The sequence below is a fragment of the Emys orbicularis genome, chromosome 4 (genome assembly GCF_028017835.1).
Source record: "Emys orbicularis isolate rEmyOrb1 chromosome 4, rEmyOrb1.hap1, whole genome shotgun sequence".
In the NCBI taxonomy this organism is placed as follows: Eukaryota; Metazoa; Chordata; order Testudines; family Emydidae; genus Emys; species Emys orbicularis.
Genome location: NC_088686.1, coordinates 140,343,540 through 140,413,613, shown reverse-complemented (window position 1 = coordinate 140,413,613; position 70,074 = coordinate 140,343,540). Strand labels below are relative to the sequence as shown.

The following is a 70,074-nucleotide window of genomic DNA, read 5'->3' as shown; positions in this document are numbered from 1 at the left end:
TTAAAAAAAAACACTTACAAAAATTAAACATCAAGAACAACCTTCTTGAGGTCCAGCTTCAAGGTTACAAGCCAAACAAAAAAGCATTTGGGGTTAGCACAGAGGAGTCCACAAGCCAATAAGAAATAAACCTAATTGCGTCTTTCTAGACATTTTCTGATTCATGAGGAGGTTTTAGGTATGATCTGATGATTTCCATACCTGACAAAAAGCTTTTTACAGCATAGTCCCAGCCCCGTCTCTGCTCTTTCCCCTCTCTCCAGAGAACAACAGGCCAGACAAAGGGAAGTCTTTTCCCATTTTAAAAAAGTTCTAGCCTTCCCATTGGCTCTTTTGGTCAGGTGCCCACTCCTTTCCTTTTACCTGTGGACTTTTTAACCCTTTACAGGTAAAGCAAGTAGAGAACAGCTACTAAGAGGGATTTCATAGCTAACTGGGTGTCCATAAAAGGGAGCTATCTCCCCCTTCATTTATCACAACCTCCCTTCACGCAAGGGACAAGAAGAGCGATCCGACTGTAGCGACTTTTCATCGCAGCTGACCTGGACTGGTGCCCGTCTCTGTCACCCCCTATTCTTTTTTTAAAGGGAAACTGCCCCTTGCTACCCTGACAGGAAGCTGGGGCAAGTAGCATAAAGCTCAGAAAAATGCTTTCAAATATTCTGCAGCCATCCCTCTAATGCTCCCACTTTCACCAAGCGATGAGGGGGAGAGTTTATCCCTGGCTTCTCCACTCACTATTGGATTTGATTTTGGGACGATTTAATTTGTCAGTAGCCCTGTTCACTCATGTACCTGCAAACGTCCAGCCCTGTCTTCCCCCAGAGCAGGTTAACCTCCTTCCCTCACCCTGTCTGAAATCAACGCAGGAGCAGCTGGCCGCTCATCAGGAGGACGCAGGCTATCCTTACCAGGCCTGCTCTGCTCTGGCTACCCCAGCGGAGACCATGCAGTACCTTCGTTCTGCTGCCATATTGGCCAGAAAGGAAGAAATTGAGCTGGTAAGTTCTAAGTGTCCCCTCTTGCACTAAGAGGGGACACTTAGTTCTAAGTGTCCCCCCAGGAGCAGGGTCGGACCTAGATGCATTGAGGCTCTTGATGTGTGCAGGATCTGGGTTTCCCTTCCCTTCCCAAACCACCTCCGTCATCTGCATGGCTCGCCCCAAATCAACAGCTGCAGTGAGGGCTTCAAAGCAGGTGCAATAGGTTCAGGGAGGGTGTTTCATATGTCTGCTATCCATGAATGACCAGTGTGATCCTGGGTTGGGAAGAGTGAGGTTAGAGGCAAAACCCCACCACCAGCCAGGAGCAGTTCAGGACTAGGGAGTTTGGTGCCAGGAAGTCAAAGCAACCTCACTCCTAGCCCAGTCCTCCTCTTTGATTCGTTTTTGATGCCTGTGGCCGTCACGGCATGCGAAAAATATTCTTCCTCCTGGATTCACACTCCGCTGGGGAGTGGATTAAACGGCCAGGGACTGGGAGCAGTCTGAGGGCTGGCCCTGTTGACTCAACACTCCCAGGTGATTGGCTGGCTGGCCCATCTGTCCACCCCTGCGGCTGAGGCTCCAGAGCCTGACCCCTTGCAAGGTTCTCGGGGTAGCAAAGTGTTCTGGGCGGAGGGAGGGAATGGCCACACAGGAGCGGGGAGAGGTCCTCGGGCTGCCCAGCAGAGGTGCGTCATGACAGCAGCAGGGATCAATGAAAGCACATTATTGCCCCAGCCCTAGGGGGTGCCACTGGCCTGAGTCGTAGAGTAGCTCGGATCATTTTCATGGGGCTGCCCGTCAGGCCTCAGTACATCTGGGGGGAATCTCAGGCAACCAGGCTGAGTTTAGGGACTTGCCTGCCCGCCGCCTCGTCTGACAAGCTCCCCTTCTCCCCTCCCTGCAGTCCTACCAGCAGTCCAGCCTGGCCTTTGCTGTGGTGGCCACCACGCTGTTGCACAAGGAGCCCTCCATGGAGGCGGCGATGGAGTCTGCGCTGCGGGCCAACCTGCGGCAGGTCGGGGGCCACTGCCTGCAGGAGCTGGAGCGCTTCATTAGCAGCTACGACTCGGGCTCCGCCCGCTCATGAGAGGCAGCACAGCGGGAGACGTCTGCTCTGGCTCTGAGCCCGATGGGGGGGAGGGGGGAGCGCTGCTGGGGACTGGGGCTGGAGCCCCAGCAGCGGTTCTGGCTGGGATGAGAAACCAGCAGCTATGGACTTGTGCGGCTGCAGCTGGAGACGATGGGGTGGGAGCAGAGCCCCAGCGTGGAGGGCTGCAATCATGGTGCTGATGCTGGACAACGGCATGGAACGGGAAAGGGGCTGTTGGCTTGAAGTGGCCGGGAGGGTTAGTAATTTGGGAGGGGAGGAGACGGCCTGGGGGAGGGCCGAGCGGTGCTAGGGCCGAAGGGGTCAGTAACCATGGGGATGGAGAAGTAGTGCCAGAGGGGCTGGGGATGGGTACAGGGGTTGTCGGGCGGGGCTGACTGAAACCGACGCTGGGAGTGATGGGCAACAGCCTCCTCGGGAGAACACTTGCAGCAGTTTCACCTGGCCAGGATCGGGGCCCCTGAGCCCCATGGTTTCATTGAAGGAGAGGAGTCCCTGCAAGTCCCTGCTTGGCTTCCCTGAACTTTGAAATGTTTGTTTTCTGGAGAAAATTGTTTTATCTCTGAAAAATAAAATGGCAGGCGGCGGGCAGCGCGCCCCCTGCAGCTGCCCCTGCGCCATCAGCGTTCCTGTGTCAGTCTGCTCGAGTGTGAATACAGCCGCTCGCTGGCTGAGCCACTGAGGGGAGTTAATGGGGAAGCTGGTAAATAAGGCAGCAGCTGTTCGGTTGAGGCCGTTATACACTTGTTTCAAAACATTCAATTGGGGGTATTTCTCCCGTAGGAGGGGCTGGTGGCTCTGCTTGGCGCAAGGTGTGATGCAGGTAGCTACAGGAGGTGGGATTTTTAAAGGAGCTAAGGGCTGGATTATTTTCAAGCCCTCAGCACCCAGTGTGCTGGGCTCCTAGGGAAATCTCTCCACTTAATTTTCTGCCTAAATCAGAGCTGGACTCTTCTAAAAAATATGGCCCTAGGCCAGCTTAATCCTCAGTCCCACAGCAGCTCCGCTCCTCTGTGTTTGCAATCCTGGACTCCCTACCCAGCTCTGCTGATGCACCTCGCTCCTGACTTGCAGCTCCCCTTCTTGTCCATACCTGGGCTCCTTACATCGGCCCCGCAGCACTTCCATCCCCTCCTGTTTCAAAACTGTGCTCTGTCCCGCCAGCACATTCCATGCCAATGGCTTAGATCTGGTCCACGTCTAAAATTTAGGCCGATTCAACCCCCTGGGTAGACGCAGGCAGGCCAACGGAAGGATTCTTCCATCGAGGTAGCTATCGCCTCTCGGGGAAGTGCATTAACTGCACCAACGGAAAAAATTCCTTCCGCGATTGTGGGAAGCGTCCACACTCCGGTGCTACAGCTGCAGCCCACTACCGCAGCTGTAATGTAGACAGACCCTGAGTGGAAGGGAAGCCCCTTGCTTTGCTTTGGGCAGCGACTGGATGCAGGGGCGGCTCTATGTATTTTGCTGCCACAAGCACGGCAGTCAGGCGGCTTTCGGCGGCACGCCTGCGGGAGGTTCGGCTGGTAACGCAGATTCGGCGGCATGCCTGCGGGAGGTCCGCCGGTCCCGCGCCTTCGGCGTACCCGCTGCCGAATTGCCGCCGCAGCCGCGGGACCGGCGGACCTCCCGAAGGCAGCCTGACTGCCGCCCCCACAGCGACCGGCAGGCCGCCCCCCGGCGGCTTGCCGCCCCAGGCACACGCTTGCTGCACTGGTGCCTGGACCCGCCCCTGCTGGATGGCCTGTAATGCAGTGAGGCCCTTTCCTCCTTCCTCCTGCAGGAAGCAGTCAGGCAGGTGGCAGAGCATGTCCCACCCGGGACCTGCTTCTCTTATCCACACACCAACCCCTTTCAGGTCTGTGTTGAGCTTTATTGGTGAAGCTTAGGAACTGATCTCTGGAATCCCCCGGCACATTCACAGTCTGCCCCTCACCACCCCCGGCCTGGGGGCGCTTCGCTGCTTACAGTTTGGTTCTGGGATTTCAAAACCCTCCTTCCCTCTCCAAAGTCCAGTCATCCTCCTTCAGAGCTTTCATTGTGGGTGAGAAAGCTGCACTCGGCCCTGAGCTGAACAATCCGGTGTCCATCTTCGATCGGTCCCGGTGGGCTGGCGAAAGGGGCCAGGTCACCCCCTGTCTGAACGGGATTCTCAGCCCGGAGGTCTTGAGAGCAAGAGTTCCCCTTTGGCGGAGCAGCCAGACTCTGCCGCCTGTGTCCTGCCCCTCTGAGCTCTCCAGTGCTTGCGAAAACCTAGGATGGGGCAGTGGAGAGATTTGGATTGTAGGCAGCCTTGCTGTGTAAACAACCCCGCCCTGAGTTTCACAGTAAAACGGGCTCTAGAGAACAAACAGGGCTGGCTGGTTTGTCTTTTCCCATGTCTGGGTGTGAGGTCAGAGAGGGGATGTCTGTGCCCCCCGAGGGCTGTCTGCCTTCCCCTCCCCAGCTTGCTGTACCTGTTCTTCATCATGGGGCTACTTCTCGTCCCCTGGCTTGTCTGCTGGGGGGGACCCTCTGGTTAAATACACTTGGCTAACTAACAAGTTCTTCCTCCCGCCGTCTACCCCCTTTCTGTCCTTTCCATGCTGCCTGGGGAGCCCTTGCTCTTTGCCCAGCCTTCCCCCTGCTAGGAAATGCTGCAGTGTTTGCGGCTTCCTCGCAGCCTGGGCAAGTGCTTGCTCCCTCCTGCCGCCCTGCCAAGGCCACTCTGTTCCCTGCCAGGGAGGGCCGGCCCAGCCTTCGGGATCGGTTTCCCGAAGAAGAAGCCCTCCTGCTCCGAGTCTGAGTCCGAGGAGGAAGAGCAGGTCGGGCACCAGGAATCTTCTTCCTCCATGACGTCCGGTGGGCGGGCGTCCATGAGCGATGGGCCCGGGCTCTGTCGTGCAGCCATACTGGGGTCGGTGGATGAACCGATTCTAAAGTGCAGGGCTCCACCGCCTGGCTGAGGCCTGAGCCTCCCTGGGAGCTGGTCGCCCAAGGCTCCAGGTCCATTCAGACCCAGTTCACTGGGCAGGGTGGTGGAGGATCGTTCCTGCCCCGGGGGAGCGGCAACTGCTTGTGCCAGTGCACTGGGGAAGGGAGTTCCCTTACTCCTCTCCTTAAATGCTGTCCCGTGGCCATCCTGGCTTCTGAATGCGGGGCGCGTGGAGGCTTGATCAGGGGAGTCCTCCATCTCTGAAAGAGGGGAGAAGGCGAAAGAAAAGGATCTGAATGTGCCTCTCACCACCATGCCCCCCAGCCCCGCTTGATGACCACTGCCGTACAATGCTGGAGCCCAAGCCGAGTTCTGCCTTGACATGTACATGGAAGCCGATGGAGCTGCATAAATCAGGGCAGAATTTTCCCCACCCTATGTCTTACCCTGTGGTATCAGCTGTTGGCCACCGCTGGAGATGTTCCCGAGGCCCGACAGGCTGGTCTGTCGTGGTAGAGCCTATGGGCCTGATTCTGATCCTGCTGATCATGCAACCTCCCAGTGACTTCACTGATGTGAGCAAGAGGAGAATGATGCTACACTCAAGCCAGCCCTGACACTATGTGCTGGCAGGAGGACATGCCCTGGCCTCTAGCTGCTAAGGGAAAATTCTGTGGATTCCCTGTCCTGGCCGTTCGGGATCAAAGTTCTCCTTGCCCCCAATTTCCCCCCCTCCCCACTTTTGAAAGGGGATCGCACGTGACTGTACCCTCCGCCTTTGCCCTCTGTTGACAGGAATCGCCACCCATTGTTGGAGCCGGAGGGGCATTCCTGCCGCCCTCGCTGCTGGCCCTGGAGACGGGTGTCGAGTCGGGAGACGGAGCCGAGACGAAGGCGGAGTCGGACGAGTCCGAGGCTGTGGAGGACGCCGCTGCCTTCTCCAAGCTGCAGGCCTCGGAGCAGTAGAGGAGGCTGTGATGGGACGTGACCGGCTGCCCTAGCAGCGGTTTCTGGCAGAGGCTGCAGCAGAAGCAAGAGGCCCGGGCATGCCAGTGCCGGCCTTGGTGAGTGGCCTGCTCGCTGTCGACACCTGAGGCACAGCACAGTGAGCGACAGCCCACACAGAGCCGTTAGAAGGATAAGAGGCTTTTGCTCAAGGTGGTGCCCGTCCTCTCCCAGTGAGGCCTCAGCTGGGCCATCCCAGGCCCACTGCCTCCCATTCATTCTAATCCCTCCGCCCTGGCACTCTGGCTGCTCTGAGCTGCCCGCAGAACCCTTCAGCCTACTCTGCACCCCCCCCGATGCCTGGTGTGATCACCGAGCTCAGAGCCGTGCATGGTTTGCCTGCTACCTACCGATGAGCTCGCCGCAGGCCTGGCAGAGCTCCGCGTAGAGGCTCTCGAAGCAGCTGCAGCAGCAGGGTCTGCCGCCCTTCATGACATACCTCTGCCCCCCAAGAGGCAGGTCGCACTCCAGGCAGCAGAAGTGCTCCGTGTGCCAGCGCCTGCCCTCGGCCTCTGTGCACTCGTCTGTGAAGATCAGCTGGCGAGAGAAGGCACAAGGGAGACCTCAGCTGGACATCAAAGGTGGAGATGGAGCCCCGAAGCTGGTAGCATTTGGATCTGGGTTGTAACCCCTCCTCCTGCAAATTTTGGGGGATTTGAGCTTATTTCTGATGCTAAAATGGGGATGATCAAACTTCATGCTTCAGGGCATAAGTGGGTTGTTGCAGGGGTCAGGAAGGAACCCCCGCTGCCTCTGTACACACCATGGACAGCACTGTACAACTGGGCATCTTCAGCTTCCTCTGAGCATCATTGGCTGGAGCCAGGATGCAGGAGTAGATGGACCAATGGGCTGGTGCAGTATGGCGGGGATACCGGACTAAATGGAGCCGAGGCCTAGCGTGGCATAGCAGTTCCGGTGACTTCAAAGTGGGACACAGTCACACGCAGCCCCCGGTGCCTGCGCAGTTGCTTGTGTGCCTACCTGATCACATGCGGCGCAGCGTGGCCGGAAGAACTCCGCGTGGTGTCGGCCGCAGTAGAGCTTCCTATCCTGGTGGAAGTAGATCAGGTCAACCAGAGGCTGGTGGCAGGAGTGGCAGACAAAGCAGGAGGGATGCCAGCAGGACCGGTCCCCCAGCCTGGATGCAAAAACCCCCAGGTCCCCTGTGTTCAACCTCCTGCCGCACTACAAGGCAAATGGATATCATCAGCCCTGAGAATCATCCTGGGACCTGTGAGCTGGCCAGTCAAAGGGGAAAGGGGCATAGCTGCAGGTGCTGATGGGCGCCAGGCTACAGCCTGGCATGTCCTGGAAACAAAGGAGGTTGGAATGGGCATGGCAACGTCTTACCTTTTCACAAAGGTGGGCAGAGGGCACAAGGCATGCAAATCCCTGCCCCAGTGACTCCTGCCTGCGACGGGCACTGAACGCTTGCAGTTGTCTCCTCTCCTCCTCCCCAAGGCCAGGGCAGTACCTGTCCTGGAAAGGAACCAGAAGATGGCATCACAGCAGCAGGAGCATTGGGGGTTTCACCCCTGCAACCCGGTGCTCAAATGTGGAAGAAGTGCTTGGACGCTGTGGCGATGGGCATTGCATCGGAGCGTAGGCACAAATGCCAGGAGTTTGGTTGGAGTCGGGAGCCCATGTGGCCGAGCAAAAAATAATAATTTAAAAAAACCCAAAAGGCCGGCTGGCCAATCAGGAGTGGAGGAACTAAGCCAAGCGGCACAGCAGTTGGGAAGTTGCGGGCCAGGGTGATGCCATGCTCCCCTGGTTGGAGAGGTCACAGCTTTGGCTGCCATGGGCACGTGTCCACATTGCAGAGCCAATGCAGAATTTGGCATCACTGGCTTCTGCTCAAGAGAGCCAGGACTGCGGATAGCAGGGGCAGCAGCAGGCCAGGGATAAGAGGCATTGGCAGAGCAGAATATGGGGGACCACAGAACTGGAATACTGGGGAATATGGGGACCACAGAACTGGAATACTGGGGAATATGGGGGACCACAGAACTGGAATACTGGGGAATATGGGGACCACAGAACTGGAATACTGGGGAATATGGGGGACCACAGAACTGGAAAACTGGGGGGAGGGGCAGTGAGGCTGCAAAGCGGGATTGAGAAGCATCAAAGTTGTCTTTGGAGTTGGAGGACTGAAGTAATGGGTTGCTCCAGGACAGGATGGAGGTGCATAGGATGATAAGGGAGAGGGAGCTAAGGCTGGAGTAGCAGAGGGTGGCAAAGCCTATGGGGTGTGGAAGAACGAGATTGGCTCATGTTGTGGAGTGATGGATGCATGAGCCATAGCCAGAACAAAGAATCCCCATGGGAAAGTCACGGCCCATCTTACATTGCAGTCCTGCGGGGGCAGCTGCTGAAGGAGAGATTTGATGCGGAGCTGGCTCCTGGTGGCAGCAGGCACCCTGTCCGCTGAGGGAGCCTCGAAGCACGAAGATACCTGGGGAATTCACACAGGAGAGACGTGAAAAGATTTCCAGGGTGTTAATACTGACAAATCAAGGATTAATAATTGGTCAATAATCGATCCCCAATAATTGATACAAATGTTAACGGTGATGATCCGTTTAGTGAGAGGGGCTCTCTCGAGTCCAGATTAGCTCAATAACCAGCCTCGGATAGATCAGCTCCGAGTGGAAACACTGATTTAACAGTTAGTAAAGACAGCACAAACCCAGCGAGGCAGACAGACCAACAGCTGCAGACGGTTGCTGACAACCTGCATCCACTCTGCAGATGCTCGTACTTCCCCTATGATTTCTTAGGCTAATTATACCCTTACCTCATATTGTTTATCATTCCAATCCTTCTCTATTTCCCTCTTTTGGTGTATATGTCTACTTAGGTTATTTTCTAAGTTCCCTGTCCCCTTGTCCTTTCCAGTTGCCTCAACAAGATCTGATTAGAGATTGTTTGTTTGTTCCTTTTTGTCACTATCCCCCACCTTTTTTGGTAGGAACGTTGTGTTATACTGTCTGAACACATTTTGTGGTTACTGTTCCTACACTATCTGCTGCACCAGTTTTCTAAAGCATCGGTTCTTAACCCAGGATACGCAGAGGTCTTTCAGGGGATACATCAACTAATCTAGATAGTTGCCTCATTTTACAACAGGCTACATAAAAAGCACTAGCGAAATCAGTACAAACTAAAATTTCATACAATGATTTGTTTATGCTGCTCTATATGCTGTGCCCTGAAATGTTAGTGCAATATTTACATTCCAATTGATTTATTTTATAATTATATGGTAAAAATGAGACTGTCAGCAATTTTTCAGTACTCGTGTGTTTAGCCACCTTTGTCTGGTTTTGTAAGCAAGTAGTTTTTAAGTGAGGTGAAACTTGGGGGTAGGTAAGACCAATCAGACTCCTGAAAAGGGTACAGTCGTCTGGAAAGGTTGAGAGCCACTGGTCTAAAGTTATTGCTTAGTTAAAAAAAAAAAAAAATTAGCTTAACTGCAAAGCAGCATGGGACTCTTGCTCCTAAGCAAACCTGAGGTTCATTCTTTGGCCTGCTTTAAGTGGCAACAAGGCTATTAAAGCTCCATTGCTGGGTTAATCTCTCACAGGTGAAAGGAGAATGCAGATCTGGGCCTGCCGTGGACCTGAGCTGGGTCCCAGATAAAGGGAGTTGGATTGTCTCAGGCTGTGCCTGGAAGTTTTGTTTCTCTCATGTTAGCAGCCTGCTTGCCGGAGAAACCCGGGCCTGAAATAAACGCCTTGGCAGGGCTGTCGGAGAGCAGTTGGCATAGTCCCCATCAGCACTATCCCCCACCTTGTATTTGCAGGTGCCCACTGACACAAGCCCCTAAAGAAGCCCAGCGAGACTGCACCCCACTGACATAGCCCTAGCCATGCTCTGTCCTCTGCGCTGTGGGGATCTGTGGGGTCACTCCAGGGAAGCCAATCGAGCAATGCCGTGATGCAATGGGAGGTTTAAACGGGACCAATCACAGCCCTCTCCCCTCTTGCCTGCCACTGGGCGTGAGCCACTGTAGGGCTTGCACAGGAGTAGAATGAGGGGGGGGGGCACAGTAGTGGCAGAGCTGATTGTGGGGTAAGTGACATGATGGCTCCCAGATACAGTGACAACAGCGTCCCAGCGGGGACAGGAGGTGGGCGCAACAGAGAAGGGACATGCTTCATTGAGGGAGGCGCAGCAAAGGTGGCCTGCTCAGCATGTGCAGTAGCCCATGCTCAGATTCTAGGGGAAAGTCTCAGCCACCTGATACCATCTCTCAGGACACTGGTCAGAGGAAAAGCAGTAGCTACGGCTGGGCTGAAGAAGGAATCCTGCCTACCTCTGCTGGGGCAGCGTCTGCTGCACGTTCCAGGTACTCTTCCAGGGCGCAGCCGGAGTCACTGTCCGAAGAGGAGGTGGGTGCGAGGCCAGTGAGTGTCCCACTGCAGGGAGGTTTGTCTCTCCGGGGCCATGTAGGGCTCGGCAGGGACATCAGCAAGAAGCGAGAACTGAAACAAAGCTAAAGTGAGATGGGACAGGGCTGTAAATGGGGCAGGCTGGTGCCTCTGCATGTGCTGCTTGGAGGGCTTTCAAGTGGGACCTGAAGTCTTGTTATGGTGCCTCTATTCAGACCAGGCCCCACTGGTCAAACAAAACCTATTTGGAACCAGAACTCTTGTGGGGTCTACATGGGACATTTACCTACATGGTACCTGGATTCTTTTTCCATACAGAACCTATATAGCGCCTGGTAGCATTGCAGAATTGGTCTGGTGCCTTCACCCATACAGAACACTTGAGTGGCTATGTAGAACCTGTATAATGTGTGCTTAGTGATGTACGTTTACTGCCTTACAGAACTGATATGGAGCTTACTGTATATACATATGGCATCAAAAGAAAGCAGAGGACCTTCCGTCTTTACTGGGGGGGATGAGCAGTTCCACCCCAGAGGTAGCTGCATTTCAGTAGCAGGCAAAGCAATGCGGGGGCATACTGAACTTCACACGTCTCAAGAGCCTTTAGTGAAAGGCAAAAAAGAAACGGGAGTTTTTCAGCTGAAGGAAGGATTATTCAGAGAGACCTTGGAAAGTTAGCTGGAGATAACAGGAGCTCTCTGGCTCAACTAATGACCCTGGAAGGGCGCACGTTGCTTTGAAAAGCAGGGGGGCCTGGATTCCGTGCAGAGCCATGGCAGGAAGGAATTAAAAGGCAGCTGTGACAGTCAGACAGACCCTGAGAGAGGCCCCTGAGGTGGGAGGGAACCTGAATTGGATTTCTGTACCCAGCTGGAATGGACTCTGGCTCTGTGGTGCGTATAGGCCAGGTAGTGGAGAGTTCCCCAGCTGGTGAGAGCCCTATGCTCCCATAGTTATCCCATGATTTAGCATCCTGTCACTCAGTGCAGCAGCAGGAAGCAGCTTTAATCTGTCTATTCCAGTTCAGTGGAAAACGATTATTTTTCCCTGTGAGCCCCCCACAGATCTGTTATTAATCATCCTTCCCTCTAGCCCAAGCAGTCACCTCACCCAGCGGACACCGGGCACCTCTCCTGGCTAATGGTTACACTGTGGAAACCAGTCCCATCCCCCCCTGCGTCTCTGTTCCACCGCTGGCTTCCTTCCGCGCTTCCGTTTCCAAAACAAAGCCAAGATGTCAATGCGATGGCTCATTCAACTCCTGCAGTTCCTTGGATGCCTTCCCAGAGGCCGACGCTCTGTGGCTGGCTTTCCTGTCCTAGCGCTGAGCAGAGAGAAACCCGGGAGACCGGGGCTGACGCTGAGGAAGAGCAGAGGTGGTGGGTTTGCAGGGCCATGACTGATCAGCAGCACTGCCGGGGGAACGAGCAGAGGAATTTACGAGCCATATGACACAGATTGCAGCACGTGGGGGTTGTAAGGCATTCCTTGATCCACGCTGCATCAAGCCAGTCACTCCACTGGGCGAGAGTCCAGAGCTGGACAGACAAAGGGAGCTGCTGTGAGAAGTCTCACCGGCATCAGTTCACTCATCAGGCCCAAGTCAGAGAAGGCATCTAAGCTGCTGTAACTTATGCTTTGTGTCAGGGGCCATCTTAACTCCCTTTACTTGGCTAATAGACCGGAGTCACACTGTACCTTTCAAAGCCAGCACACTCTGCTCCCAACTCCAGTGAACTGTGCTCGAGTTGCACATATGTACCTCTGCAGCACCCCACGATCCCAACGCGTTCTCCATGTGCACCCCTCTGCATTGGGCAGACCCGTCTATACTCCCGACGTATACCCCTCTCCAGCATGCACACGTCTCTGTGCTCCCAGGACGTTTCCAACAAGCTATCCAATAAACAGTCAACCTGTGGAACTCGTTGCCAGGGGATGTTGTGAAGGCCGGAATGATAACGGCGTTCAAAAAAGATTTAGCTAAGTTCATGGAGGATCGGTCCATCAGTGGCTATTAGTCAAGGTGACCAGGGATGCAATCCCATGCTCTGGGTGTCCTTAGCCTCTGACTGCCAGAGGCTGGGAGTGGACGACAGGGAATGGATCCCTCGATGATGGTCTGTTCTGATCATTCTCTCTGAAGCACCTGGCATTGGCCGCTGTTGGACAACAGGATACTGGGCTAAATGGGCCATTGGTATGACCCAGCATGGCTGTTCTTATCTTGTTCTCTATCCCCTTCTGCAACATCCCTTTGGCATCTGTCTTGTGACCAATGTGTACCCATCTGCAATGCCATTTCAGCCTGCCCCTTTGCTACACTATCCCACCGCCCCAGGTGCAACACACTCCCTTCCACAATACAGATGCTACTCCAACATACATCACACTCCAATGTGTGTGTCTGCAACATGCTCCCCTACCCTGTCTCCCACATCCCAGGATAACCTGCACCTTTCTAAGGCACAGAAATATCATCCGCAAGGTAGGATCAGTCTTACAGAAGGCATGTGAAATAGATCCCCCCACCCCTCTGTTGTGACTCCATTCAGAAGAGCCTGGAATTCTGAGCGCTCCATCTGTGCCTAGGGTCAGGAAAGTAACTTTAGAGCAGAGCGAGCATTGTACGGAGATCTCAAGGGGTGCACTGGGGCTTTTAAATCCAGCCATCGGTGCAGCTTTTTGGAATTCTTGGTTTTAATGAGTTAACGGCTCTTTTTCTGAGTCTCATCTACACGCCTCTCCAGGCCTGAGACCGCTCCTCCGAGGTAATTAGCACAGGGAGCTCAGGTTTCTCTGTTGGGTGCCTGGGTCAATAATTAACTTAGCAGATTGGCCGATGAACAGGAGGAAAAAACAAAAAGGACTGATTGCCTTGTTCCCAGCACCCAGCCCAGGAAGGGAGCAGCAAGTGGCAGGCTCTAGAATTCACTGCAAACTTGGAGAAGGGACGGGAGATCTGTGGTTCCGCCAGAGAGACCACAATTACCGCTGGGGAAAAAAGAGGGAAAAGATACAAACTTGCCTGACCAATCTCTGCATTTTGTCAACCAAATGGCACCCCCGACTGGCTGGGCTGGCGTCTCTATGTGATGGCACTGGTGTTGCAATGCCAGCAAGGGAGAGCTTTGCACTTCAGAGCTCCATCTCCGGTGCATGCGCCTCAGAGGACAGAAGCCTTTCCCTGGGCTGGGATTGAGGAGATCTGGACTCTATTCCTGGCTCTGCCACTGACCTGCTGCGTGACCTTGGGCAAACCACTTTGGCCCAGATTTTCTGCTCAGCATTGCAACACCTAGCCTGGCCCCTAGGTGCCATGCTGTCTAGCGGTCTCAGCCCTCGGTGCCCAAGCTCCCCATACAACATATAGGGAGAATAGGGTAGGGGGACTCCCTTGAAGGCTCTGGGAAGCAGGATGGACCCCAAGCTCACCAGCGGCACTAGGGCCTTTTTTGGTGGTGGTAGGGTGGCCAGTGGCTGCTTTTTGGGGGTTTTGGAGGGTTTTTTTTGTATCTTGGCGGTGGCAGCCCTAGGGCAGAATTAGGCACCTAAGCAAGGGATCCTCAGAAGCCCACAAGCTGAGTGGGGAGCTGCCTATGGTAGCCAGAAGTGAAATGCTGGGGAGAGGAGCGGGATTTGGGAGCCTAAATGGCTAACTTGGTGTCCCGAGCTGTTGGGCCAGAGATTGGTGCCTCCTTCCACTCGGCTCACACTCAGTACCTCTCCTATTTGTCCTTCTTTCCCTCTGCCACCAACTCTCTTTTGCATGTGCTGTCCTACCGGTGGCCTGCATCCGGTCCTTCCACTGTGGGGTCTGACAGGTAGCACGTCGTAGGTGTGTTCAGTGCACACCTAAAGGATCACGCCCCCCAGCAAGATAGGAATTCCCTTGCCTGGTTTGAAGTTGCCGTGTTTGACTAGCACGGCTACCCCTCTGATACTCGCCTGGTTTGAGAATCCTGCTTCAGGACTTCCAGGGGTCCAAATGGCTGGTTTGCTGCAGGGCAGCGTCAGGGCTTTGTGAATGCTATCCAGCAGGGGTTTAGGGGATTTGGGCACCTACGGGGTTAGGCGATAGCTGAGCAGCAGTTTTGAAAATGTTAAGGGCACCTAAATACCTAGAGCAGAGATACTCAGACTGAGGCTCGGGAGCTGCAAGTGGCTCTTTAATGTGGCTCCTGTGGCTCTCTGCAGCATGTGATATTAAAACGTGTGATTTTAATTATTAACTAATCAGGATGCTTTTACTAGGTTATTAACCAATTGTAGAATACTTGATCAGTCATTTTGCTGTGAGACTAATATATATGCATGTGTATAGCTAGTAAATGAAACCATGAATTCACACGACTGTGGCTCTTTTGGGTAATGTTGATCACTAATTTGGCTCCTGAACCACCGAGGTCTTGAGTCTCACTGGCCTAGAGGATCAGGGCCATCCTCTGTGCTTCTGTTTTCCTATCTGTAAAATGGGGATTAATGCTTCCTTTTTCACACGTTTTGTCTGTCTTGTCCATAAGCGTTGCACAGGGTCTGTGCCTTACTATGTTTCTTTACAGTGTTTAGCACAATGGGGCTTGAACTTGATTGGGTCCTCTAAGTGCTACTGAAACACAAATAACAATAATTCCGTAGAGTTTCAGGAACAGCTTTTCCCCTTGATTTCCAACCAGGGCCTTCCAAATAGCAAACTCCCCAGGCTCTGCACCCTGGCCACCATGATCCAGATCAGGGGTGAAGGTAACATAAGAGGAGCTGGCATTGACGCTGCCTGGGCTGTACAGACCTCTGACTTCAGGGCTGGCAGGATGGGACCTTCCATAAGAGCGGTAAATGGTGCTTAGAGAGGAATAACAGGGTGGTATCCCTGGCTGGAGTAAGGCGGTCAGGGAGGGTTAGGCTGGAGATTAATCCAGCCCCTGGAGTCCTACCCTGTGTTTGGGTTTTATGTGACTAATCAATCTGGCCAGCTGCCAGCTGAGTTGCGGACAATTCCCCACAATTAGCAGGGAATGACAATAGCTAGCACCTCCCTAGGCGGAGCCGGGCAGCTCCCACAGGTTCATCTCCTTTGTTTCTCTTCAGCTCCTTCCCCCTCCTTAGTTTGTTGGCTCAGTCCTTCCTTCCCCAGGTCCTTGGCTCTCTCCTGTCCTGTCCCCTACCCCGCTCTGAAGGCAGCCCCATTAATCACTGGCCTTGGTGCTTGCTCATCCATGCGAAAGAGGATTTAATGACCTTGTCCGGCTCGCCCCTCTGGTGCAAGGTCGTTCTCTTTGCTGGCAGGCTTATTCCTTTGCAGACTAGATTAGCCATGAACTTGAGGTGCTGGGTATCTCATGGGATCCCTTGGGAGAGTACCTTGTTGTCTCCACACACACTCCTCACTGGGGCTTTTCAACAGTGAGGTCCCCAATTCAGAGCTGCTGTGAGTAGGTGCAGCTCCACCATTGAGTTTCTCCTGCTTACACCAGGCCTGAATTTGCCCTTAGTGCTTGGAACCCAAAATGGTGAGGCCGGCCTCCTAAGGTCTGTTCCTGGCTCTGACCTGCTGTGTGACCCTGGGAACTTTCCCCCTTTGGAGTCTGTTTTCCTAGCTGTAAAACGGGCACAACAATAGTTACATGAACCTTTGTGAAGTGCTTTGAGATCCTCAGATGAAAGGCAGTAAATGAATGTGAAATTGTATCTTGCTTTCCTACATTAGCTCCCCATGGGCCACGAATGCTACCTTCCATCTCTCTTATGCCAAGACCATAACGTTAACTTTCAAGTCACGCTCAATGTAACCTACTCCTTCCTTGGTTCCAAATGCAGTTTAAGACTAAAGTGATAAGGATTTACCTTCGTCTTTCATCACTCTCTTTCTGTGCACACCATAATCTTAGGGCCCTTCAATTTCAGTTTTTATGTTATTTAATTTTTCCTGGGCATTTATCAGTGTTTGTTATCACAAGAACAAAATCAGGTGAAAACCAGTGCAAAAATATTAATTTTTTTCTGGGTAAATATTTGGGTTTATTTTGGTGTATGGAAAGACGGGGAAAAGTATCCAGTAGATTCATGTTTTGAATTCCATTCATCAATGTGGTTTGCTGCAGAACTAAAACAGAACTCAAAACACAATGCCACCTCTGAGTTTAAGAAAACAATAGCTCTCTAATCCCCAAATAAAACTTTGCATTTGGATAAACAGTTTACTGTTGTAGACTTAGAACTAATAATCTATAAATATTTACATTTAATAATTGGGCCACACCATTTGCAGCACATACTGTACACTCAACTTTATCCTTTTCTCCTGTTTTTTAAAACCTTTCGAATACTTCCTTGTGTTCTGAAATGTATTCTGATATAGATTTTCATTTTCTTCCCATTTTAGTGTGTGTCAGATCTTTAAATCGTTATCTGCTAACAGCTTGAACTGTGTACGTGGTAGGCATGAGATTCGTCAGTATGTTCAGATGCACATGCACTTCAGAGCTTGCGTGCGTGCCTGTTTGTTTATTGTGTGTATCTTCTAGACCATGGGTGGGCAAACTTTTTGGCCTGAGGGCCACATCTGGGTGGGGAAATTGCATGCAGGGCCATGAATGTTGGGCTGGGGCAGGGGGTTGAGGTGTGGGGTGTGGGAGGGGGTGCGGTGTGCAGGAAGGGGCTCAGGGCAGGGGGTCGGGGCACAGGAGGAGTGTGGAGTGTAGAAGGGGGCTCAGGACAGGGGGTTGGGGTGCATCAGGAGATTGGGGTGTGGGGTGCAGGAGGGGTTCGGCTTACCTGGAGTGGCTCCGGAGTGGCAGTGGCGCACAGCAGGGCTAAGGCGGGGTCCCTGCCACGGTTCCCTGTTCCTGGCCAATGGGAGCGGCAGGGGTGGTGCCTGGAGGCATGGGCAGCGCACGGAGCCCTCTGCCCCCCGCTTCCCTCAGGGGCCACAGGGACGTGGTGCCAGCCGCTTCCAGCAGCGGCGTGGGGCCCGCAGTGCCACGAGGATGGCAATCTCGCGGGTCAGATCCAAAGCCCTGACGGGCTGGATTCGGCCCGTGGGCCATAGTTTGCCCACCCCTGTTCTAGACTAATACATAACCTTATTTCAACAGGCAACTTTGCATATACACACAGACTAATACTAATGTACTATCATAACACATATATTTCATGCCCTGTATGGTATTTTCCTAATAAAACAAGTTATTTTTTATATATTTGAATGATACAAAAGTAGAGTGAAAATCCAAAAAAGATGAATAATACTTTTTGTAAAACCCGGGAATTTTTCGGTAAAAATTGGTTTAAACTGAAAACGACGGGGCTTACATATACTGCATTCTCACTACAGCCCGCATTTTCAAACATGTCCACTAATTTTGGGCTGCCCAACATGAGGCAGCTGGGGTCTGATTTGCTGAAGTGCTAAGCACCCCGAACGTCAGCAGGAGCTGCAGTTACTCGGCACGCTGGGAATCAGGCCATTGGTGTCTCAAGCTGGGCACCCAAAATCCCAGGCCACTTTTGAATATACAGATTTATACTCCATTTTCACCATATACTGTAACCTGCCTACTATACTAAAAGCTCTAGGGGAGATACCTGTGATTCATTATCACAAGAGGTTTGGTAGTAGCTGTGCTGAGCAATCTGCAGATACATCCCTCTTTTTTCTTTTCTTTTCTTTTCTAAGCTGAATTGAGTGCTGGTGAAAGAATCCAGGTTGGCAGCCCCGAATCCATAGCAACGTGCAAACAGGTGTCAGCTGATGCTGGTCAGAAAAATTCAAATGAAACTTTTTTTTTTTTTAAATCAGCATTTGCTGTTTCATCAAAATGTTCCATGGACGTGGAACGATTTCGACTAAGTTTCCACACATCCCTGCTTTCTCACCTGGCTTCTCGGCAACCTGCCTCGGGGAACCTAGGCTGTGACTATGGGGCAGCCCACGGAGTGGACTGCCTTGGGCTCAGGATCTTTCAAGATCTGCATTCCACGAGGTGGTCTGGATTGGAAGAAGGACCCCCAGGCTCCAAGACAGCCCACCAGGTAGACTTGAGCCAGGGCTCCCTTCCCTTGGGTGGAATATTTCAAAATTTTTAGTTTTCATTCCGAATGAAAGCAAATGTTCAAAATACCAAAATCCCTGCAAGACGGAACGGCCTTTTCCCACCCAGTGCTATTCCTCTCACACCCAGGGCTAGATTTTCCTTCCCGCCTGGGCACCTACATGAAGGGGGAGCTATTTTAAGCACTCAGCGCCCAGTGACGCCCTCTCCCGGCTGTGACAATTACAGCCAGATTTGCCCACCGGTCTGGGCTCTTTTGAAAATCGAGTAGTGCCTACATCAGAGCTGAGCTCTTTGCAAATACATAGACCTGGCCCCCATTGTGGGCACTGAGCTCTGTTGAATATCTGGCCCCTGTTGTTTCACCACCTCTTGGGGAACAGGGAAGGCGGTGTTTTGTCCACCCCTGCCCCTTCTGTGCTCGGCCTGCCTGCTGGCAAGGGGGTATAATCAGTGCCAGTCGCAGTGGTATTTCCTGTCCCACTCAGAAACAGGCAGACGGGTGAGCTGGAAGTGAAAAAGTTCTGTTTGGTTCAGTGGCTCTCAGCCCCCCACTGTACAAATTGTCCCAGCACCACTAAGCATGCCACCCCTAAAGGACCTGCCAGCCGGGAATCACAGCAGCACCGTCCGCAACAGACCACATACCTGCCGCTTCCTGGGGTCCCCTCCTTCCAGCGCCGGAGCGCAGATCTGCTTCGCCCAGACGCCAAGAGGTTTGTATTCCTGTCCCTTTCCCGTCGCACCCCAGCTAGGGTGACCAGAAAACAAGGGTGAAAAATCGGGACACTTTTTTTCCCCAGGGCGGGGGAGGATAGTTGCTTATACAAGACAAAGCCCCATAACACTGGGATGGCTGGTCACCCAGTTCTCCACCTGCTTCAGAGGGCCGCAGGCAGAGGGAGAATGGCTGGAAAGGTTGCGCAGCAAAGCGAAAGGAAAACACCCAGGCTACACCAGGGAGATTTTTTTTTTTTTAAATCTGCCTGCCCAGGAACCTGGCTCTGTGTCAGCTGGGGGGGGGGGGGGGTCCTAATTACGGGGCTTTTTAGCTTAAACCTACAGAGGCAGCCAATGGCAGCAAGCAGGGAGGGAAACGAGCAGAGGAGGCGAGAGGAGACTGTTGTTAACCCTGCAGGGGAAAGAACTGGGCGCTGCTCTGCTGCTCACATTTCTCTATCTTCTGCCTCTCTCCTTCCCTCCATCTGTTGCCTAGTTCCCCCCGCTTCACTGGTGTGTTGCTTTCCCTCTCTGTGATGATTATTATGCTACACAGATCGCAAACTCTTTTGAGGTTTCAGGAAAGAAGGTCAAGATAATTATCCCCTTTTTAGGGATGGGGAAACTGAGGCACGGAGCAGAGACTCCTTCCTTAAAAATCATTTCTGCCATGATGCCTAAAATAATGACATGAACAATGGTTAGGCAGCTGGAGAGCCCTCACTGCTGTTAATCATAATTTATCATAATTGTCTCACTGATACCTTGGGTTCCCCTCTGTTTGCTGTATTACCTGTTGTCTCATACTTACATTGGAAGGTCTTTGGGGGCATAGATTGGCTTTGTGTTATTGGTTTGTACTGCACCTAGCAGAAGGGCTGTGGGCTGTAAGAACTACGGCAACACAAATAACTCAAATGATGCTGCTGACTGTGAAGTGACTTGCCCAGGGTCACGCAGCCAGTCAGTAGCAGAGGCGGGAAGAGATCTCCCCAGTGTGCCCTATATGTGTCATCACATCTGTTCACTCCTGTTCTATAGCATTTTATTTCCTTTGCTGTCCACCTGTCAAAAACAACAACAAAAAAGGACCTATGCCAGTCTCTAGGTGTGTATCAAAGAATACTACCCCTCTCAATTCACCCAGGATGGCTTTCTAAAAGGAGCTCCAATCCCCAGGCACATTCAACTAGACCAGAGTCCTAAAGGGAACTATTCTACCAACTTGTACTCAGTGAAAGTTAATCTCCTGTGTTTGGGTTTGGTGTCAGCTTTATCTCGACTGCTTGCTGTTATGGACTTTGTCCAGTTGAGCTGCTGGGCCTTTCTTGACTTTCTCTGTGTATTTTCCACACAATTTGTACAATTGCTGCCTCCTCTACATCCTCCTTGTTCATTCACTCACTGTCATTTGTGTCTATTCACACAGAAAAGGAAGCATTTCAATCACACCTAAGCTCCCATCTACAAGACCAGACATTACAACACAACCATAGCGCGAAAAATTCTGCCTCGCTAGACAGAACCAGTCTGTGTTCTAAGCATGTTAAGGGAACTGTGCTACAACCCTGAAGATATAATCATTTAGTCACAACCCTTTCACAGCGCTGTGCTGTTTGTTATTATTTGTACTCCAGAAGAGCCTGGAGGCTCCAAGTGCAACCGGGCCCCCGTTGGTAAATGCTGTACAAAACACAAAAGGCAGTTCCTGCCTATAGCATTGTTACAGGCTAATAGACAAAACAGAAATAGCTAACAGGCAACAGAGAGTCCTGTGGCACCTTTAAGAATAACAGATGTAAGTAATTTTTCAGATGTACAGACCTAGTAAGTAATGCCTCCCTACTGTCCCTCTCACAAGGCAGCCCCCTACCATCCCTGTAGTATGTCTTGAACCATATTAGCTGCTTTGCAGATTTATTATGCCCTACTCTGAAGACTCATGTAGCACATATGCCTTCAGACGGACCCCTCTGCGGGGGTGAATGTCACTGAGGGATCAGAAGCATGCCAACTACAGGCAATTTCCATCACTGCTGTTGCCAGCAGAAGTCTCACATTAGTTCCCCTGACTGGTGTGGACAAGGATATTTTGTCTGAGTCATGTTCAAAACCTGTTTAAAACATAAACCCACATGATCCCTCAGAGGTCAGGATTAAATTCTTCTCTGTTACACCTGTTGACTTCAGAAGAGCCTTTAACTCTGAAGTTATAGAATAGGTTGGCTAGAACAATCACAGAATATCAGGGTTGGAAGGGACCTCAGGAGATCATCTAGTCCAACCCCCTGCTCAAAGCAGGACCAATCTCCAATTAAATCATCCCACAGATTTTTGCCCCATATCCCTAAATGGCCCCCTCAAGGATTGAGCTCACAACCCTAGGTTTAGGGGGTCAATGCTCAAACCACTGAGCTATCCCTCCCCCCAACCCCCCCCCCAAACCCCATGTCAATCATATTCAATGATAGTTCAATCATGAACTATCCCTGTCCATAAGTCAGGGAAAACATGTTAAGCCCACCTTTAATTAGTTGTCACTAGCATTATTAATTATGATTATTATTTGTATCTCATGCATTCAGACTGCATGCAACAGGAATTCTATTCTGAGAGGTTATGGGGATATTGTGAGCAGGTACAGGGCAACAGTTGGCTGGGGAGTTTGCTACTTTAGTTGAATCAGGGAATATTGTACTTGGCAGATAAATGGCTGGGGAGAAGACATAGTGCCCCGGGAAATCTGTTGTGTGTGTCTCTCTGTCCATGTGCAATCTTTCCAGCAAAAAAATGGAAAAAGCACTTTTTTGAATATTGGGCCAGAGTAATGGACCAGGTGTGGGCACTTTGCCACTACAGGGAACACTCCTAACAAATTAGGATTTAATACATGGCATCACCTTGCATTTCTACAGCATCTTTCATCACATAGGAGCCCCCAGTATTTTACAAACCACACAATTCAGCGATCACTATATATCCATGGAAAATACAGCCACTTCTGATAACTGTTTAATAGCAGACAACAATACTACACAGCAGTTTAGTACAGGAAGTGAAGAATATTGTAAAAATAGAATTAATATTATCTAATCCGTAGGCATTTACCATGGTATGTGGGGATGAGCTATTATTAATATGAATTATTATTTTATGTTAATATTGCAACATTACTGGCAGCTACTGGAGTGTGTAGGTATTTGAAAGCTATAAACAGGATATATGGCGAGGAAAAACAGGGACACACCTTTTAACTGCATCTAAATCCATGGGGATAAAGGGAGGTTTTTGACTGGTAATATAGTTTGCTAGAAGAAAGGGATGATCCGTCTGAAACGGGCGTGGGTGGTGTGGGGTTAGTGTGCGCGGAGTACTGGCTGTTTTGTGTATATGGCGTGGGAGTGCACATGGGGTTTTGTCTGTGTTGGGGGAGCCTGCGTGTGAGCTGTATGTACATTGTTGTGGCATGAGCTGGGTGTAGTGTGGGGTGTGCTGTGGGGTGGGGTGGGGTTTGTACACTGCACTGCCCCTTCCTCCAGCCGCTTTCTCTCTTTAGGTGCAAACATTTTAAACTCAGCATCAGCTCCCCTCCTTTTCCCCCCAAATACCCCAGCTCCCCTCCTTTCCCCCCCAAATACCCCAGCTCCCCTCCTTCCATGGCCCCCAGAGCCCCAGGTCCCCCACCCTCTCTGCCCCCCAGGGCTAGATCCCTCTCCCCTGTCCCAGAGCCCCTCCCTTGCCCTCTGAGCCCCAAGTCCCCTCACTCTGCCCAGTCCCAGAGCTCCCACACGCAGAAGCCCTAGGTCCCCACCCGCAGCTAAGCTCCTCCCCCTGCTCACTCCAAGGTCCCGCCCCCTCCCCGCCTCCCTTCGGAGCCCCGCCCCCCGCCGGAGGACCGGAGCCGCGTGTCCCCAGCGCCACCTAGCGGCCGCATCGCCTCCCTCTCGGGTCCTCCCAGCGAGAGACGCTCTAGGCTACGGCTGCCGGACTCGCTGCTCCCGGCGGCTCCGAGTCCGGGCCCGGCCCCGGCCCGAGCTGGGGTGGGGGGAGGGAGGCGGCGCTGGCGGGTCCCGGAGCCCGAACGGGGGCCCTACGGCGCCGGCCGGCGGGGCGGGCCCGGCCCTCAGCGCCCGCACGGCAGAGGCCGGGCAGCGCCGCAGGTACAAAGACCCCGCCCCGGCCCCCTTGCACTGCCCCTGCCCCCTCCCCTCTCCCGGGGACCCCTCCCGGCCCCCCTGCTCACTCCGCCCCGCCCCCCGGGGCCCCTCCCCACTACCCCCCGGGCCCGCCCCGGCCGGCACCTTCCCCAGGGGTCCCCCTAGCACCTCCTATGGGACCGCTCCTGCCCCTGCTCCCCTGACACCGTCACCCCCCCGAGCACCGTCACCCCCCGCCCCTCCAGCACTGACCCCCCCCGTTATCCCCTCCCTCTGACCCCCCAGCACCTTCTGCACTGACCCCCTCGTTATCCCCTCCCCCTGACCCCTCCTGCACTGACCCCCTGTTATCCTCTGACCCCCACACCACCTCCTGCACTGACCCCCTGTTATCCTCTCCTCCTGCCCCCCAGCACCTTCTCCACTGACCCCCCGTTATCCCTTCCCCCTGACCCCTCCTGCACTGACCCCCTGTTATCTCCTGACCCCCCCGACCCCTCCTGCACTGACCCCCTGTTATCCTCTGACCCCCACACCACCTCCTGCACTGACCCCCTGTTATCCCCTCCTCCTGCCCCCCAGCACCTTCTGCACTGACCCCCGTTATCCCCTCCCCCTGACCCCTCCTGCACTGACCCCCTGTTATCCTCTGACCCCCACAGCACCTCCTGCACTGACCCCCTGTTATCCCCTCCCCCTGCCCCCCAGCACCTTCTCCACTGACCACCCGTTATCCCTTCCCCCTGACCCCCCCAGCACCCCCTGCACTGACCCCCCGTTATCCCCTCCCCCTGACCCCTCCTGCACTGACCCCCTGTTATCTCCTGACCCCCCTGACCCCTCCTGCACTGACCCCCTGTTATCTCCTGACCCCCCTGACCCCTCCTGCACTGACCCCCTGTTATCCTCTGACCCCCACAGCACCTCCTGCACTGACCCCCTGTTATCCCCTCCTCCTGCCCCCCAGCACCTTCTGCACTGACCCCCCGTTATCCCCTTCCCCTGACCCCCCAGCACCCCCTGCACTGACCCCCGTTATCCCCTCCCCCTGACCCCTCCTGCACTGACCCCCCCATCCACTCCTTCTGACCCCCCATCCTTCCTGCACTGACCCTGTTATTCCCTTCCCCTGAGCCCCCCAGCACCTCCTGCACTCAGCCCCATTATCCCCTCTCCCGACCTCCCCAGCGCCTCCTGCACTGACCCCCCGTTATCCTCTGCCCGTGACCCCCCAGCACCTCCTGCACTGACCCCCTGTTATCCCCTCCCCGACCCCTCCTGCACTGACCCCCCATTATCCTCTTCCACTGACCCCGTGTACACTTTCACTGCTCCTACCTCCAAACTACCCCTTCTTACTCCTCAACTTACTGCTTTACAGAGCTCGCACCTCCCCCTAATATCCTTTCCCTCATTATCTAGCCCCCCCATGATTTACCTGTCCATCTTTCATCAGCTACCCTATCCCTTCCATCCCTATCCTGATGCTCCAAGAGCCCTGGCATCCCCTCATTAAATATCCCTTCTCACTCACATGCCAATCGTTTCATTTTGTGCTATCACTAATATAATGGTCCCCCTCTTTAAAGCCCTCTGCCACCTCTTTTCCCCTTTGTAATTGCCACACAGTGCCCTAGCAAACCAGGGCTTTAGGGCATCCATCCTGCTTCCCAAGCCAGGCTTGGGGCACTGGCATAGGACAAACCTTGCCCTTTCCCTACTTTTTCACCACTCCAAGCCTCTGTAGTTTTGCTAGTTGCTTGTGTGATCAAGCATGGATTTGAGGGGCTCATTGACTGCACTGTGCTGTGTGCCAAGGGTTTTGTCGTGGGTTATGTCCCGTGGCACTTGGTGGCGTCCTGTGCCAAATGGCGTTTTTTGCATGCAAGGTGGCATCCAGGGGCAATTTTGCTGTTCTCTCTTCATTGCTCAAATCTCTTGCTTTTTGAATCATGTAATTAACAGTGTTTGCCTCCCTGATGTGTTGCACATAAGGGAGAATTGCCAACTTTCTAATCGCACAAAACTGAACACCCTTGCCTTGCCCCCGCCCTTCCCCTTCTCCGAGACTCCACCCCTGCCTTGCCTGTCTCTGAGGCCCCGCCCCCGCTCACTCCATCCCCCTCCCTCTGTCGCTTGCTCTCCCCCATCCTCACTCAGTCGCGTATTTTCATTGGGCTGGGGCAAGGGGTTGGGGTGCAGGCTTCGGCTGGGGGTGTGGGTTCTGGGATGAGGCCAGAAATGAGGGATTCAGGGTGTGGGAGGGGGCTCTGGGTTGGGGCAGGGGGTTAGGGAATGGGTGCGGGCTCTGGGAGGGAGTTTGGGTGCGGGAAGGGGCTCTGGGCTGGGGGGTGGAGCTGAGGGGTTCGGAGTATGGCGGGGGTTGAGGGCTGAGGCAGGGGGTTGGGGTGTGGGAGGGGGTACCGGTTCTGGGCTGGGGATGCGGGTTCTGGAGTGGGGCCAGAAATGAGGGATTCAGGGTGTGGGAGGGGCTCTGGGCTGGGGCAGGGGGTTTGGATGTGGGCTCTGGGAGGGAGTTTGGGTACAGGAGAGGGCTTAGGGCTGGGGCAGGGGGTTGGGGTGTGGGAGCGTGTGCGGGGTGTGGGCTCCGGGAAGGAGTTTGGGTCAGGAGGGGGTTCCAGGCTGGGGCAGGGGATGGGGGTGTGGCAGCAGTTGCGGGGTGTGGGAGAGAGTTTGGGTGCAGGAGGGGGCTCCAGGCTGGGGCAGGGACTTGGGGTGTGGGAGGGGGTGCAGGGAGCAGGCTCTGGGTGGCGCTCACTTCGGGGGGGCTCCCTGGAAGCGGCAACATGTCCCTCTGGCTCCTAGGTGGCTCTGCGCAGTGCGCGCTGCCTCTGCCCCAGGCGCTGCCCTCGGAGCTCCCATTGGTTGCGGTACCTTGCCAATGGGAGCTGTGGAGCTGGCGCACGGGGCGGGGGCAGTGCGCGGAGCTCACCTGGCCATCCCTCCGCCTAGGAGCCAAAGGGACATGTCGCTGCTTCCGGGAGCCGCGTAGGGAGCCTGCCAGCCGCGTGGAGCCAGATTTTTAATGGCCCACTGACCAGAGCCGCCAGGGTCCCTTTTTGACCTAGCAACCCTAGTTGTGCAACTTTGCACATGAGATTCCAGCAGAACATGGGAATTTGCAAGTAGGGGTGTACAGGATACTGCATTAAACAGACCATTAGATGGACATGAGTCTTCTTAGGAGTTGGGCACAGGGAAACAAGAGTCTCTACCACTGGCTGTGGAGAGACAGGGAATGTTGGACAGAAATGTGAGATATTCAGGGAGCGGAAGAAAACTGTCAATTAGAGATGAATTCAAGTTTGGGGGAGTCCATGGAGGAGCATGAAGACTCACAGGGAGGTTTGGATCTGAATTCTAATGGATAGGAAGGCAGTGATAATTTTTGAACTTGGGAGTGATGTGTGCCTTGTTTCCAGATACAAATGGCTGGATTAGGCATTGCCTTTCACGCAGGCTGTGTCCGCGCTGCAGTTGGCAGGCAAGATTGCAATGTAGACATACCCACAGGGCGGGCAATCTCCAGATTGGGATTTGAAGACACAATAAATAGGGGTTAAAGACTCCTGAAAGTCTGTGTCTTATTAACATTTCGCTCCAGGGCAGGTATCTGTCTTAACATGGTCTCTGCTGGTAGTGTCCTGCCAATTGGAAGGGTATTCACTCACATGTACAATGCTGGCTGTCAGTCAGCTTGCAAACCAAAAGCTTTCAATTTGGTGTTATGCATCCACTGCTGCTAATGAGGAGTGATCGGCGCTCCCCACCTGTGTGTTGCACATAAACATAGGGTCTTTAATCATTTTGGAAACAGAACAAAGCAGTGCAGTAGATTAGCATTGGAGATGCAATACACAGTGCATATCAGCTCATTTGAGTTAGAAGTGCATTTTTATTTGTAAGCTCCTTGGAGAAATTATCGGCCTCTGCCTAAAATTGTCATCTTTGTGTAAAACTTTTAAAAATGTCATTCTAAAATGAAGATTAGATTATTTCTCATCTACCACCCTCCCAGAAAAAGGAGCTATGTCATCATTTCACATGATTGTTTTTAACCCACATTTCTCAAAAACATAAATATGAAAAACACAGGAAGAGATTACAAGAGGAGGAGGTGAAAGCACTATTGTGAATTATAGTGCTGGAGGGTGTTTGGTGCTGTTAGAGTTTTGGAGGTGACCACCAAATTCACACCCTTGGTAAGCCAAAGGGAATCCAAGAGTTGAGCTATGCACCGAGACACTCAAGAAGAAGAACCGAGGTATGAGCTGGAGAGGATGGAGTTTTGTATGTGGATGACTTTCCTTTCCTTAGTTTTTAAAAAACACTTAGAAGATATTTTCTAAGGTAGAAACAGGAGTTAGGCATCCAACTTCCATGGAAAGTTAATGGGAGTTAGGTGCTCAGTCCCCATTTTGTGCATTTGAAAATCTCCACCTTTATTGAAAGGTGACAGGAGTATCACAAGAAAATTTGCCAGCTGTGATTTCAGAATCTATCCCTCACAATAAGATAGGAAATGATATATATCCTGCCTTAGGCCTTTTGACAACCATGGAACCTTGTATCTTTTTGAAAATACTCCCATCTCTTGGCTGTAGGCAGTTCTCACATTAGGGTATGTAGCTGGGAGAGAGTCTCCCAGCCGGGGGTGCTAGCTCTGCCTGAGCTAATGTGCTAAAAATAGCAGTGGGAATAGCGCAGCACAGGTAGCAATTCTGGGTAGCTACCTGCGTCCAAATCCTCCCGACCCTGTGGGTACGAGCTGGGGTGGCTAGCCCGAGCTGCTACCTTGGCGCAGCTGTCCAGCTTGCTATTTTTAGCATGCTAACTCAAGCAGAGCTTGGCTCAGAGGGGTTGGGAGGCACATTTCCAGCTACAGTGTAGACACACTGTCACTGACCCAGGCAGTCACAGGTGTGCATAGGGCTAGGACTGCTAGCTGGTTTCATTTCCCCCAGAAAGCCAATTAAGCATGGTGAGGAAGAAACCATGAGAAATGGCATTGTAGATATTTATATGCCAAAGACACAACTGACGTCTGGGCTTTTAACAAAGGATAGCAGCATTTTGCTTTGCTTGTGTATAGGCTATGGGGGATTTCAGCAGATGACTGGAGCAGCTGGTGTGGGCAAAGGGATCTGGATGATGGAAGCTCAGAAAGAGCTTTGAAGCACTTTAGTGTGTACAGTATGTAGGCAGGCAGTAAATAAGGAGGGTGCTTGGTCAACTAGGATATTCTCTGGATGTGTAGCATAGTCAGAAAAAGGCATGTTTTCAAAGGATTGCTCATTGAAGAGTAGAGTCTTAAGAATCTAGGTATCTGCATCAAATAGATACAACTAAAATCGTCAGCAACAAGGCATTGTCTGCAATGACTAGTTGACTAGGGAATCTCCAAAGATCATTAAATGTGTAGTTTTATAATCTCATTTCCTCAGTTCTGAGCCTTACAGCCTTTCAGTGGAAGCCCATAACACTCTATCCCAAACATTTTACAGAGCCAAAGAACTGAGTGACAGAAATACTAGTAGAGGGAGAGAAAAACAAAGAGGCAAAGGAAAAAGTTGAAGTTTTCTACTGAGATTTAAAATAGGATGGAGAATTGATATAGTGGGAAGGCGGGGGCGGGGAGAGGATGTTGGTAATGGCAGGAGTTGTAGAAAAGAAGGCTCCTTGTGCCAGCAGTGACCAGATTAGCTGAAAGGTAGAGAGGAGGCTGATGCTAGATTAGTGGGCAAAGTCTGTGAGGTCTGCTGGAGCAAGTTCATGAAGGGTTTTACAAACAAAGAGGCCGATTTTGAAGTGAGTCATGAACCTATGGAGTTATTCAGGGTTGAGGATGATGTGATTGCATTGGTTATAAGAACGCAGGCTGCAGAATATTGCATTTTCTGGAGTTGGGGGAGCTGGGACAAAGAAAAGCCATTGAGAAGGTCATTGTAATAATGAAGTTGAGAAGACACTTAAGGCGTGTGTACTCTACAGTGGCATAACTGGTGCTGCAGCTACACTGCTGCAATCCTGGAGAATAGATGTACGCTGCAGTGACAGAAGGGTTTTTTCCATCACTGTAGTAACTCCACCTCCTTGAGCAATAGTAGCTAGTCGACAGAAGAATGCTTCCGCATCTACACTGGGGGTTTAGATCAGTAGAACTGCAGAGCTCAGGGGTGTCAGTGCTGTAGTTATGTCAACTTAAGTTTTAAGTGTAGATCAGGCTTAAGATCTGGATGAGGATTCATCAGAGGTAGGACTGGGGCAGTGGCAGACAGAGGCAGTGTTTGAGGTGTGATGGAGAGATACCCAGGTATGGATAAGGAAGGAGAAAGAGCAGAATCAAGTCTGACAGAGTTATGTACAGTGGAGGCAAATAAGATATTATTTGTTACTGTAATGGTCAAAATGTGCTAGCTATACGTGGTCACTGCCACAACCTATACATGTGGGCGTGAGGATACTGCTTTTGCCCAAGAGAATCATCTTTGTCTCTGAACTCTTGCTAAGCTGGAGTGACTGATGATGAAACTGATTGTTAGGTGCCAGAGCTTGAAATTTTCAATAGCATCTTCATTTCATTTACTCTTGTAATGTCAGGCTAGTTATCTGTACAGTTTTACTCTCTCGCTCCTTGGACTACTAGATAATTAACACAGAGCGTCCTTTGGTAGTGACTGGTTCTGATTCTGGTGCCCCGAGTTGACTTTGAGTTCAGTAAACTAAAGTCTGTAATGCCAGTTTTTCCTATTACTAGTACGTGCATTTCCTGTACACTAGGCACTTGCATTCTCTGAAAAGTACCGAATAGTTGTTTAGTTTTGTGTATATCTGGAATTTGTTCCTTTTATGATCCAAAATAGAATAGCTATTGTGTTATTTGCCCACTGGCTTCTATAGCTTCTTGCTCTCTGAACCTTGTTAGGAACCTTCTGTCTAATTCAGATGCATACAGATTCCTAAAGCATCAGATACATGTGATTTCTAGTATCTTTGATGCTAATTACTAGTATTATAATTTATTTATATTGCAGTAGTGCCTTGGAGGCCCAGTAATGGATCAGGATCCCATAATTGAGACAAAATTTGCCTTATTTCTGGAGATTAGTTGTCCAAAATTGCCCAGTGAAAAGAAAGTTGCTTGTGATCTTTGTCTGAAATTTCATTTGTCCATCTTCATTTCCAGCCCCACTTCATTTATGAACGGTGTTGAGCTAATTCCTTAATAGCTGCACACATATTTGGTGTGTTTTTGAAAATGCTTTGCAGGCCTTGTTCATTCTGCTGTAAATGGTGCAACTCCTGTGAACGTCTGTGCCTAGTTCAGTAATGACATTTGTTGGGTGGAAAATGGATGTAAGTGGCAACGTAGGGTACCTTGTGCTGAACTGGCAAAGGAAGTGTAACTTACAAACCAAGAGAGGGATGTGGGAAAAAATCAGCTACTAGGAGGGAGTTAGCAAATGCTAGTTGCATTTCCTGTTGACCTACCTCTCATTTTGCTCACCCAGTGAGTTCTGGATTGATCTGTTTACACCTACATTCTAATTTACCCCCAAAGTGTGTTTTACTTGTCAGGTCCCCACTGGATTTGTCCATGCAGTGTGTTACATAAACTTACATTTATAAATTATTGCTTTAATTTATGTTTTTCTTAACTTTTTAGAAAGATTAATAGAGATATGATAAAAATCTAGCTCTCTGTCTTTCTTTTCTCTGCCAATCTCTTTGATTGGATTCTTGTCAGGTGAAACATGGGACAGTTTCTACGGAACTCTAGGTGACTTCTTGACAACCTGGTTACCATGACACTCAGCAGAGGACTGTGGGAATAAAGTGGGAATCCCTCCCCGCCCTCAATAAACCACCTAATGGCCTCAACTGGGTAAGAATCAAGTGAGACTAAAGAGTTACGAACTTTCTTCTGTCCTCACGGATTATCTCAAAGGCACTGCACAAGGGCTAGGTCTACACCAGCGTTTCTCAACCTGGGGGTCGAGACCCAAAATTGGGTCGCCAGAATGTTTCAAAGGGTTGCGTGGCAGCTCCTTTGGCTCCTGTCCCACAGGGCTGGCTGGGCCCGCCTCCCTGCTCCAGGCACTGCAACCCCTGGGGTCTGAGCAACACTCAGGTTTGGCCCAGCCATTGTGATGACGGGAGTCCGGATAGGACAAATTTGAGTGAGTGGCACTGCAACCCCATGAGCCAGGTCACAACTCCACTCATGCAAATTTGGTCAAGTCAGGGGGGCGGGGCGGGGCCAAATCTGGTGGCGCTGCAACCCCGAAGGTTGAAATGTCCAGAGCTGAGATCCAAGCCCAGCTAGCCCCACAGCACAGCAGCTGCATGGGCTGCCGCTGTGGGGTGAGTGCTGGGCAGGACCTGACCGAAACCCTTCAGGGCCTCCACCCCCAGACTATTTACAACAGGCCATAAACATTTACGAATGGGTCTTGAACCCGAAACGGTTGAGAACCGCTGATCTACACTACAAACTCTTGCTGGCATGGCTTTGTTGGTCAGGGTTGTGATCTCTAGCCTAGACATAGTTATAGTGGTAAGATTGTGCTTTCGCTTGTATAAGCTATTTCCACACAAGGAGTGCTTTGCTGCTATACCCTCCCGGGATAGCTATACTGGTGAAACACTCCTAGTGTAGACCTGGCTAGTGCTTAAGGAATCCTTCCTCATTGTGATTAGTCATAAAATGGGTAGTTGGTGCCAAAACTCCAGAGTAACTTTGTTTTATGAACAGCTTCTGTAGCCCCATTGTATCACATTCGCTGTTAGTTGCTCCGTGAAAATATTCTTCTATTAGAAAAATCCCCTGGTGGTGTGTATGTGCACTGTGTGGCCTGCCTGTGGCATTGCGCCCTGGCATGCATACCCACTCCCCCCTTCTTTGAGGGCATTTAACGTCCAGTACACTTCCAGGGCTCCACTGAGCCATCCCTGCCTTTGCTCCACCACTCTAAAAGCCTGGGTCATTGGTTGGGATGAAACAATAATTACGGATCAAAAACGCAAATGAAATTGTGCCTTTATCCTCTGTTTTTTTTTTTTTCTCCCGCACCCTCCCTTTAGGGCTCACCTGGTATGCTAACGTCATGGGGAGCTGCTACAGCTACCTGTGCAGAGACAGTGTCCCAGACAACCACCCCACCAAGTTTAAGGTAATACCCTTTATCCTAGAGGGAAAGCTCTGCAATTGACAGCAGCCACTGGGAATCAAGGCCTGCAAAGTACAATCCAAATTTCATGGAACCTACACATTAAAGCCCTTTCTCTTATGGGGAAATTCTTCTATAGGGAAAGATTTGCAAATGTATTGCTAATTTTTAAGCAGGGAATCCCCTGCTTGCTGGTTCCACCCTCTGTCGTGTAGAAGGATTTGCATTGGCATCGAGATTCAATCTCCCAGTGCCAGAGAAGAAACAGATGCAATGAGAAGGGAAAATTAGATGGCTCACTTGTTGTGGAACCTTTCAAATTGGGCCCAAGTCAGTGGGCATCAAAAGTTATCACCATGTGGTAGCTATTTGGTGGCTTGTGTGAAATGAGTCCGTGCGTTTCAGCCTAATTGGCTGTAAACAGGTCTCCACATTGTAAAAGCACCAGCACAGCCGGCAGTGGTTGAACCATTTGACAGTCTTAGCAGAGAGGCCAAGAATTGGAGAGAGACTGAACTCTCCTCTTCCCACTCAAGGGTGCCTCCCCCCCCCCCATGCCTGTGTTGAGGCACATTAGCTGAGCTGGTGTGGGGCTGCAGTCTTCAGGGCTGTCCATGTCGCACCTTTCACCAGCAATGAATTCACACCCAAATGACCTCCCCCTATCATCCAAGAGCAAGGCATGTTAATGAGTCAAGGGAGAGAGTGCTGGGGTTTCCAGGCAAACTTACATCTGTCACATCTCCTGTGTTGAGCCTCCTGATGTGAGCTTTGGTGTCTCTGCAGGTAACAAATGTGGATGATGAGGGTAACGCGCTGGGATCTGGGATTATGGAGCTAACGCAGATGGAGCTCATCTTGCACACACACAAGCGCGATGCTGTCAGGTGGCCGTACCTTTGCCTGCGCCGCTATGGCTATGACTCCAACCTCTTCTCCTTCGAGAGCGGACGCCGCTGCCAGACCGGACAAGGTGTTGTGCCTTTTGGGGGAACAAACCTGTCTAAAACTTTCAGTTGCAGAATGCTGTAACTGCTTGGTGCTGATTTCTCCCCTGCTTATTACATATGGGAAACCTGCTTTATACCCTGCTTCACACGCACAAGCGATAGCACACCTCTAGGGTACTGTAGTGTGTTTGCATGTGCATTTAATACTCCCAATTAAGACATTAATGTTGGAAGCTTGTGACTGAGGGCAGAGCCATCATGTGGTATCACTCTTGTGGCTTATTGTGGCTCACTTGTTTATATTTATAGACTTAAAGTAATTAGGCTATTGCCTTATAAATGCACAGCATGGAGAAACACATCTAGAATTGGCTCTCATTATATCTTAATGTAAGCAGTTTTGGAGTGGGATTTCAATTGGATCAGAGACCATTAAGGAAAACCCAGGGTGGCAGAAGAAGTTAGTGATTCTGTGGGCTTACTCTTCTGTGTTGGTACTGAGGAGGTGCTAGAAATGCCACCTTTCTATGGGATGTGAAACCAAGGTACCCCAAGGTGCTTTTTGCAAGGATGAGGCTGTTGGCTCTGGTTTCCTAGGCATGTTTCAACTTCAGATATTTGCTTTTCAATGCATGTCATCATCTATGTCCTCTGTACTACTGTCTGCCAAGCCTCTGCTCTGTCTTCGTTTAGGTCCCTTCTAAAAGGCTTGCTTGTTCCACAATGACCCAAAAAAGTGAGTCAATGTTAGTTTTTAAAAAATCCTGTCCTCTTCTGTTCTGGTCTTTCCAGTGCATTCTGTCTTCTCTATCTGCCTTGTTTAGCAGTACCTACTACGTTTACTGCTTTTTATCCATTGATCCCGCAGCACTTTGCAAGGTGGGGGGAGGGTAGTTCCAAAAGTGCCCCATTTTTTACATATGGGGAAACTGAGGCACAGAGCTGACATGACTCACCCAAGAACACCCCATTCAGTCAGTGGTAGAGCTGGGAATAGAGCCTACGTTTCCTGATTCCCACTATTCCATGCTGCCTGTTAAACTGTAAGTTTCTTGGCATAAGGACTATCTGTATATTACTTGTAAAGAGATGAGCATATTCTTAGCACACAGCAAAAGAAAAAAAAAAATCAGGTTATGTCCCCCAATTAGCATCGTGTGTTGAAAAGTCCTCTGATATCTGAATAAAGTCCACATCACTGTTCGCGTCTGTTTATAAAGTACTGTGTGCATTTACAATGCTGTGTGCTACTCTTTTATAATATTTATATAAATAGGATTTGCCTTTAGTGGAATTCCATGCTTATCGGTTGTCAGCAGGGTGGGACCTGTGGCTTTTTGTGTGTGTCTACTTTGCCTTTTGCAGGATTCAGATCAGTCGTTGGAATGCTGTTACGTTTACTTGGGTTTTCTACGGAGCTCTAGATAGCACAGATAGGGTAGAGTCATTCACTCTTCACCTACAAAGAGAGCTTTCAGAGGGCACAGGCTAAGTCATCCATGTCCTCTATATGCAAAGATAAATTGTATGGAAGCCATACTGTTTTGATCTGCGTACATTTCCTCTGGTTCTTTTCCTGCTCAAAGGAGACTTTCTCACTTAATTGATTTTATTTGGATCATTCCTCCCTAGCCCCAGTGAATAAGACAGATGCATATATTTTCTGGCAAGGATATTTTTCAAATTTTTCTTCAGAGTAGCAGCAGTTGTTGCCATGCTGTTGTCCTTGTTGCTATGGCTTTTGTGCATTCATGTGTGTGCGCACCAGCATGTGATTGGTTAGTTCTGCACACGTTGGCTATTGGTCAAACTATTTATCTGGGGAGCCACCGTTTAATCTGATACATTTTAAAAGTGGGGTGCAGTTGCCCCTCTCTTCCACATGCATTCCGGGTGCCCAATCCAATTCCCATTAGAGTCAATGGAAAGACTTCATTGACAATGGGAGTTGGATCGGGCCCCAGGTAAAATGAAAGAACGGAAATTACAGGTGAAGAATCTCATCTGTCACCCAGTATACCATTCTTATCTCCAGCAGAGTTAAGTAATGTAAAGTTGGCATTAGATGCACCAATTCATGGATCAACTAGCAATGGTGGTGTTATGTTTCTAGTGATGTAACAACAGGATACACTATACAGAAATATCGCCTCGGGGGTGTTTAAATATTGACAATATTTTACAAAATATTTCCCTGTAAATCATAAATTTGTGTGTAGAGAAATACAGGGCTTGCCCAACAAGCTCAGACGAGTTGTCAATTTAATTTAGTATCCTGTTTGAAATATTGTCTCACACCATGAGCTTTAGAGGAAAATGGAAGACGCTTCATAATGTGTAACAATGGGCGTATAGAGAAAATTACTTCCTAACCCCGGACATTTAGTATGTGACTTGTACCCTGACTTGTACCCTGAAGCATGAGGGTTTATACCTCTTACAAATGTGTGTACTATCTAATGGAAGGGTGACTATTCCCATTACCTATATAAATGTCTAATCTCTTTTTGAATCCTGCCAAGCTCGTGACCTTATCCTGTGACAGTGAGTTCCCCAGGTTAATTGTGTTGTGTTAAACAGAAACCCTTTTCAGTCAGATTTTACATTTTGTTGCTTTCCAAGGACTAGACTACACTCTTATTAAACTAAGATTGTACTCATCTCTCCCCACCCCCCGTCTTTGTATTTGCACAGGGATATTTGCCTTCAAGTGTTCAAGGGCAGAGGAGATCTTTAACTTGCTGCAGGACCTGATGCAGTGTAATAGTATCAATGTGGTGGAGGAGCCAGTCATCATGACTAGGGGCAATCACTCCACTGAGCTGGAGCTATCCCGGACACCCCAGACAACCAACAGTAAGGCTTCCAGAGTACTAGGTAGGGTAGAGGAAGTTTGTCCAAGTTTATCTCTGTGTTGGGTGCTGGTCTCCCAGCCAAGGCTACATTCCCCCAAGCAGCTGATGTGAGCTGTCTGGCCTCTGAGCTGGGCCCTCGAGTCCACGTATGTTCTGTGCAGCATGCTTAAAGCCCCACTCGTTTGCAGATGTGATACCTTGTTCCCAAGGAAATGGGAACAAAAACTGCAAATATCAACCTCATTCTCCGACTCCAGTTGGATTCCAGCTGGAGCCCTGCCAAGTGGCCTCTTTAGGGATCAGCGGGCTCCTGAGGGAAACCTCAACTAGAAGAATGTGTGTTTGTTTCTCACTTTCATAGCCGTGACTTAAGTGCTAGTAAATTTAACCTGGGGGGCCTAGCCTGCATATTTACAACAGGCGTACACACGGTAGGAGCCTTTCCCCGCCAAGCAGGCTCTGCCTTTCCAGCACGTCTGTTTAATAAGGCCCTTTGAGAAGCTGGCCCATGGTGCAGCTGCAGCCGCATCTGTACGCAAGGCCAGTGTGATGCTCTGGCTCTCAAGCACGTCTCTCTGAATTCTCCCCCCAGCTCTGGGATACACTGTTCCAGGGTTCCCCAATGGATTCCACAGCTTCCCTGGGGAAGCCCCATCCTACTCCACGGCCCGACACCCTTCCATGAACAGCTTGAGACACTCCTCCATTGGGGAGGACTCCACACATGCCCTCATTGGGCCAGATGAACAGGTAAGCCCAGGTCTCCTGATCTCGATTGCTGCAGGGAACTCATAGCATGTCTTCTCCTTCTCTTCTAGGATTCTTGTGGGGTGCTAGGCTCATGCATCTGCTCAATGTTAAGGAAGCCCAGAGACCCTCTTACCTTGTCAGTTGCTCCTTCTTGGCTGTTTTACTTAGTTTTAGTGTTGCAAATTTGCACCCCTGTGACTACTCGCTGGGTAGCTTCCCCGGGTGTAGCTTCCCCAGGCCATCAGTAATGATCTGCCCCTTGTTTGACAGCAGCATGCAATTCCCTCCTGAAACTGTATGTGCTGCTTCCACATCTCTACCAGCCCCAAGCTAAACTCTAGGCTGGATACCGAAACTCAGACCCTTGCATGGTGTTGTGCTACCACTACACTGCTTGGGCAGCTGATCTTTGTTCTCTGTGTTTAGGCTCATAGGATTTATCATACCAGATCAGTCCATTACACCCAGTGTCTTGTCTCCATCATTGTCTGATAGCTGGTGCTTCAGAGTCACACAAACCTAGGCAGGTGTGGGCTCCTTCCTCACGTCATTTCTGTGTCCTAGGATACTTTATATAGACCACTCAAGAAGATATCTCACCTTGTGTAGATGGAAATTCATATGCTCCACACCAGAGTTTGAACTCAACTTGAGACCTGTTTAAAAACGTGTCATAGATATTTTGTTTTAAACCATCTCGTGTGCATAAGTTGCTCATGTTTGAAAGGAGCCTATGTGAGGGCAAGTCTGTGCTACAAACTTTTGCCAGCACGGCTGTGTCAGTCGGGGTGTGATGACACATGATCCCTGGCTGACAAAGCTGTACTGGCAGAAGCCCCTACTCTAGATGTCGTTGTACTGGCAAAACTGCAATTTTGCTGGTATAGTTCATTTTTTGAGGGGGAGGGGCTAGAATAAGCTTTACTGGCAAAGCACAGTTTTGCTGCTATAAGCTGCATCTACACTAGGAGCGCTTTGCTGGTGTAAAATACCAGTATAACTATACCAGCAGAGCACTTCTAGTGTAGATCTGGCCTCAGACCCCAGAGAGCCCACACGTCAATCCCCTGATTAATAGTGGCTCTGATCCTAAGAGAGAGGCTGGGGAGTTATGGGCGGGAGGAGCAGAACCAAATCAGGCCAGACTAATGGGGAAGCTTTAGAGCCATATTATGACTCCTTTAAAATAACTGCAGTTCTTCAGGGCAGTTTCTAGATGAGCAAAGATGCTGCTCATCCTGCCCCGTAGAAACTAAATTCACATCCATGAGAGAAAACAAAATTCATTCCTGTCTCCAGGTGCTGGGTGTTTGGTTTGCAACAGTCGATGTGTAAACATAATTTTACCATAGCTGCATCCCTTTCGGTCAAGTTTCACTCCCCACTTTCTCGGCACACAGCCCCTCCAAGTTTTTTCAGCCACCAAGACTCCTCCCCCCCCCCCACTTTATCAGCCACCAGACTCCTCACTCTCCACACTCACATTCTCAGCTGTACTCTCACTCAATCCCACCCCCCACTCCCTGTATTTTTGGCTCTGATCTCTTCCTATCATTGTCCCCCTCCCCAGCATCACCCTCTGCCTCTAAAACACATCTTCTCTCCCTGCAGTCCCACACCTATGTGAACACAACCAGTGGCGAGGAGGAGATGAGGGGCCGGCACTGCATGCACTCGCTGCCTGAAGTCCATCCTCCTTTTCTGCACGGGAACCACAGCTGCTCTCTGGAGGACCGAAACCCCCAGGTCTTCCTGCAGCCGGGGGAGGTGAAGTTTGTGCTGGGCCCTGCCCCAGTTCACAGGCACATGGTGAAACGTGACAGCTCCTGCCGTTACTATCGGGAGTGCGGGGGGCACATCTGCGGCCCTAACAACAACAACGAGTGCAAGGATGAATGTCTCGTGCCCAGGTGCGTATATGAGAATGTGAATGGCCTGCTGCCTGCTGGGGGCACATCTCTTCGGCGTGGCGGGCGCTTGAAACTCACCCGGGAGGACCTGGGCTTAAACAGCTGCTCTCACCGCAGGACGCCCCTGCTGCACTACGAGAACCTGCCTTCCTTGCCTCCTGTGTGGGAGTGCCAGCCGCTGCGGCAGGACGAGGACTCTGGGGACACGCTGACTCCTTCTCCGAATGGCTACCCCGAGCCGGACGAAGGTGACCCCCTGCAAAACTACATGAACTCTGAGAACACCGCACTGCACAGCGGCCTACGTCGGGATGACTTCTTGCAGCACCGCCACAACTGCACACCTAGTGTCTTCAGCTTCGACTTCCGCCGGCCCTGCCCGGAGCAGCAGCGGCAGCTCAACTACATCCAGGTGGAGCTGGAGGCTGACCCCCACAAGGGGCGCCAGAGCCTCCAGGTGCCCTGCGCCCCGCTTCCTGCCGCCCACCCAGCCAGCAGGATGGACTCCTACGCGGTCATTGACCTTAAAAAGACAGCAGCCATGTCCAACTTGCAGAGAGCGCTGCCCAGAGACGATGGGACTTCAAGGAAAACTCGGCATAACAGCACCGACTTGCCTCTGTAAGGGAAACACTGCGTGCAAGCGCTGCATTGTGGCTTTCGTACCTGCCTTTCAGTGTATCGTGTAGCGTGACTTTCGTTCTCTATTGCCCCGACGCCCTGTTAACCCTATTGCTCAATACAGCATCCTGGGATAGCTCCAGCAAGCGGACTTTACAAATGTCTGCCTGCCTCTCTCCGTTCCTCCCATGTCATTTGTTTCTAAAGCCTTGCAGAGTAGCAGAAAACGGTCTTTATTTATTTATTTATTTAAGTTATTTTGTGGGGTGCCAGCATTTGAAACGGCACCAAGCGGAGTATAAATGTAAACAGGTCATTCATGGACCAGGGTCAGTCCCCCTGCTTTCATGTCATCCATGTGGAGAGGAGACGGGGGAGGGATAGCTCAGTGGTTTGAGCATTGGCCTGCTAAACCCAGGGTTGTGAGTTTAATCCTTGAGGGGGCCATTTAGGGATCTGGGGCAAAAATCTGACTGGGGATTGGTCCTGCCTTGAGCAGGGGAGTGGACTAGATGACCTCCTGAGGTCCCTTCCAACCCTGATATTCTATGATTCTATGAGGGGTGGAGAGAGTATTGGGAGTGTTTAAAAAAAAAAAAAAAACCCATAGGAGCAGGGGGAAAGACTGGGAATGCAAGTGGAGTTTGAGGTTTGGGATCAGGGAGCCCTTGGTGTGTACTTATCTGTCTGCCTTTTTTGTGGATATTCAGAAATGTTTTCCAGCTGTCAGTTTATTTATTTGTTTTATTTTTCTATCTATTTATTTTATTTTGTAAACATTCTTTTGCACCAAAGTTAAAAGTGCCAAGCCAGTGGCAACATGGAATGGATCCGCTTGGTGTTCACCTCCTTTTTTGGGGCGGGGGCTGGCGGGGCGGGGGGGGGGGGGATGATATGGTGAAAAGGGTGCTTTGTGGAACTACAAATGGGGAAAGCGTAGCTGTGACTCAAAGCTCAGTTACCTGGAATGCACTATATTGGGCTGGTGGGAGTGACTGCAGAAAACACGGAAGTGTCAGCATAGCTGCGAGGCAACCAAGCTTGGAGTCATATCTAAGGAGCAGTGCCTACTCCCGCATACCTTGCTGAGTCCACGTGAAATAATTGACTAGTGTTTTGGCTAAATGCATGGCTCGTTTCCTTGTATTGTAGACTCAAAGGACTAAATTGAGCTTTACTGTAACTCCATTGGCTTTGAGTGGTTGTAACCAGTTACCCCAGGGCTGAATCTGATGTGAACCATCAGGCCCTTCTGTAAAAAAAAAAAAAAAAAAAAAAACTTGCGCATGACGTTCTACTTCTCTTCCACTGTGGGATGTTCCAATGATAACATTCTGTGTATGGTTTCACTTGCTACAGGCCACACCAATCTCTGCAGCATGAGGCATTCACTGATTCCACTTTGCTATTCCCTCTCATTTCTATGAGACGTAAAAGAGCTCTTGGAATTATATTCACTTCTGCCTTATTGTTTTGAAACTCCCTCACCCTCTTCCGCAGGATTGGAATCATGCCATCCAATTCTCTGAAAGCTCGCTCGGGGTTGGCAAATCGAGCCATCCAAACCTTCCTATGATGTCCTTGCCATTGGTATGTTAACAGACTAGAGTCAGTGAAAGGGAAAAGCTGGTTCATCTGCTTATATCTCGGCCCTGGCAGTCACAAGCATAATCTGTCGATTTCTGAGATTCTTTCCAGCACTAACAAACCCAACTTCTTTTCGGCGCTGTAGTGCTGCCTTGAAAAGTGAGGCTTTTAGGAGCAATGGCAAGGAATGTAGCCAAGCCCTACAAATAAGTAAAGCTGATGGGTATCCATATAATCTCTTTACCCTTAGGTCAGGAACTCCTCCCCATTTGTAGAGTTATGATTCTTCTCATTGGCTTGGTGTCTGCATTACAAATACCAAACCCCACCACCACCTTCAGAAGTGAGTGAGTTTTGGCAAGCCTTTGACCTCTTGTCTTCCAGGCTTCAGTCCAGCTCTTATTTTTGTTCTATAACAGAAGCTAATTATTTTTAATATGTGAACTGACTTTATTTATAGGGAAACTGTCACGTAGTTTATGCCCCACATTTAGGTTTCATTGGGAGTGAGGAAGAATTTTTTTTTTTAAGTAACTGTATAAAAATATTTTCATGAACAATCTCAATGAAGAGGCTTTTTTTTTTAAAGGGTTAAACATCACCCTCCGTTGTAGCTTTTGCATCTCAGACATTACAGCACTGGACAATGCCTGAGAATCTTTAGCTGAAACTGACTAACTGCTGAATTTAAATTGACTTGTCTAGTTTTGCTCACCCAGCTGAGATGTGCAAAACATCCAGGCCAAACCCCCCCCAACAAATTTGTAAAACAAGTCAGGATATAGGTTTTGTTAAATGTGTGCTTGATCTTGACAGAATGTCTTTAAAAGTCACAATACGAACATATTAGAGTTACATGGCAGCTGTTGCTGCTGATGCACTGTATTAATGTATCTGTATTCATGTAGGCCCTGATCCAAAGCCCATCGAAGTAAGTGGAAAGACTCCCACTGTCTTCGGTGGGCTTTGAATTGCCCTTTTATGGGCAAATGTTGTTACCTATTATAGTGCTTCATTGGACCAATCCAGCACTCACTGAAGTCTGCTGAATCCTTCCATTGACTTCACTTGCAGCCCGGATCAGGGTCTGTTCTAGGAATTTGTTGCTAGCATTTGGCATGATGAACTATCTAGCTTAGTGTTGTTCTGACTAGGGATGTGGGGAACCTGGCACACATCCACAGCAGTAAATCAAGTCCTCTAATACCTTTATCACTTCCTCATTGGTCTGTAGCAAATGTATTGATCTAACAGGTTTATTCAGTTAACGGAGAGGATAAAATGTTTTTATTTCCCCACATCTAAGATGGGTTTTAAAAAGTGATTAGTGGGGCTGTTTACAAAATAATGTTGGTCATAAATGACCACAAAGTAAAAAGTGGTCACAGGATGATAGTTGCCTGCTGCTAGATGAGTGCTCTTAACATAGGGATAAAAGAAATAGCACTTCTCTCTGTCCCGTATTCTGCTTAGCCTGCATGAACCACAGACTTTCAGGCCTTGTCCACATTACAGTTCTAATTATGCTAACAAGCATCTTTAGCAGGGCCCTATCACAATTCCTCTGATCAGCAATAGTTTTCTGAGAACTAGGTTAATCAGACCATGCTGTGATGCACCCACAAGATGCCCCAGCTGGCTATCTCCCCATTGTTGTATGTAGCATGATTTTATAACCTAATTCTCGGACATTGCGTCCATCTACACTACGACAGTATTAGGGGATCTGGTTACCACATGCCTGTCGCCCGCACAGTGAAAGCAGTTCTTGTAATGCAGATGGGAAATGTCTGAGGCTTTAGCCTGTGTTTGGTGCCCTGTTTACAGCTGTATTTGTAGTGCAGATGAAATGGAAAAGTCGCTGTCCACATTGGCCTGGGAAACAGCCCTAGCAACACCTACGTTGAAGAGGAGTTCTTACTAGCATGGTGTAAGTCACAGTGTGGACAGTCTAAGCACCTTTGAGAGTAAGGGGGAGACAGGAAAAACCAGTATGTGACAGGAGCCATCATCCCTGTTGTATTGTGGTAGCTCCACTCTGTTGTGAAGTTTCCTGCATTTGCTGGTGACTCTGATCAGATTTAGAAAGTGTGCCTCTCTTTAAAATTGGGAGTGGCCTGGTGGTGGCAATCCTAGGACTTCAGGATCATCTCTTGATGGAGATGAAAGGCTGAGAGGGAAGGATGAGAAGGACTGAGCTAAGAAAGAAGATCCTATAAGTTATTTGTCATGCACTCGCTCATTTGGCAGATGGTGCTAAGGCACTTATAAGGCTTGTGCCATTTTCTTTCTTTCAGTAAATCATGGGAAGTGACCTCAGGTGATGTGGGGCCCAAGCCTATGAATCACTGAGCATCCTCCACTCCCACTGAGTCTCATTGCCTTGCCGGATCAGGGCCTAGGAGGTTTAACAGCAAAGCTAATCTAGTCCCAGACAAAAAGGTAAATTTCCCCATTCTGCCCCATGTGGGCTTGCTATTGGCTAGAACCACCCCAAGATCACAAAGGACTCTTGACACTACTGCAATAGCAGAAGAGGACTCCTTGACCATTGGACCAAATTCCTCCTGGTTGCAGCCTCATTAGCTTTGGTAGGGTTACACCCAGGATCAATATGGTTCCCGGCATTGGAATAAGATATCTCAGACCCTGTCCTTTCCCATCGAAAGGGGAGGGGCCTTCATTGCCTTTTGGCAGAAACATTGGGTTCCTTTAAGTGTATCCAAAGCCACTCATCTGTACAGGTGAGTGCTTACCTGTCTTTGGAGCAGTCAAATCAGGTGTAATGTAATAGGTGAGGTCTGGGGCCATGTTGTAGAGTTTGCTGTCATAGTGTTCTCTCTCTAGAGTGGGGGAGTTGGGGGGAACAGCCAATATACCTGAATGAGTATTTCCAAAACTCTAAATGAGCTGAGAGGCTGGAATAAATCAGACGGGTCTCTTCAAGGTGCTGTTTGTTAGCAACACAGCTCTGTGGGGCTTCCTCCCCAGTGCACCCATGCAGGCTGAAGCCCCTAATGTGCCCCAGTCTGCAATGCAATTCAAATGGTCTAGTGTCTAGTACATGGGGTTGGGATTAGGGCGATAGGTGTTTAATTATTGTCTCGGCCTCAGACTTCCTGGATGACCCTGGGCAAGTCACGCTACCCTGTGCCTCAGTTTCCCTACCTCACAGGGGTGTTGTAAGGCACTTGTGGTTGGGATACTATGGTGATGAAGGCCATATAAGTACATAGAGATTCTGACACTTTGACTTGGTTGCCTTATCAAAGCTATAATCCAGTTTATAGTGGTTGATAATGAATGATGCACCTGCTAAGGAGGGGAGATGAAGTAGCTAGAAATTCTCTCATCACCGAGGTTATAGAAGAAGCCTCTGATTTTATCCTGGGTGGTTCTGATTTAGTACATGTGTGGTTTGATTTGGAGTTTGATTTTGCAAATTGCCATCTGGCTGTGTCTTGATTTACTGTCTCTCTAATTCTCCGTTCCTTATGGCATCCTTGGGTAAGAGGAGTGCAGTGTTTGACTCAGCAGGTTTTGTTCATGAGAAGTTGCAGGTCTCATGAAGAGGTTCAAGAGAGAAGTGCCAGGGGCAGATTGGCTCTAGGGGATGGCTGAGTAGAAGTGAATTTACAATTTAATGCTCATTGGACCCATGTATCCATAGCACAGAAGGTCAAGTTCAGCTTTCGAGCTGGGTGGGAAGACTTTAGGGGATGGAGAGAGAATCTGTGCAGGCAAAGAGGGAGAACCAATTGGCCACACTGTGAATAGATAAAGGCTTCTTAAGGCAGTTAGTCATCTCATGGGCTTGGGGGAGACACTGCCCTGGTCACCTGACTTGAGTTAGCCAGGAATGTATTAGACCAGTGGCTCCACTGCTCTTTCATTCTCTGGCAGCTTCATAAGGGTGAGATCTCCTTCCATGGACAAGGTCCTCTCCCAATCTCCGTCCTGTTGCCTCGTTTTCAACAGCCAGGAAAACAGTTCATGGAGCGCAGCATGAGCTCTGCTGCATTAGAGCTTCAGGGACCAGAAAAAGAAGGGAAGCCCCTGTTGATGAGGTTTCAATGTTAACAAGTGTGGTGTGGTGTTATCCAGCCTCATAGCTTCCTCTAGTGGTCAGATGTGGGACATTCTCAGGTAGAAGATGGGAGTTTTCAGTGGCAGGTTGAACAGGCTTGGACCTTTTTTATTTGACTTTTCCTCACCACCAAGTTCCTTGCTCTGTTTGATTAGCAGTTGCTTTGGATAATAGATGGTAGGTAGCCTGTAATCCAGTGGTAATTCTGTTGGAATCTCTTATCCTATGATTCTCTTTTGGTCTGGAATTATTTATATTTATAGAGCACCATTGGTATTCCTGACACTGTTACAGATCTAAAATAACACAATAATGCCCTGAGGAGTTCATAATCTGCGGGGAAAATTCAGCCCTGCTGTAACTCCACTGACTTCAGTGGGGTCACACGGGAGATGAATTTGGCCCCAGTTATCCTTGTTAGAAACCTTCTAGTTCATGACAAGAAAACAGGACATCTTCTCATTCTATATTTTCCTCCATACCATGTTCTTTTAATGGTTGCCTTTCTTTTCCTTGCACATCTTGCCGTGAGCCTTGCAAGGAACAGATTATTGGACTATCCAAATGCCTGTGCACCTGTATCTTGGATGTGGATTAAATTAGGAACCATCATCCACATCCCAGTGTCTCCCCTCCAAACATGCTGTGACCGCCTCAGCTAATACAACATAGGCAAAAACCAGAATGTTTCATCTTTTGTAGTGGCCTTCATAAACCTTGGTCTCAAGAGTCAAAGGTGCTCTCCAAAGCATTATATATCTGGCTGGTGTCACACCGCTGGACACAAGAAGCTCAGCATCGTAAATGGGTGAGTACCTGCCCTGGAGACCCCGCATGTGCTAACACGAAAAGGAATTAGCCCCCGAACTGAATTGGCTCCAGGATGAGGAACACATCATCTCTTAAGGCTTGTGGACGGAGGGCTTCCTCCGGTATCGTCCCTGCACTGATCTGTTCTGTGTGGGGCTGATAACATGGAAAAGACCATGTGTCCCCAGGAGGCTTTCGGCTTGAGGAGATTTTCTTTAGGTTTTTGAGTGGCTTAACTTTTTAAGTGTTTTTTCTTTGGGTTTTGAAGTTAGGCAGGTGGACTGCCTCTCCCTCGACATCTATTTGTGGTTGCCAGGGAATAGGTCTAATCTGAAGGAGCGTGTCTATTTTTAGCTTGTTTTATACAGCCTAGATGCCTACTTTTCTCTCTAGGAATGGAGAGGAACTGTAACGCCCTTGGTCTGAATGCTAGTAATAGTTACCTGCCTTACAAGGGTATTGTGAGGATTAATTGATGTTTACAGAGTGGTTTGAACACGAAAAAAATTATACAAGTATTTTTATGTAAGCCACTGGGTCCACTGGAAAAAATTCCCAGCTGTTGCTGTCTTTATCTCCAGTGGGAAGCGGCTGTCTAAATACCTCTAACCCTCAGAATCTCCTCTCTCCCGTGCTGGGAGGGGATTGTTTCTGTACCTCTCATGCCAGAGACCCCTGTGCCTCACACTAGGACAGGTGAGGGTATGTGTGTCTCGAGCAGTCAGTTGTTTCTGTTGATCCCTATGTGCAGTGTGGCCACTGGCTAGGCCTTAAGAGACTTGGGTTCTATTCTCAGCTTTGCTGCTGGGTGTCCATGGGAAAATCACGTCACCTCCCCATGCCTCAGTTTCCCCATCTGTGAAATGAGCATAATGATACTGATCTCCTTTGTAAAGCACTTCAAGATCTGTGGATTAAAAGCGATATACAAGAGCTAGATATTATTAACATAAGTTCTCTTAGTCATCTCCGCAGCCACTTCCCACCCGTTTTCCGTAGGCATGATGCTACCCAACTGCATCTGCCTTCACCCTTACTGTGCAGTATCATTCATCAGTTGCTTAGTAGTAATTTCAGCTCACCTGTTATGGCACCCTTGCAGCCTGTCTGTAGAGTTTGTCTTCCCACCAAGCTTGGTTCATCTGAAGCTGAGTGCTGTGTGTAGGTAGCTGAAGGGGAGTGGATTCCTGCTACCAAACAGGACCAAAAGGGAAGAAGTTAAGGGATAGGGTAGGCTGGAGGTTGGGAAATGAAAGCAAGGGAGTGGGTGTGGGGAACATGCTGGTTCTAAAGAGGGGATCCTATTTGTTTCCTTCCTTTGTGGGTGTGTGTGACTAAAGTCAAAAGGCCCAGGCACATCTGTGTTGACCTCAAGCTCTTATCCTATGTGATTCTCCTCGTTCTTACTTGTACTGGTGTCTTTGATACTAAATATTTCTGACGTGGCGGAAAAGCAAAGGCACTTCGGGGCTCTGGTCACCAGGGATTCAAAGCTGCTCTGTCCATAGAGATCGGTCTTTCTGTGTAATTACTTCTATGGGTTATTACTATGGATATCCATTCAGTCCCTGTTTATATTTCATCCAGGTGTAACCTTCAAGGCAAAGAGCCTTAGTGCTGTGTGAGCTGAGGAGCGCTCATGTCTTACTCTAATGTGCACTAAGAATGTATACAGAATAAATGGAATCTGACGACTATTTGGTGGAGGGTGTGGCTTGTTTGCTGTTAAATAGAGAATTGTCAAGTTTAAAGATGAATTTTAGTTGCTCGTTTAAGTTGGAGACCCAGCGTGCTGTCCAGAATCAATCCTAGTGTAAGTAGGCACTTTCCTTCATGCAACTCCGCTAGTGCTCCAAATCCTGACCTGCTATGCCAGTCTTGGCCTCCCCATACAGCTCTGCCAATGCACCTCTATCCCAACCTCCTGTAACCTATGCTATTTCAGTCCTGGACGCCACCTCTAGCTCTGCCGGTGTCCTGCAATCATGGCCTGCAGCACTTCTTGCTATTCTATTCCTGATCTCATGAACAGCTGTGCCAATGCACCCTAGTCCTGACCTACACTACGCTCTGTTTTACCAGTCCTGGGCTCCCCACAAACAGTTATGCCAATGCACTTCAATTCTGACCTGTTGCTGTTCCAGTCCTGTGCCTTTCCCAAGCAACGGAACATAGGCTTTTCCATGTGAGATCAGCCCATTGCTCCATCAAGACCCAGTATCCTGCCTCCAGCAACAGCCTCTGCCTGGTTATTCACTACTTTTGCCATGTTGCGGGAGATTTTCAAAGGCAAAATGGAGTGTAAGCACCTGGTTGCATGTGTACCCTTGAAAATCTCACTGTTTATAGAGAGTGCTTTGTGGAATATGAATGACAGTTCCTGCCCAAAAGAGCTTAAATCTAACCTGGATAATACAATACAGAGCCCACTGGTTCCAATGAAAGGAAGGGAAGGGGCATCGCAAGGGAGGTGTGTTTGAAGTTATTTGAGGGGAGCTTCTTGGCTGGTGGGATTTTGGAGGCTGTGCCAAGCACAAAGGGGCACCATCGAGTAAAGCATAATAAGGACAATGGGAGGAGATGGAGAAAGAGACTCGAGGTCCCAAAGTGCTTACTAGCTACAATCTATTTAGCTTTGAGCTATCACTTAATAAAAGGCTCCTGTTTGAACTTCTTATCAGCTGTGAAATGTACCCGAATAGTTCAAACTGCAGGCAGTAGCAGTATTGCCAATTTCAAGCATTTGAAAATTACATCAGACCCCCCCAAAAATCATGAGATTGGCTTAAAATCATATGCTTTTTAAAAAATAAGTATTTGGGGACTTTCTTTGTGCTTTAGGGGTCATGCTTTCAGGGTTTCTCTGCAAACAGCGCTATAAATGTGTGGGTTTTTTTTTTTTAATGAAATCTGAGAATCCTTTGATTTCAGTGGTGTGACCGTTAAGGAAACCACCACATATCACAAGACTTGGGGACAGTTCCAGTTAGGGAAAATCATGCTTCTCTAATCTACTAGAATTTTTTTAGCTTGTTTGACCAAGTAGTGAATAAGGAGGACTGGTTGATAGAACTTATCTGGGCTTTAAAAAGCCTTTGGCAAAGTCCCTCACAAAGAAGTTCTTAAGAAAACTGAACGATCACAGGAGTGAGAGAGAAAATTCTGTCATGGGTCAGAAACTGGCTAAGAGACAGAAAAGAAAGAGGAGTCAATGGCCAATTTTCAACCTGTCAAAAGGTTAACACTGCAGTATGCCACAAAGGTCCACGCTAAGGCCAGTGTTTATTATATTAATGATATGGGATGGGATGAATGAAGCAGTGGCAACATTTGCAGACACAATGATTATTTAGGTTAGTTAAAACCAGAGAAGTTGGCAAAGAACTAATGATGGCAGATAAAATTCAGCTTACTAGGTTCTAAACTGATAGAAATGACACAAGGAAAATACCCTGGTGTTACTGAGGACAACTTGATGAAAACCCCGGCTTGGTGTATAGTAGTGGCCAGAAAACTAAATAATGTGTTCTAAAGATAGAGATTGAAAATAGTACTGTGTAGTTATGCCAATTTTCTCAATTAACACTACATCTGAACCTGGGATTCTGGTTGAGATTGTCAAAGCTGACTATGATTCATCCACCCACCTCTCATTGAAATGAGTGAATGTTGTGTAGCCAAATTGCCTAGATGACTCTGAAGTTCAGTGATTTGTTCAGTTCTGGTCTCCCCGTCTACAAAAAGCATGTTAGCAGAAAGAGAAAGGGGCAGAGCTGGGTGATAGTATGATGAGTCCTGGAAAGGCTTCAGTGTGAAGAGAGTGGGGACTATCTGTTTTGGAGAGGAGATGAATAAAAGGGGTCATGAGAGAGGAATATGAAATAATGACTGCAATAGAGAAGTCTCAGGTGCTCCTGTGTACCCTAGTAACTTCTTAAGACAAAACCAAATCAATATCCAATAAAACTGAAAGGCAGTGCATTTTAGAACTGACGGAAGAAAATACATTTTTTACACAGTATGTAATTAACGTATGGGACTCATTGCCACAAAAGATAATTGAACCTAAAAAAATTGGTAGGATGTCAGATGAGTAGATATTTAGATCAATAATGAGAACATCCATATTTGGGTCAGACAGGATAGAAAATGCATGAGGACTATAAACCTTCATGCTTCAGGGCCTACATCAACCACTACTGCCTGGAGTCAGGAATAAAGTTCCTTTAGGAGCAGGTTACTCCATAATTGTCCACTATGCTGTTCATTGCAGTGACCCGTGAAGCATCTGCTAATGATGGCCACAGGATCCTGGACTTAGACAGGTCATTGCTCTGAACCAGTTTAGCAATTCTTACATTTCTAGTGTTGGCAATAAATCAGGCTTCAGCTGATACAACCAGGCACCTGGCCTCTTGCCCATTTTTAATGGAGCTTGAAGGAGAAAGGAACATTCTGCAAGACCAAATCAGATCTGAGTGTGTGAGGTGGGGTAACGGTTCCTTCCATGCCCCTTTCCCACCCACGTTCAATTTGCTTTTCTGTAATTTTGGCCCATGGGGCGAGCAGTTTCCACTGTTTATCTAGGCCCTTGGTGATAAGGGTCCCCTTGAGTGAGCTGATATTTATATTTGCCCTTTTATAATAAAAATCCAGAGAACAGGATATGGGCCACGTAGCATAAACCTCTGCTGAGAACAGTCACAGTCTTTGGGGGTGGAGGGTAAGAGCTGCTGCTTGCATAGCTAAGCTTGAGAGTCTTCCTTCTCCTTGCTGTTCTGCACCTCTCCCTGTTCCCACCGATATCCAGGAGATCAGACATCTAAACTGCTGCAAAGTATGGGACTGCTTTTATGTCAATAGGCTGAAGAATTTACCCATCTGCAGTTAGGAAAAGAGACTATGGAGGAAGCAATTCCATAAGACTTGATTGGCGTGAAAAGTTCTTCCAGTGTTGACAAAGTGACAGTTTAAAAAGAAAGTGGGGTGGGGGAAAGGGGAGACAGACACCTCCCATCCCCAGCTATCTGCCGGAAGTAGCCACAATGCACTCAGAACAGGGCTACACACTGGTGGTTTGATCCAGACACTGGACTTGATTCAGGAATGATTGGGTGAAATGCTCTGGTCTGTGTTATGCAGGAGCTCAGATTAGATGATCGAAATGGTCCCTTCTGGCCCTTCCCCCTGTGAAATCTTTGCAAAACCCACCACGGTCGATCACAAGGGTGCAAGTGAAGCTCCCTTTGAACTTAGCAGCAACAGGACAACACCGATGCCCCTGGAACTGGAACCTCTGAAGTATAGATGAAATGTCCAGAGGGGTTTTTCTCCTAGCGAGTGATGCACATCTGGAATTCGCTCCCCTAGCAGCTCGTGTCAGAATCCACGTGACTCGGGGCTCAGGAGCAAACAGCGATAATGGTCAGGACAGGGATTGATGTTGGAGGGTATCGATGGGAACTGGATGATGAAGTGGTGGCCCCAGCTGACGGACGCAGGAGTTGAGCTAGTTGCTGCTGAGTAGTGGGGAAGGTTTTGCTGTTCCTGTCCTGTGCACAGGGGGGCTTCGTCCTCCAAGGCCGAGCAAGGCCATTGATAAAGTCTCCCTTGCAGATCCAAGGGTGATCGAGTTTATGATCAGAGCTCTCCGCCCCTGGTGGTCTGCTGGGCTGTGCCTCCATAGGGATAACAACAGTCCTGTGTTATAAGGGATGCCCCTTATTTAAATACAAAATCACTACGAGTGCCTTTTATCCCGTATTTCAACCAGGAGTGTAGCACTGCCAGCAGCCAGGGTGGTCCGGAGGATCACTCTGGCACCTGAAATCAGGGGCAGAACCGTGCTCCACCACTGGGATTGCACTTTGTGAAGTGCCGCCAGTTGGCAACTTGACCTGGCTGTACGGGGTCTCAATGCTGTTCAAATTAGTCCCGGCCGCTCCTCCGTCATGCCAAAGTGGCCTCTGGACCCCCTGCTGAAAGTTGGGCCTTCACCCGGCATTGAAATCTGAAATGGCACCCTGCAGAGATTTCTTCCTCACCGCACAAGAGGATCAGGAGCTGCAAAAAGCAGCAAGAAATACCCTGGTGAGTGTTGCTTAATAATAATAATAAATATGCAAACTACAGACACCAAGTTTTGGCAAGTTGCCACCCCCACCTCTCCCCAGTGTCAGCCAGATCGATGTGTGTGCGCGCGCTATGAAAACCGGCCTTTATTTTTGAAATACAATGTTGGCAACCCTAAGTATTCTATTAAGTCCCAGACAAAAAACAATTAAAATGGAATTAAGGTTTAGAGTGCATCTCAGTATGGCAAGGTGAAAAACATGACCGTGATCATCTCCAAACCCAAGAAATTCAGAGTTAAGATTTTTATTAAGAAACGGAAATGCACGGTGAAGGCACCCAAATAACTAACTCTGCTCTGTAGTGACACCATTTAATAGCAATAAGATTACGATGAAGGCATTTTAGTGTTTGGTATCTCAGCTTAGACAAAACTGATTTTTAAAGACACTTTTTGTGTGTCTCCCACTGCTCCATTAGTGGAACTACTGGGCAGAGTTAAGGTTAAGAGTTACCAGTGCACCTGCAATTACTTTTGAGGGCAAAATGGATATTTGTGGGGCTAATGATGACTTAAATGTTTGTTTTTTTGCATGTAAGAGTCTCACCTAACCTTGCATCATCTCTTTTAAGTACTTAGCTGGCCTCACTACTGCAATTTTTACTGTACTTACATGCAAAGATTTGATGTACTGTCACGCACTCAGTGTAACTGCAAATGCAAATTAAACATACAGTTGCACAAACAATGGGGCTCTTGGGGGTTATAAAAATCCTTCCCTAAAATTCACCCCTTGGTTGTTTTTAAAAGGCCACCATGGGGACATTCCTGCCTTCCAAGGTGAATGGAGCTCCCCTAATCAGCAGAGACTGTTTCGATATGCAACCCACACCACCACGTTTTGTTCTCTGAGGGACATTACATACCCTTGTACTTGTCTGGCCTCTTGAAAAGTTACAGGTGAGTATTGGGATGGAAACAATGCAGGTCACCCAAAACTATTATAATCTTGTTGTTCTTTCCATTATAAGCCAGCTACTGTGTGTGATCAAACTTTTTTCCTCCTTTGGAGAAAACATGCGATAGAACTATCAGACTGCAAGCAAGTGGAAGATAAAGGGGAACAAGCTGGTGGGTTGTTGGGTGTTTTGGAAGTTTAAGAACTTCGATTCCTCTTATCATTCCAACATTTCTCTTCAAGGAGTAATTTAAAAGTAAAATGGCAATTAGCCTTCTGATTAATCAGCTGTTCTTGAGATAAAGGGCCCTTAGCCCTGTTAGGGCAAGCCGCAGCATGAAGTGTTATTGACAGTTGATAAGCTTCTGATATGTGAATGAGATAGTGGCAAAAGGAGGCGGAGACAACAGTGCACCCTTTGGGTATATAGGCAGGGAGCCTGGGACTCCAACCTCAGCCCGGTGTCCAGGACTGAACCGGGGGACTGTTTAGAAACTGCTTGCAAAAGAAGAGCATCATGAAGTGGCTGATCCTCGCCTTGGTGTGTCTCCACCTCTCAGAGGGGATGGTGAGGTGAGCATGGAATAACAGTGTGGCCACTTGACAGCGATTGCTGATTATGCTGGTGTGAAGGAAAGAATAGGAACGTTGTGGGGAGTGGTTTGAGAAGGAGAGTGGCACTCCTGGGTTCTGTCCTTGGCACTGCCACTGACAGGCTCTGTGACCTTGGATGAATCACTTAATCTCTCTGTGCATTAGTTTACTTATCTGTAAAATGGGGGCAGTGCTACTGACCTTACTAGACTTACAGATCAGTGAATCAGTAGTGCTTGTACAAGTGCTAAGTACTATTCTTAAGAAGGATCAGCTTTTTCTTCTATGGCTTTGCATTTTCCCTGAGTCCAAGGAAACAATAGTCCACGGTTGGCCTTAACATTGACACCATTACCCCAGTGTCCATCTCCCATTCTTAGCTTTCATGTGTGCTACTTCCATACTTCAAGGAGGTCTTAAGAGAACCAAGACTATGGAAGAGATGGGGTGAAATTTATCCCTGCTGTAATTACAATGAAGTCAGTCCCTGTGGAACCCCACTAATTAGTCCAAGTGCATTGGGTTCTTTCAGTGACTGGAAAACATACCACTAAACTACCCCATCCCAAACCTATTGAAGCTATGGAAGAGAAGCAGGAAGAGTGAGACCAAAAAGGAGAGAGGGGGAATAGGAAGAGGGAAAATGACGAGGGGAGACTTGATCGCTGTCTTTCTGTTCTGTGCAGAATTCCCCTGAAGAAATTCAAATCCATGCGGGAGGTGATGAAGGAGAAGGGCGTACTCAGGGACTACCTGAAGAACCACAAGTATGACCCAGCCAGCAAGTACTTCAACAACTTTGCTGTTGCCTATGAGGCCCTGGTTAACTACCTGGATGTGAGTATGTGCCTGATTGGAAAAAATAATGACAAAAATGGAGCAGAGACAAGGAAAAGATAGAGGCTGTCAACCGTGGAGCAAGGATGGGAGGAGAGCGAGAAATTCAAATGGAAAATATGATCTCCAACTTGCACCAGCCCATCTTCTGTAGGACGGTTCTTGTAGTGTACAGGAATCGGGTAGTATCCCTTTAAATAGTTTGTGGGCCCTCTCATGGTGGTCACCGTGTTCTAGAGCAGTCAACCAGAGCAGCCACATATATGTAGCTAAGCCTTGCGTGTTTGTGTCTACAGTAGAACCTCAGAGTTACGAACACCTCAGGACTGGAGGTGGTTTGTAACTCTGAAATGTTCGTAACTCTGAACAAAACGTTCTGGTTGTTCTTTCAGACGTTTACAACTGAACACTGACTTAACACAGCTTTGAAACTTTACTATGTAGAAGAAAAATGCTGCTTTTAGCCATTTTGAAACAAGCACGGGAGCAATTTCCTTACCTTGTCAAATCTTTTTTTTAAACTTTCCCTTTATTTTTTTAGTCGTTTATATTTAGCACAGTACTGTACTGTACAGTATTTGCTTTTTTTGGGGGGGTCTCTGCTGCCTGATTGTGTTCTTCCAGTTCCAAATGAGGTGTGTGGCTGACCAATCAGGTCATAACTCTGCTGTTCGTAACTCTGAGGTTCTGCTGTAGTTAGTAAACACAGTTATTTGGGACTCAGCTATGCCCAGTGGTTCCTCCATATAGATTTTGTTCTGTGAGGAGTAAAAGACCCAACAATTCTCTCGGCCCTAATAAAGAGCACAGGCTGCCCTCTAGCTAGAATATATATTTAAGAAATTGAATCTCTCTGGAGGAAAGAGAAGGGTTAAAATGGAAGGGGGGAAAGTTTGCCCTTTTTTGGAAACCCTCTAGCATAGTTGGAGTCGTTTGCAAAACCTCTAACTGCATGAGATTCCACCGTCTCTTGTCACCATCCACCCACCTGGCAGCCCCATTGGTTTGAGATTACGTATGTGGTGCAGATGGCAGTGACTGTCTCCAGCATGCTCAATAGTACTATTGGTTGGCAAGTGACATGGATCATGAGGAGGAGAACCTGTGATGAAAAGAATGCCCCCTTTTCTCTAGATGTCCTACTATGGGGCGATCAGCATTGGAACCCCACCCCAGAGCTTCCTGGTTCTCTTCGACACCGGCTCCTCCAACCTGTGGGTGCCCTCGACGTACTGCCAGAGCCAGGCCTGCAGTGAGTAATCGCCATGCACAAGGGGCCGAGGGAAATGTCTCTACCATGGAGGGAGGTTCTCTATCACAGTATCCCATCCTGGGCACTGACCGAGCCGTAATCCGGATTGTTCGTCAGGAATGACGCCCTTCAAATCCCAGTATGCTAGGAGTGTTCTGAAGTCCCACTGCAGACAGAAAGATAGCCAAGACTATGGAAGCGCATGTCATTTACGTAGTTTGGAAGCTCTGTGGGGCGGGGACCCTCTTTTTGTTCTGTTTGTACAGCGCCTGGCACAGTGGGGGCTGGTCCATAACTGGGGCTCCTAGGTTCTTACGGGAATTCAAATAATAATTGATTTATTTATAGATATACACGCACACATAATTTAAAATAGATACTGTTTGATTATATAATACACACACGGACACACAAATTATTCTTCTCTTCTTTGCTTCTCATCCATCAGCTCAGCTGTGACCCTTGAGGCCGAACAAAGTCTGTCCACCACTTCCTACCTCGTACCAGCTTTGTGGCTTTGTTAATCTTTGAACCTTTTGTTGTATGTCAGTCTCCACCATGTCCGTCCAGCGCATCCTTGGTCTTCCTCTATTTCTACCTGCTTGCAATTTGGTATCTTTCACCCTGTCTGGTATCCTTCCTGCGTCTGCTCTTGACACGTGTCCAGACCTTCACAGTTGTCTTTCTTGGATCTTCTGCAGCAGCGTTATTTCTTGCCCTGTCTATATGTCTATAAAAATAAAATCAATCCGTGTATTACAAAGGGTAGAAATTCCTATTCAAATGCTCCACTGCTGAGGTGTCTGAAGCCCCAAAAAACTGTTTCAATCAGTGTAGGGAATAGCCATGTGACAGTTTCAGATGGCTGCATGCAAAGAAAGAGGCAAGCCAGAGAAGGATGGTCCCGTGGCTAAAGAACAGGATTGTGGGGCAGGGTTGTGTCCCATTGGGCAAGTCACTGCCCTGTTTTGTGCCGTCATCCCCCACCTGTAAAGTGCGGGTAGACCTACCTCGAAGAGGAGCGGTGAGGCTTAATTGATTAGTAACGGGTGCAAAGTGTTGGAGAACCGCAGGGGGAAGGTGCTACAGAAAGGTCAAGTTTTGCCATTATTGGACATTTCTAGAGGGGATTAGTGTCGGGCTCAGTTCGGGGTGGGGAGCTTTGACGCTGAGTCTGAATCGGTCATTCGCACGAGCTGACAACTGACGCTGATCTGTGTTTACCCCTAGCCACCCACACTCTGTTCAACCCCAGTGACTCCTCCACTTACTCTTCCAATGGACAGACCTTCTCTCTGCAGTACGGCAGTGGCAGTCTCACTGGAGTCTTTGGCTATGACACCGTGACAGTAAGTAATAGCATCAGCTGAGGAGATGACATAGTTATTTGAGCTTCGTATGAGCTGGCAGGTGCTAGCATCCGAACTCCTTCAGCAGGCAGCAGTAGAAAGTCTCTGATTTCCCCTGTAGGCCCTTCCACGAGGGGGCTGAGATCACTCACTCTAGCTAGTGAATATACGGCCCATCACTCATTGGGGAATTTTCTGTTCAAACAATGCCTTGCCGAGGGCCAGAACCGAGACATCTATTCCACTTTTAATCTCCAGATTATAAGGATATAATCTGGGGTTTTGAAGTGGGCTTTCAGAAATGAGGTGGTTGGGGAACAGGATGTTTGGGAGTATTTCAAACAAAACCCAAGGCACTCAGCATTCTTTTTTCAACACCGTGAACCTTCAGACTCCCGGGCTGTGTATGGAGAGGCACCTGTAGCTGGGAAGCCTTTCTTTAGTTGGACATCCACTAGTTGCAGAGCTTTGGAGGAATGTCTGAGCCTCAGTGGGTCTTGCTAGTAGTAACAACATATTATTGTAAGAGGCAGCGTGGTCTAGTAGTGGGAGTCGGGAGATCTGGTTTTTACTCTCAACTCTGTTTCTGACGGGCTGGGTAAGCTTTAGGTAAATAGCTTCCCCTGTTTGTGCCTGTTTCCCTATCTATAAAATGGAGGTGATGATACTCACAGAAAGTGCTCTGAGATTTCTTGGCTGGTTAGATAAGTGCACCCAAAGTTCTCCTTCCTGGGTTTGCTAGGTTCAGAGGCCTGCTTGCTCTGTCTGGTTGTAATGGCTATTCCCATCTCTTGCTCTGCAGATCCAGGACGTTTCCATCACAAAACAGGAGTTTGGCCTGAGTGAGACTGAGCCTGGCACCGACTTTGTCTATGCTCAGTTCGATGGGATCCTCGGTCTGGGTTTCCCTGCCATTGCTGCTGGCGGTGCCACTACTGTGATGCAAGGTCTGATCCAGGAGAACCTCATCAGTGCCCCGCTCTTCAGCTTCTACCTGAGTGGGTAAGTAGGAGGAGGCTATTCCCCTGTCTCTTTAAGCCCGTCTGCTGTCTTTATATTTCCCATGATCCTTTTCCCTTTGTGTCAGCTCCTCTGGTCTTCCATGCCCTGAGGAGGGCCAACAGCAGAATAATGGTTAGGATTAGACTTCATCCTTTCCCCTGGAAATGTGTGCTGCTTCTCTGCAGCCCCTTCTTTTCCCACTCAGAGCTGGGCAAACCGGTCAGTATGGGGAAGCTCACTGAGGTCATTCACCTTCCCCTCCCTGTGGTGAAGGTTCTACCCAATCAGACGTAGCATGTTCCTTAGGGGCTACAGTCTCTAGCCTTCACTGTACCATTTCTGCTCTACTCCACTCTGATTAGGCCTCAACTAGACTATTGTGTCCAGTTCTGGGCGCCACATTTCAGGAAGGATGTGGACAAATTGGAGAGAGTCCAGAGAAGAGCCACAAAAATGATTAAAGGTCTAGAAAACATGACCTAGGAGGGAAGATTGAAAAAACTGGGTTTGTTTAGTCTGGAGAAGAGAATACTGAGAGGGGACATGATGACCGCTTTCAAGTATGTAAAAGGTTGTTAGGAGGAGGAGGAAGAAAAATTGTTTTTCTTAACCTCTGAGGATAAGACAAGAAGCAATGGGCTTAAACTGCAGCAAGGGAGGTCTAGGTTGGACATCAGGAAAAAGTTCCTAACTGTCAGGGTGGTTAAGCGCTGGAATAAATTGCCTAGGGAGGTTGTGGAATCTCCGTCATTGGAGATTTTTAAGAGCAGGTTAGACAAACACCTGTCAGGAATGGTCTAGATCAGGGGTCTCAAACTCAAACGACCACACGGGCCACATGAGGACTAGTGCATTGAACCGAGGGCCACATCACTGACACCCCCCCTCGCTGCCTCTGGCCCCGCCACCACTCCACCCCTTCCATTAGGCCCCACCTCTTCCCACCCCTTCCCTGCCCCAATCCAACCCCTTCCCCGAAGTCCCCACCCCAACGCTGCCCCCAGGGGGTGCAGGAAGGGTGCAGGGTGCGGCGGGGGCTCAGGACAGGGAGTTGAGGTGCAGGTGGTGTGCAGGGTGCGGCAGGGGGCTCAGGGCAGGGAGTGCAGGAGGGGTGTGGGATGCGGCAGGGGGCTCAGGGCAGGGGGCTCAGGGCAGGGAGTTGGGGTGCAGGTGGTGTGCAGGGTGCGTCGGGGCTCAGGGCAGGGGGTTGGGGGTGTGGGAGGGGTGTGGGATGTGGCAGGGGGTTGGGGTGTGGGATGTGGCAGGGGGCTCAGGGCAGGGGGTTGGGGTGCGGGATGGGTGTGGGATGTGGCAGGGGGTTGGGGTGTGGGATGTGGCAGGGGGCTCAGGGCAGGGGGTTGGGGTGCGGGAGGGGTGTGGGATGTGGCAGGGGGTTGGGGTGTGGGATGTGGCAGGGGGCTCAGGGCAGGAGGTTGGGGTGCGGGAGGGGTGTTGGCAGGGGGTTGGGGTGTGGGATGTGGCAGGGGGCTCAGGGCAGGGGGTCGGGGTGTGGGATGTGGCAGGGGGTCGGGGTGCGGGATGTGGCAGGGGGCTCAGGGCAGCGGGTTGGGGTGCGGGATGTGGCAGGGGGCTCAGGGCAGGGGGTTGGGGTGCGGGATGTGGCAGGGGGCTCAGGACAGGGGGTTGGAGTGCGGGAGAGGTGTGGGATGTGCCGCGTGTTTGAGACCCCTGGTCTAGATAATTAATCCTGCCACGAGTGCAGGGGACTGGACTCGATGCCCTCTTGAGGTCCCTTCCAGTCCTACGATTCTATGATTTGCTCTGGACACTCCGTGCCAGCTTTTTCCCAGATGCCGAGTACCCACAGTTACCTCCATGGCACCTTTGAACGCCGGGCACTAGATTGACAACTCCACCCTTGTTACAAGATGATTCATTTCCTCCAAACAGTAGATGAGGCTTTTCTGAAACACCCCATTGCAAACTCACTGGCACCCATCCGCCGTCATCGTATTTGGGGACTGCCCAGGTTTGCAGCTCATTGGATGAACGGGCAGGTGTCACAGCACCAATGTGTCTGGTGCACGATGATCGAAAGCTCCCCATAAGCTTGATTTCCCCCACCCCCCATTGTCACCAGGGTTCTTGGTCTATCTCTGAGAAGGTTTTTGTGCTATAACTCCAGCTAGGATCCTGGATGTTCCAGTCACAGTCTATCTTTGGACTCCGGAGATGGCTATAAATAACCAGGCGCTTTCTCTCCTGTGCGTTTGTTTAGGCAAGAGGGCATTCAGGATGGTGGTGAACTTCTCTTTGGAGGGATTGACTCCAATTTGTACTCTGGTCAGATTGTCTGGACGCCTGTCACCCAGGATGCTTATTGGCAAATTGGAATTGAAGGGTAAGGTTGTTGTCATTGGTATTTTCTGTAGGAATGTAGGGCCTGATCCTGAGCCCATCATAATCAGTGGGAGTCCTTCCATTAATTTCAGTGGGCTTTGGAACATGTTTGATCATAATAACAAACATAAGAATGGCCACACTGGATCAGACGAATGGTCCATCTAGCCTGTCTTCCAACTGTGGCCAATGTCAGGTGCTTCAGCGGGAATGAACAGTACAGGACAATCACTGAGTGAACCATTCCCTGTTGTCCACTCCCAGCTTATGGCAAGCTGTGGCTAAGGACACCCAGAGCATGGGGTGGGTTGCATCCCTGACCATCTTGGCTAATAGCCTTTGATTAACCTGTCCTCCGTGATCAGACAGAGGACTCTGGGAGCCAAGACCTGGACTCCTGGCTCCTACTCCTGACTTGGTTCCTGGGTTTTACTCCAGACTCTGCCCCTCAGTCTCTGTGGGACCTTAGATAACCCAAACTTAAAAAGTTCCAGAGATGCCACGAGAACACAAAACAGTGGCTCTAACATCTCTAATGGCAGCACCCCCATGTTCTTGGTTCATCACGCAAGAGATGGGTACATTGCTGCGGAATTTTCCTGCTGAAGTGTCCTGTGTTCTGTTCCCTTAGTTTCTCTGTTGCCGGACAGTCCAGTGGCTGGTGTAGCAGTGGCTGCCAGGGGATTGTGGACACTGGAACTTCCCTCCTCACTGCTCCACAGGCAGTTTTTTCGCAGTTGATGGAGGACATTGGCGCTCAGGAGAACAGCGATGGAGAGGTATGGAGAACAGCTGGCCACCGGGAGGCTTAAAAGTGGAAGAGGGGAAGAACCTTGCTGCTAAGCAGGTTTCTGTTAGGTGAAGCAGCTTAGAGAAAGTGTGGTCTAGTTGTTAAAGCAGGTGACTGGTTGTCTGGACTATTGTATTCTTGGATCTGTCACTCACTCTCAGTTGGGTCTTGGGCAACTCATTTAACCTTTTTTGTGCCTGTTTGCCCATCTGTAAGGTGGACCTAATAATCTCTGCTTGTTCAGGGTGTTGAGGCCTTTCAATTGTAGTAAAGCATTTGACTTCCTTCCTTTTCCATGTGATCGTTATAAAGAGCTTTCCCAGGCTGATGGAAGGCAGCTCTGTGTGGAGAAGTGCGGGGTTCGAGAGTCCCATGGGATGTAGCATTTTGTCTGCAGTGGCTGTATACAGTACGCAAACCTGCTCTTGCTTCCTCTTTCCACAGTACATGGTTAGCTGCAGCAGCATTGACAGCATGCCTACCATCTCCTTCACCATCAGTGGAACCAGCTTCCCGCTGAGCCCCTCTGCCTACGTGCTCCCGGTATGGATTCTCATCGCAGTGCGCTATCCTCACCTTCCTCTACTTGCATAGTCTCCTCTGGGTGGGCTCCCGGAGAGCTGTATATTTGATATGGGTCTGCTGGGCACATCCGTACTTGTGTTATCCATGTGACGGGGTATGACCAGAGCTTCCAAACCAAAGGGCTTTAACTCAGCTTTCTATCTTCTTCTCAATAGAGCAAGAGCACCAAGTGCGTCGTGGGCATCTCACCCACTTACCTGCCATCCCCAAACGGGCAGCCCCTCTGGATCCTGGGTGACGTCTTCCTCAGGGCATATTACTCTGTTTACGATGTAGGCAACAGTCAGGTGGGCTTTGCCCCAGCAGCGTAAGTGCCACCAACTGTCTTCCACGCTGCTCCGAACTGTCTCCTGTCTCTGCTCCAACCTGCTGGGCTGTGACACTCTGGCCCCCGCATGCCTCTTGCCAAGGATTTTGAACATCTCTCTGTACTGAACTTTTGCAAATTTCTGAAGCCTCTCTCCGGTGAATTCTGGGCTCCCCTTCGAAGGTGACTGCAAATAAATAAAAGGCATTAAAAACATGAAGCACATGTGTTTTGGTTTGATCTCTTGGTGCAAAATAAACACTTGGCTGAGGGAAGCATGGCATCAAAGCGGTATGTCCTGGGCAGAAACATGCAGCTGCTCTGAGTAGGGGTGAATTTAAAGCTAAACCAACCACAGGAATTTCATTTAAATACCACCCACACTTAACATGGTGTTGTAGGATAGTCATGCTGCAGCTCCAAGTTTAAACACTACCTGGCTCACTACACCTTCCCTTCCTTTGTTGGGACTAGTGGCTTGATAATATGCAGCTCTTTTAATCTGTAGATCTCAAAGCACTCTGAGATGTGGAAGCAGAGGCCCAGGGAGGGTGAGGTTTAAGCAGAACCCTGGTCACTTAGAAAATGATCGTCCCTCCTTTAGTTAAGATAAGGTTGATAAGAATGTTTGGTGGTTATGGCAAAGGCCTGAGAATCGTGAGTGCTGGTTCCATTCCTGACCGTGCCGCTGAATCCCTATCTGAACTCAGGCAAGTCACTTCCCTGCTGTGGGCCTCAGTTTACCCATCTGTTAACTGAAGACTACAGCTGGTCAGAAAAACTTCCAATTCAACAATTTGCCAATTCAGCAAGACCACAACATTTCACAGATCTGGTCCGATTTCACCAAAGAGCCAACGGAACCAGGAAGGTGGAACTCTAGGGAACCTGGCACATTTCAACACCCTGGAGGTGGGGCTTGTTGGCCATTAATCTTCTGCTACAGAATCCGAGTTGATGTCAATGGGACATTGAACTCATGGGCAGAAACATCTAGCCGCTCCTGATGAGCTACTCTGAGCACGGGCAAATCTAGGGGCCAAATTTTGCTCTCAGGTACAGTGCTGTCAGCTGCAATCAGTGGGAGTCGCTCGTATCCTGCCTTGGGGTAACGGTGCTCCAGAATTCCAGTCCTGGCTCTACTGCTGACATTTGATGTGACAGAGAGCAAGTCACTTTCCCTCTCTGCCATATGGGGATAGGAACACTTTCCTCCTTACTTAATTTACCCTCACAGCTGCCTCGGGTTGCCAGTTTTGGCTGGATGTCTTCCTGGAGGCTTCATCACCTGACATAATCTTTAATTAAAGTTTCATCTTTAATTCCTGGAGACTCTGGGATGATCCTGGAGGGTGGGCAACCCTGCAGCCGCCTCTTTCGACGTCTGTGGAAGCACTTTGAACTCTGAAGAGCGGATTTTTATCTCCGCTACACCACCATAACCTAGAATAATTCAGCATCGGGCTGCTCCTTGCTAGAAAATTAAGTCACATTGGAACATGAAGGTTGTGTCTGTGCTCTCTGCACAATGTTAAGAGTATGTGGAAACCACACAGCCCCACTGGTTCCGAAGAACGAGGTTTACTAACTGCATGCAGATAGACAAAGACGAGCTACATGGGTACGGTGCTGCTCTGGCAGCATTCCAGTGGCGTCAGCAATAGAAGACGAGGATCCTGACTGCAGCTTAGCCTCCCCACCCAGCTCCGGGACAGGCGGGGCAGAAAGCCTGGGTGCTCAGTCTCCAGGCCCCCTCCAGCTGCAGGCAGGCAGAAGTGAAATTGACAAGAGCGCCGCAGCCTGCCTGCCGGGGAGCTGTCACTTTGATTTTCCTGACAGGGAGTTGACATTTTTTTGGCAAAACCTGAAATTTTCCCATGGCTCTGCAAAAAGGGCATTTTTCTTGGGAAATGGTTCAGACAAATTATTTCTCACCAGCTCTAGTAAGAACCGATGGTACTAAATGACCAGGCCCCAGAAGGCATGTAACTGTAGGGCATGTTTTGTGGCTGGGTCGTGCTAAGGACAGCTTCAGCTTTCTCTTGAGATCTATGCAATCTGTCTTGGTCAGTGGCCACAAGATGTACGTGACTCTGTGAAAAGTTCACATTTCCCCTTGTTTGCTCTAAGCCCCTGCCCAGCCAGCCTCACGAGTACCTTTTGGAGGGTCTCAAAATGCTCTTCATAACTATCGCCAGGACTAGTATATTGTCTTAGTAAAACCGAGTGCCAGGAATGCCCTATGATACACAGCCCATGGCTCACTGGCAAATAGCAGGTGCACAAACTATTCCAAACACTAGCCTGTTAGATTGGAGTAAGCCTTTGTGTCTGTTAATTTGGAGACAGGGTTGGGCAAGGTTGATCGTGGAGAAATGCTCTTCACAGCTAATGAGGCAAATATAATCTCTCTTCCATGTAAAGTAAGCTGATCTGCATGCAATACCGGCTTTATGGTAGGGTGACCACATGTCCCGTTTTTATAGGGACAGTCCCGTTTTTTGGGACTTTTTCTTATATAGGTGCCTATTTCCGGCCCCCCCCCACCCACCGCCTGTCCCATTTTTTCACAGTTGCTATCTGGTCACCCTACTTTATGGGATCCTTGAAACAGCCACTATAAGGGTGCTGCATTCACTCCAGCTAACCTTGGATAGATTTCCAGAGCCCAGTAAGTGATGTCTCTGTCCCTGGCTGTATCGCAAACGGTAGTGGATGAGCGTGAAAAAATTTAGGCATTGCCCCCTGGTGAAGTTTTTGCTTTCATGTGTGTTACCTTGAAATCATTGTAAATACCGACAGCCCCATTCTTTTCCTACTGACGCTATAAGGGTGCTCCATTCACTGCAGTTAACCTTGGATACAATTTCAGCATCCTGTAACTGCTGCAGCTCTTCCTCTACCTTTTGGCCATATCACAAAAGGTTAGTGGATGAGCTCCCATCATGAAGCACAATTTTTGCTTTTATGTCTTATATTTGCTTTCGGAAGTGTTGGGGAGCAGTGACTTAACAGAATTTCCATAATCTCAGCAAATCTTTCATCGGTTGGTTTAACAAGAGTAAGGCTGGTAGGCATAAACAGCGGTCTTTCATTCAGGATAAATGTAAAACAGAATGGGCCTCTTTTAAGGGATAAATAGCTGACACAATAGAAGCCTCCGCCCAAAGCAAAACCACAGGCAAGACGGGAGTAGGAGCCAGCTTTGAGGCCCAAAGGGAGTTCTGTTGCGATCACAGCAGAGCAGAATTTTTTGGCTGGAATTTTTCCACAAAAAATGCAGATTTGTTTCAAAACCAAAACGTTTTGAAAATTTGTTTCAAACTCACCAAATTGTTTCAGTTGAAAAAACAAACAAAAACGAGTGTTTATGACATTTTATAAATGAAGCTTTTTGAGTGATTCACAACAAATTTTGTTTAGAAATGTACTCCTAGTTTGTTTGTTTTTATTTAAAAAAAAAAAGCTCAAAAGCAAAACCAAAGGCTTTGTTTTGGGTTGAACAATGCACTTTGACCCAAAATATTTTTTTGGGTACATCCGATGATCTAAAAAAATCAGTTATTCACACAGCTCTAACTGTGATCCGATAAACTCAGGACCGGGGGATCGATTGGACTGGAGTGGTGTGTCTGTGTGTGTGAGGGAAGAAGAGAAACACCACAGAAACAAATTCAGGAAAGGCCTGGGAGCGTGGCTCTGAGACAGAGCCTAGAAAGAGGGAGATTTTGGGGCTAAGTGCTAGCTAGAAAGGGGCTTGGAACTGTGAGCAAAGAAACTTTCTCCTGATGTTTGATTCCTGTTGTTTTCAGGGAAACAGGACTTTGTACGGTCTTTGTAAGTGAACCAGATTGCATCAAAGAAATACCTGACTCTAACATGACTTTCTTCTCCTAAGCAAAACAATCAGCTAGGCCTTGAATTTTGGCTAACCACTAGGGTCAAAAAGAGAGAACTGTATCAAATTTCCATTCATTGCAGCCAGCGATGGATTTCTTCATTTTTGGCAGGGAAGTTTCGAAGCAAACAGATAACGCTCCAGTGTGTTGACATTTTGACAACACCTTTCTTTTGTTGTGAGCAGAGGTTTGCTTCTGAGCAGATCTTAATTGTTTGATCTTGCTGTCAAAAGTGCTAATTGCTTTACAATCTTAGCACCCAACAAAAGAAACAAACATCTTCATACTTCACGGAGAAATAAAATACACCAAGTGTTGACGCTGGGTGAGCACCGTGATATGGGAATTTGGGTGCCAGCAGATAATGGAGCAGGGGGCAGTGCCCAGGATATAAAAGTAGGGATTGTAGATTAGATGCGTCAGCCTAGTTTTGTGGCAGTGACCGACGTGTTCTGATCAGGAGCTACTTGGTGGAGAAATCGAGCACCATGAAGTGGCTCATCCTGGCTCTGGTTTGTCTCCAGCTCTCAGAAGGGCTGGTGAAGTGAGTATTCCAGAACAGATATTGTAGTGAGGAGTGCGTAGAAGTACCCACATAGTAAATAAATCAGCATTTCTGTATTCTGCTAAGTCATGTCCTTATGTTCCTTACAAAGTACTATTAATTGTATGATATTTGTAAATATATTTCTGCCTCTGCTCAGGCGTTCTCACTTTGAGTGATAACGCACTGATCTGTAAGAGGTACTTAAGAGGAAGGAACGGCATTATGGCAGGATACAGAGAGGAACAACATGAGAGATGCTTGGGAGGACGAACAATTTCCTGAGCTGCTCTTGTTCTGTGCAGAGTCACTCTGAAGAAAGGAAAGTCTATGCGAGAGGTGATGAAGGAGAAAGGAGTTCTGGAGGATTTTCTGAAGCATCACAAAGTTGATCCTGCCAGGAAGTACCACTTCAATAATTACAATGTCGTTGATGTACCAATAGCCAACTACCTGGATGTGAGTATTAAGGCTTTCTCCCTGTCTCCTTTCTTTATGTAGTCTTGCTAGCCTTCTTTCCTTCCTTATTACCTAGTCAATCTATGTACTTCTGTGGTCACAAGTCAATAGATCCCTCTTTTCAGTCCTTGGAAATCTGTAATTATTTTGAAGTGGTTTGGATGAAAAAAATCTAACGGAATACAATGAACACACAAGTTCTGCTTCCAATTGTATTTCCATTTGGAGAAAAAGCAGAGTCTAGGTTGCCCTGCTTCCTCCCACTCCCACTTTATCACTCCCAAGTGTTTGCTTTGTATTCCCTGGGACACATAATGTGTCTTCTCCAGAGACTGGGCGTACGGTTCTAGTGCAGGACTGGGAGTCGAGAAGTCACAGTTCTGTTCTTGGCTCTGCGACTGACTTGCTGGGTGAATTGGGCAAGTCACTTCTCTTCTTCATACCTCAATTCCCCCATATGCAAAATAATGGACCCACCCCTGTGGAGCTTAATTTCTTAAAGGCTGTAAAGACCTTTGGCATCTTCAGATGGAAGATGCTAGAGAAGTCAAAATGTTGGACTATGATTAAGAGCACAAAGGAACCCCCCTGCCCACACGTCTTCTCTCTTTGCAGTCCTTCTACTTTGGAGAGATCAGCATTGGAACTCCGCCCCAGAACTTCTTGGTTCTCTTCGACACCGGCTCCTCCAACCTGTGGGTTCCATCTACATACTGCCAGACTGAGGCCTGCTGTGAGTACTGCTCAGCTGTTAACTATTCAGTAGATGCATGACCTGGGCGCATTGCTCCTGAGAAGCGGAGTCAAATTCCAACTAGGCAAGAAGATGCAGCATCTTCCAAATCAAAAATGATCCTCTCAGACAGTATTTGTGAATGTCATACTAAGATATCTGCTAGTCTCCTAGAACTCTTTTCTAAGCCTTGAATACCATATGGATCACTCTTTCCTTATAAAAGGTACTACAGTATTCTAAAATGATAGTCCAGAACTCTACAGCTGAGATACTGCACTGTAGAATACTGTAATGTGTATACTAACGTTTAAGCAGTCATGCTGGGAGACAACAAATGCTATGAATGGCATAACTATTACCCAGAGCTTTAGCTGGTATAAATCGACTTCAATAGAGCGACACTTATTTATACCAGTTGAGGATCTGGTCCATAATTCTTAAATGTTATGGTTACAGGTACAAGATAGGTAAATAAAGAAGATGGGCATTAAAAAAAAGTCTGTTTGAGGTTATCTGGCTTAATATCGGTGCTTTGCTCTGCCATATAAGAACTCCCGGGCTGACTCTTGGTCCTGTTCTTTCACTCCATGTCAGCTTTTGGGGAAATGCTGCCTCGTCAGGGCACTCAGTCTGCAGTTGAATGGGACCGGCTCAAATCACATTGCAGCCACCAAAGAGAATGACCATGATGTTGCAATCTTGTTTTTAATCTAGCCAATCATGCAAGGTTCAACCCCAACCAGTCATCCACCTTTTCCGACATTGGCGTGACCTACACCCTGGACTATGGGTTTGGAGACCTGACTGTGGTTTTAGGTTACGACACGGTGACAGTAAGTGAAATTTGCACCACCCCCAACACACATTGTCATTTGAGCTGTGTCTCTGGCACCGTCAGAGGGCATTGGGATTAAAAACATGTGGGGTTGTGGATAATAAAGTCTTGTTTTGAATGCAATTTACTGAAGCGTGTACCCCACATAGCAGCAGGAATACGTGATCCGTCTTTCTAGTTTAACTGCAGTGGGCTTGGAGACATTTATCTGAGGACACTTTATGAGCTAAATTCCACTGGCATCCGTGTTGTGACACCAGCAGTGAATTTGGTCTTGTACATATGATTTTTATGTTGTTAATTAGACCCTGTTAATACAGGACATAATAAGGGCTTGTGTACATGAGAAACTTGCACCAGTTTTAACTTAAGATGTGAGTTTAAACCGATTTAGTAAAATCGGTGCAAACCCCGGTGTGGATGCCCTTGTGTTGTTTTGAGTGGCTTATTTTGGTGTCATTGAAGTTGATCAGGAACATAAGAGTGGGTTAGCTTCTTTAAGCAAAGTGACATAAAGCCACTCTTAAATCGAGAGAAGAGCTTCTACAAAGGAGTTTGCACCAGTTTAGCTGAACTGGTTTAAAAAATGATTTAAGTTAAACTCATGCAACTTTCTCGTGTAGACAAGCCTTGAGTTAACCAGTGCATAGGTCAGTTAGGAATAACACTAGCTATACTGACCATTACTAGGCACAAATTCTATGGCTATGGGGTTTTTTATTTTGCTCCAATTTTGCCGTGCCTTGAATTTTCTTCTCTGATTGAGACACTGTCTCAACTGACTCCCACCCCATATGGAGTATATGCAGCTGCTTAGAGAAGCATTAGATCAGCATCTAACCCTAATGATGTGCTTTATCGGACTGTCTTGAGCGTCAACCACCCTTGAGAATGAAATGGTTACTTGTTTTCGTTGTCAACATTTAGAATAAAATTCTAGCTGAGAGCAATGGTTTTCTTCCCCGGTAGATCCAGAACATCGCCATTGAGCACCAGGAATTTGGTATGAGTCAGGATGAGCCTAGCAGCCCCTTCTATTATACGTATTTTGATGGGATTTTGGGAATGGCTTATCCTCCCGTAGCCATACCGGGGTACAGGACACTTATGCAGGAGATGCTGCAGCAGGGCCAGCTTACTGAACCCATATTCAGTTTCTATTTCTCACGGTAAGATCTCTCTCTCTCACCCCTCCTATGTATTTTCGGACTATATTTCCATCTCTCTCTCTCACCATATATTTACCCCTTAGTCTTCTTACTGTCGATCCATCACCCAGACCCCCATGCACATGTATTTTACGCCCCATGCTCCACAGGGCAGAATCTGATCCCTGTCTGATATTTTAACTATTTGTGTTTCCAGGCAACCAACGTATGATTACG

General features: G+C 49.0%; 3 protein-coding genes across 4 annotated transcripts in view; all 3 read left to right on the top strand.

Annotated features, from left to right (window-relative positions):
• Nucleotides 1-31,188: 31,188 nt before the first annotated feature.
• On the top strand, nt 31,189-40,416 carry FRS3 (fibroblast growth factor receptor substrate 3). Of its 2 annotated transcripts, XM_065403167.1 has the most exons (6): nt 31,189-31,253; nt 32,453-32,541; nt 33,325-33,511; nt 36,183-36,344; nt 36,936-37,093; nt 38,705-40,416. In XM_065403167.1, the coding sequence occupies exons 2-6, from the start codon at nt 32,476-32,478 to the stop codon at nt 39,626-39,628; spliced, it is 1,497 nt and encodes a 498-aa protein (XP_065259239.1). In that variant the 5' UTR covers nt 31,189-31,253; nt 32,453-32,475; the 3' UTR covers nt 39,629-40,416. The 2 variants fall into 2 exon arrangements, with proteins under 2 accessions (XP_065259239.1, XP_065259238.1); XM_065403166.1 differs by lacking the exon at nt 31,189-31,253 and having other exon boundaries at nt 32,439-32,541.
• Nucleotides 40,417-53,656: 13,240 nt separating this feature from the next.
• On the top strand, nt 53,657-62,220 carry LOC135877533 (gastricsin-like). The gene is made up of 9 exons (XM_065402999.1): nt 53,657-53,712; nt 54,420-54,570; nt 55,705-55,822; nt 57,053-57,171; nt 57,974-58,173; nt 60,413-60,535; nt 61,166-61,313; nt 61,769-61,867; nt 62,065-62,220. The coding sequence occupies exons 1-9, from the start codon at nt 53,657-53,659 to the stop codon at nt 62,218-62,220; spliced, it is 1,170 nt and encodes a 389-aa protein (XP_065259071.1).
• Nucleotides 62,221-66,603: 4,383 nt separating this feature from the next.
• LOC135877609 (pepsin B-like) overlaps nt 66,604-70,074 on the top strand; it is a 7,385-nt gene continuing 3,914 nt past the window's right edge. Inside the window, exons 1-6 of the mRNA XM_065403108.1 lie at nt 66,604-66,659; nt 66,965-67,118; nt 67,734-67,851; nt 68,569-68,687; nt 69,659-69,858; nt 70,055-70,074. The exon at nt 70,055-70,074 is cut by the window's right edge and continues 103 nt beyond it. Of these exons, the coding sequence (XP_065259180.1) occupies nt 66,604-66,659; nt 66,965-67,118; nt 67,734-67,851; nt 68,569-68,687; nt 69,659-69,858; nt 70,055-70,074 (667 nt within the window). The remainder of the gene's footprint in view (nt 66,660-66,964; nt 67,119-67,733; nt 67,852-68,568; nt 68,688-69,658; nt 69,859-70,054) is intronic.

Excerpts from the sequence above, each read along its gene's own strand:
- FRS3 (XM_065403167.1), top strand. The coding sequence starts at position 32,476 with ATGGGGAGCTGCTACAGCTACCTGTGCAGAGACAGTGTCCCAGACAAC. Across the intron at positions 32,542-33,324 it reads ACCACCCCACCAAGTTTAAG|GTAACAAATGTGGATGATGA; the intron begins GTAATACCCTTT and ends GTGTCTCTGCAG. Across the intron at positions 36,345-36,935 it reads GACACCCCAGACAACCAACA|CTCTGGGATACACTGTTCCA; the intron begins GTAAGGCTTCCA and ends TTCTCCCCCCAG.
- LOC135877533 (XM_065402999.1), top strand. The coding sequence starts at position 53,657 with ATGAAGTGGCTGATCCTCGCCTTGGTGTGTCTCCACCTCTCAGAGGGG. Across the intron at positions 61,314-61,768 it reads AGGAGAACAGCGATGGAGAG|TACATGGTTAGCTGCAGCAG; the intron begins GTATGGAGAACA and ends CTCTTTCCACAG. Across the intron at positions 61,868-62,064 it reads CCTCTGCCTACGTGCTCCCG|AGCAAGAGCACCAAGTGCGT; the intron begins GTATGGATTCTC and ends TCTTCTCAATAG.